The sequence below is a fragment of the Borostomias antarcticus genome, assembly GCF_949987555.1.
Source record: "Borostomias antarcticus genome assembly, chromosome: 12".
Lineage (NCBI taxonomy): Eukaryota > Metazoa > Chordata > Actinopteri > Stomiiformes > Stomiidae > Borostomias > Borostomias antarcticus.
Window position 1 is genome coordinate 20,018,472 of NC_140245.1, and position 72,089 is coordinate 20,090,560.

The 72,089-nt window shown below is 47.1% G+C and overlaps 3 protein-coding genes across 3 annotated transcripts; all 3 read right to left on the reverse strand.

Moving 5' to 3' along the window:
* Positions 1-16,762: 16,762 nt before the first annotated feature.
* Positions 16,763-23,296, reverse strand: LOC311315776 (augurin-A-like; the record flags this gene model as incomplete). Its single annotated transcript, XM_084446476.1, has 5 exons — positions 16,763-16,912; positions 18,415-18,575; positions 19,692-19,739; positions 22,972-23,100; positions 23,287-23,296. 5 exons carry the CDS (start codon positions 23,294-23,296, stop codon positions 16,763-16,765), a joined length of 498 nt encoding a protein of 165 aa, XP_084302602.1.
* A 3,319-nt stretch (positions 23,297-26,615) lies between these two features.
* On the reverse strand, positions 26,616-27,953 carry otos2 (otospiralin 2; the record flags this gene model as incomplete). The annotated part of the gene is made up of 3 exons (XM_084446477.1): positions 26,616-26,797; positions 27,579-27,608; positions 27,926-27,953. 3 exons carry the CDS (start codon positions 27,951-27,953, stop codon positions 26,616-26,618), a joined length of 240 nt encoding a protein of 79 aa, XP_084302603.1.
* Positions 27,954-32,520: 4,567 nt separating this feature from the next.
* On the reverse strand, positions 32,521-47,477 carry LOC311316014 (cytoplasmic protein NCK2-like; the record flags this gene model as incomplete). Its single annotated transcript, XM_084446753.1, has 3 exons — positions 32,521-32,715; positions 33,541-34,337; positions 47,252-47,477. The coding sequence occupies 3 exons, from the start codon at positions 47,475-47,477 to the stop codon at positions 32,521-32,523; spliced, it is 1,218 nt and encodes a 405-aa protein (XP_084302879.1).
* Between the last annotated feature and the right edge of the window lie 24,612 nt (positions 47,478-72,089).

The window sequence follows — 72,089 nt, forward strand, 5'->3', positions numbered from 1 at the left end:
GGAACAAACACCCAGAAAACTGCAGGTCTGCTGCAACTCTCAGTTCTTTTAAATCAAGACTGAAGACTTTTCTGTTTGCCGCTGCTTTTTATTAAATCAAATAATTATTTATTCATACACTGGACTGTAACTTTTAGTCCTGTATTTTATTTTTCCTGCATTTAGCCTAGTTTTAAATGTTCTGCAAAGTACAAGAGAATGTTAGTAGAACGACTTGAGGGAGGAAGAGAAAGAAGGAAATGTATGTTGGAAATAGAGAAGTTGGATTTTCGGTGCAAGGTGTGCCTAGTGACACAACAGTAGGCCACTGACAGCTGATGTGGTCCGTTGCTCAGAAAGGATGTTTGGGGCACTGGTGAAAAGCCAGTGAGCAACTATACAGAACGACATTGTACGTAAGTGAGTGGAGATGGAGAAGGTTTCAGTATGTGATAAAGAAAAGTGTCATTTTTTGCATTTAGGTTTGTATGACCTTTTATGTGTTGCACTTTGTCTTGATGCTTTTAAAGTCTCATGTAAAGCACTTTGGAATTGCCTTGTTGCTGAAATGTGCTATACAAATAAACTTGCCTTGCCTTATATGCCAATTCATCCCCATGGTAACTTTATGGACCCCCCTGAACAATGCTGAGATTGCATCCCAAATGTCACATTGAAACTAATGAATAATAGATGGTGTTGAATTAGTCTACATTTCAGTCAGTCAATGTTTATGGGAACATTCAGATATTTTATTTACAGAAATTTTATGTTCATCTGTTACAGACACAAATCATTTTGCATAGAATGGTCAGTTTTGTTGTCATCATCTATCTAGCTCTCATCAATTCAACATATTACTAAAAACCAATCTGTATTCTATGTTCAGTATTGCCCACTGTAGCATCTCAGATTAGTCAAATGAATAAATCATATTAGAGTCATCCATACCTTTGACGTACAGTACAGTACAGTACAGTGTCACATATCACAATGGAAAGATTAAGTTTATTTGCCTCGGAGGCTTCTGTCTGTTGTTTTGTGTTTTGTTTCTTTTCTGGACCTTGGTGTGTTGTCATTCTTAGTTTAATTCATTCATTGGATATCAATCAGGAATGTACTGCTGTCAGTCTAAAAATAAAACAATACATGAATGAGGGCAAGAGTGAGAGAGTGAGTGAGAGAGAGACAGAGAGAGTGAGTGAGAGTGAGTGAGTGATAGAGTGAGGATTAGAGAATGAGTGAGGGTGAGAGAGTGGGAGAGAGTGAGAGAGTGAATGAGAGTGAGTGAAGAGTAAGAGTGAGAGTTGGAGAGTGAGTGAAGAGTAAGAGTGAGAGAGTGAGAATTGGAGAATGAGTGAGTGAGTGAGAGTGGGAGAGTGAGTGAGGAGTGAGAGAATGAGTGAAGAGTTAGAGAGTGAGTGAGAGAGAAGAAATGTGTTTTTGTAAGCATCCTTCTGATACACTAGGTTTGGAGTGAAAATAATTACTCCTCACTTCAAACTCTCAGAGATCTCTGGTATTATAGTTTCAGGGCCCACCCTTCACTTCTGAAGTTATAGCTGATATTCTGAAGATTCACAGCTAAATTTAAGCAGTCCAAAACCACTAGCTAATACATTTGTTAAAATTACCTTCTCAATCTTAGAATTAGGGAACATTATATTGTATTAAAGAATATATGACAAGTTTTAAAAGAAGCACTATTTCATACAGTTTATTGTACAAAAATGTAAATATGTTGTAGTCGCTTCATCTGTAAACAAGTGAACAGTGAACCTGTAGTCCTCCACCCATGATGCATATAGAGCTGTTGAATGTGTAAGTGGAGTGGGCTTTTCTAGTTTAGATTTATCTATAGAAAGTTTAGTATGTTTTCTGGTTGTAGACTTTGGATATTGTGTTTCATTTGCCCATGCCATTGTTCAAAGTATAGTCTCAGCCAATGAACATGGAACTTGTAGAGGCTTTGCTGAGCTGGTCTGTGTGTGTCGAGCCATCCAGAGAGCCTTTCACCGCATGCCTTACAGTACGTCAGTCACGGAACTAGCGCTGTCCTGCACTGTCTGACTAAACCCAACACACTCCTCACCTAACGACATGCAGTTGGACACATATATGACTTTTACTATATCTCTGATCTACCCAACCTGATCGATCTGCCTAAATAAGACTTATCTGATCTACCGGATGTTGTGAAATATAACAAGAATAATGAATAATACTGTAATTGTACCCACAATGCACCTCATCTTGATACTACAATGAGACACCAAACACAGTTTTTTATGTACAAAGCAAAATGTAATTGTGAATGTGAAGAGCCACCAGGTGGTGGAATGACAGAGGTATGGTGGTATGGTTCTGGTAGGACAGAGGCATGGTGGTATGGTTCTGGTAGGACAGAGGCATGGTGGTATGGTTCTGGTATGACAGAGGCATGGTGGTATGGTTCTGGTAGGACAGAGGCATGGTGGTATGGTTCTGGTATGACAGACGGACACACCCACCAAAGCACGCATGCATAAACGTAGTAGTGATGGGAATCACGGCTCTTTGAAGGGAGCCAGATCTACCTCTGTTCCGTTCCGAGAGACAATCAAAAGAATGGCTGATTTCATTTATTCATTGTATTTATTTATTTCATTTTTTAGGGGCAGGGGTTCTATCTGCAAAATAATGGATAATAATAGGGTAAAATTTCAAACTTCCAAGTTCCCACCAATAATAATAATAATAACAATAATAATAACAATAATAATAATAGTAGTTCTAACAATAATAATAACAATCTCTAGCCCACTCAGGGGCTGAGTTGTGGGGCCCGTGGCGTGGATAGTGGCGTGGTGGTGAGACTCCTCCCCCTCAGGTCAGAGCTGGTCGAGGACAGTGTACCCCTCTCTGGGCCACCTACCTGCCCGCACAATAATAATAATAATAGTAGTTCTAAGAATAATAATAACAATAGTAATAATAAGACCATGTGTCTCTAGCCCACTCAAGGGCTGAGTTGTGGGGCCGTGGCGTGGATAGTGGCGTGGGGGTGAGACTCCACCCCCTCAGGTCAGAGCCAGTCAGGGACAGTGTACCCCTCTCCGGGCCACCTACCTGACTCAACCGGTGAAGACTGTGTGTCTCTAGCCCACTCAGGGGCTGAGTTGTGGGGCCCGTGGCGTGGATAGTGGCATGGTGGTGAGACTCCACCCCCTCAGGTCAGAGCCAGTCGGGGACAGTGTACCCCTCTCCGGGCCACCTACCTGACTCCACCATGAAGACCTCCGGGCAGTCTCCTTGCACCCACTGGTGAAGACTGTGTGTCTCTAGCTCAATCAGGGGCTGAGTTGTGGGGTCTGTGGCATGGTGGCGAGACTCCGCCCGCTTGGTTCAGAGCCAGGCATGAACAGTGTAGGCCGCACCAGGCTATCCACCTGCCTTCACCAGTGAAGACCGTGTGTCTCCAGCCCACTCAAGGGCTGAGTTGTGGTGTCCGTAGCATGTTCAGTGGCGTGGTGGCAAGACTCAGCCCCCTTGGGTCAGAGCCGGTCGTGGACAGTGTAGGCCATGCCGGGCTACCCACCTGCCTTCACCAGTGAAGACCGTGTGTCTCTAGTCACCTCAGAGGCTGTGTTGTACCGGTACCAACGGTCTACCGCGGTGCCAAAACGTCACGGTGCCAACTATACTATAAGCTCTATACAACTGTACTACAGTGGAATACGGTACTACAGTTGAACACGGCAGGGGGACAATGTTACCTCTGTTCCCAAATTCACAGATTTATGCTAATGAGAAGACTGGCTCGCAACATCGTTGTGCAGCTCCCAATTTGTTGACTCGCGCACACATCTCCGCAGTCACGGGCTCGCGACCCCGTTGTGGCAGCTCCCAATGTGTTGGCTCGCGCACACATGCAACTCCGCAGTCACAATATTGACGTTATCTGTATGTCTGGGCGCGAGCCAGTCTTGTTCTCAGTAGGCTATCCTAATGTCAGTAGCGTGCCCTAGCTCCGAGTCCGCACCATTAAATGTAACATTATTGAAGAAACATTACTCTAAAAGTTTAATATGGAACTATTTGGGTTTTAAACCAGATAAACAAGGAAATGCTATAGATGATGGCCGTCCGTTGTGTAGGCGATGCAGCAATGCCGTACAGGCAAAAGGAGGCAACACATCAAACTTAATAAAGCATTTAGCCTACAATCTCGTCATCCAGACCTTGCACTGGAATACAGACGAGCTAATGAGGTTAGTATGACTTTAGCAGTGTTCTTGCCATTAGCTAATATTACAAAAATGAATGAATAAACCTCTTAGCTAAAGCATGTGCTGCTGTTGCTAGCTAGCCAGCCAAAGCTAGCCAGTTGGCTAGCTAATGAAGTAACGTTAGCCTAGCCTACCTGCTGTCATGTCGTCATGCACAGCTGTTGAATCGTCCTCTCATTCCAACTCCAAACTCCTTAAAATAATGTGAGCTAGATTATGTACTGTAGGCTAAGACGAATCCAATGATATCCACCTCTTGAATTTGGTCATTTGATCTGGTTTTGACTTTCACAAAAGTGAAAGCTAGATAAAGCATGTTGATGTCACTACCATCAACCAAAACCCAGTGGCCCTGCGCTGACCTTTACTGGTGGTTGGTGATACTACACTTGTGTGTATACATGGCTGATTCAGTAGTTGTTTTAGATACGTTCATTTTAAATATTAGTTAAAACTGTAGGCATAGCGACAAGTTAGAAAAAGAGTAAAAATGCAAAATTAGCAGCTCAAAAGCTAGAGTGCAGCGCCATACGTTTCAATGGGGAGCGCAGTTGCCGAACAAATCATCATTCAGCGAAAAGTATAAGTCACACAGCTTAGATACTTACATTGTACGAATCAGCACAGTTGTGTGAAAGTTTTAATGTATAATAAGTGTGTGAGCTTTCAAAACTGTAGGAGTGCCAGCAGTTTACAAAATGTGAAAATATTTTCAAAGCAGCAGCTGCCACCACTCTAAAGACATAATGATACTGAACATTCCACCAGCAGTTTCAATGGCACAAAAATTACTATTAAAAGTTAAATTACAAAAAAAATATCAAAAATCTGAATACATCCGTTAAAGAGCTAAACATCGTGAACATTTTAAAGTTTGAATGAAGTTTCTAGCACAAAGTATGAAGAAGTTATAAAGGAGACAAAAAACGGGGAGAATAATAATAAGAAAGAAAGAAAGAGATCAAATATTGGTATCGTGACAACACTAGTGGATAGTGGCGTGATGACGAGACTCCGCCCCCTCCAGTCAGAGCAGGTCGGGGGCAGTGCACTGACATCCGGGCAATCTCCATGCACCCAACAGTGAAGACCTTGTGTCCGTAGCTCACTCACGGGCTGAGATGTGGGGACAGTGGTGTGGGTATTGGCGTGGTGACGAGACTCTACCCTTCGGGTCAGAGCCGGTCGAGGACAGTGTACTGCTCCCCAGACCACCCACATGCACCTTACCGTGAAAACTGCGTCTTTAGCCAACTCAGGGTCTGAGATGTGGGGACGGTGGCGTGGATAGTGGCGTGACTCCACCCCCTCAGGTCAGAGGTTGTGGGGGGAAGGTCAGTGATTGCCAGGCCATCTCCATGCACCCCTCATTGGAGACCATGTGTCTATAGCCCACCCTGGGCCGAGCAGTAGCTGTGGAGGTGTTGTATGGAAGTTGAGGTTAGAAGCAGTAGCAGTGAAAAGCAGTAGGTGTTTGTTATAAGTACTGCTAGTCCTACACTCAAAAATAGATTAGACCACTCATCATAACTCATAGTTTTATTGAGTTCAATAGCTGAAAGAGGAGAAAAGATATTAATATGAGTTTGCAGCCTGAAAGAGAGTGTCATTCTGAATATTTCTTTGAATATAAGGAAGGAAGAAAGAAAGAAAGAAAGAAAGAAGGATGGATGGATGGATGGAAGGAAGGATGGAAGAAAGGAAGGAAGGAAGGAAGGAAGGAATTAATGAATATTAATGCTACCACAGTAGTCATAAAAGGGTGCCTGTACAGAGAGCCTGCACGTGTCCCCAAATTCAAATCCCAACTGACACTGTGAGCATCCTCTCATTCACTTCAATGGAAAGGCATGTTGGCTTCAGACAGCTCTCTCTCAAAAAGTATAAAGGTCACAGCCTAGATATTGACACCGTAGGAATCCTGAGAAAATGCTGAACATTTTAGGCTATGATATGTCCGTGTAGCTTAAAAACTGTAGGCATGGCGACGAGTTAGAAAAAGGGTAAAAATGCAAAATTAGCAGCTCAAAAGGTAGTGTGGGCCCATACGTTTGGAGAGCGCAGTTGCCGAACAAATCGTCATACAGCGAAAACTATAAGTCACACGGCTTAGATACTTACATTGTACGAATCAGCACAGTTATGGGAACGTTTCAATATATAATATGTGTATGAGCTGTTAAAACTGTAGGCATAGCGACAAGTTAGAAAAAGAGTAAAAATGCAAAATTAGCAGCTCAAAAGCTAGAGTGCAGCGCCATACGTTTCAATGGGGAGCGCAGTTGCCGAACAAATCATCATTCAGCGAAAAGTATAAGTCACACAGCTTAGAGTTGTAAAGGAGACAAAAAACGGGGAGAATAATAATAAGAAAGAAAGAAAGAAATAGTGGGAATATCACAAGTTGGGCTAGCTTTTGCAAGCTAGCCCACCTAATAATAATAGCATACCTGTAATATGTGGACTACATTTAGCAGCACCAAATTAGAAATGTTGCTCGGCAAGCACAGACCTCCACCCATGAATGCATGTTGTGGGTTTGTGCAGGACATGTTTTGTATTGCTGCGTTCGTTAGCTTTATGCCAGTCCAAACCACGTATCTCTGTGACCTTCCCCCGTCGAGATATGGCCATTCAATTCCCGCATTGACAATCAATGGGGGAATTTTTTTGCCGCTGAGCTTAAGTCCAAAAAATGGATGGAAGTTAAAGCCTCTGGAAACTTGGCTTGAAATAGTAAAAATGCATATATGATATAAAATGTTAGTCTCTTTAAGCATCCACAAAAATCTGAGTTAAAATAAACGTTCAGAACCCTTCGAAAAAAGTGTTCAAAAACGGCTCATTTTGCTCTCTAGACCATTTCTCAGGAATGTGTGGGCGCGTCAGATCAGGATTTGATTGACATTTTGATCCGCCAATGACAAACAATCTCATCAAAACTAGCAATGCACTATGCACAGCAACTAAAAGTCCAGCCGTATATGTTTGAGCCGTCAGATACTCAATTCTCAGAGGATGCAGAAATACAGTAGAAGCCCTGCCATCTCTAATAATCCATTTTAATCGATCACTGAATGGTGAGTTCCAAAATGCTTTTCTATCCATTAGTAGAATTAGTTAGCCACAGCTAGTTCTAACCATACTAGCTAGCGCTAACTTTAGGCTGCTAAGCAGCTACAAAGCACTGAGTTGGCAAGCTAACAATGTTAGATTTCTTTAGAAAAAGGTGAGGTTAACAATAAACGTGGAACATTTACTTAAACTTTATCATTAGCAAGTAACTTACATGATCGATCTCTAGGCTCTGGGCATCGGGGAGAGGCTGAAGTGGAGGGTGAGAAGGTACTGCTCCAGCTACAAGACATAGCCGTTGTGCAAAACCCATGTCTTTCTGGCAGAATTTAATGAATGAGCGCAGCATATGAAGGTATGTTTCCGGACTGCTCCACCACGGCTCACCAAAAACGCGGTCCACTGTTTCTCTAAATCCAACACAGTTGAATAACTAAACTAAAGAATGACTTGTTGTCATCTCACCGATGAGCACCCAGGGACAGCACAAACAATCATGATGGTGCACAGGGTGGGGAGATAGAGGATAGATAAAAATAGATACCGGTAGATGGATAGATAAAAATAGACAAAGATACTAGGCTGGATCAAATATGTTAGCTAACTGCAAATTTGCTGTCGACGAGGCAGATTTAGCGGGGAGGTAGGACTTACTAACGTGCATTTTTGAATGATTGGATCTCGGATATAATGACGTCACATTAAACGAATTAAACAACGCCCATTTCAAATCCACTGTCAGGAATGTTACAAAAACTTAAATGAGAATATTTCGAATTTTGATAGAAAGTAATTGCTAATACTTTTACATGCTGTTTATTATGTACATAATACACTAAATTACATAGTTAGAAGACTTTTGTGGATTTGAGTTTCCAGAGGCTTTAATGGCCAGCCGTGTCTGGGTGGCTTGAGGACCCGCCCCATGATTCGGATTTGCTCCAAAATTTAATTCTATGTTGCTCCCATGTACCCCTCCACTGGGTTTCATCTTAAATTTCATCTGAGTTAATCTGTCTAGTAGTTTTTGTGTAATCCTGCTAACAAATAAATCAATCACCAACCAATAAACACACGCCACAAGCTGTGTTTAGAGCTGTGCCAGCCAGACATCAATGATCTGCATTGTAAACATTTATTACACATCCCTCCGCTTCAGGGAATTTATAACTCCCATGCTCATTCTGTTTGTCACACAAACCATCTGTGGCGTCAGGCTATAAGCACAGCAGGCAGTGAAATATGGGCACAAGGATAAAGTAAACAGCTCTGAAATACGACTCGCTTCTCTTTGTACCAATGAGCAGAAGAATCGGATTGTTTGCGAACTTGACATCACTAGGCTCGATAACGTTGACCTACACGTGTTGATATGAAGTCCCTTCCACCAGATTTCATCTGACATAACAACAAACTGTTTTGCATAGGCCACCACTGGACTACAGGGTGTTCTGTTCTGTCCAGCTCTAAACACAGCTTTAAAATTAGATGTCCTGTCCTCCAGCCCACGACTGGCTCTTCAACCAGCCTTGTGAGACCCTCCTGATCTTGTGAGCTCACATTCTGTTTCTCAAACAATCTGGAGCGTCATGATTAGCCTGGAAGCCAGACTTCCTCGCAAAAAAAACAACCTTTTGCAATACAGGGGCCTCATTTATCAAAGAGCGTGTAAATTCTGGTGTAAAAGAGGGCGTACGACGAAAACGCGGAAAATGCGAAATGTAGCGTACGACGAGAATATTTACACGCTTTTCGGATCTATCAAAAATGTCGTACGCTCCGAAATCCGAGACTGGCGGAGAAGAGAGTGTACGCGCACGCGCCCCGTGTTCCGCCCTCTCCACGCCCAAATTCAACCATATATGGTCAAAACTATGACAGGGCACAACGTGGATACCCCGGAAGGAACCGACATAATATAGCGTGGAGCATTAGGACAGACAAAGACGTTTATGGAAAAACGCGGAAAGAAGAGAAACTTTTCGGAGACAGAGGTGCATGTGCTTGTTGGTGAGGTCCACGCGAGGAAAGAAAATCATCTTCGGAAGGTAAGCTATTTGTACGAGCCTACATTTGTCTGATCGCTCCTACAGTTTAGGTAGCCTACTGTACGTTTCGTGCATCCTGTATGTGGCGTAGGCTACACGGACATGCTGTATTATGTGGCTGTGAGGAAAGTAAACATTCCACACATTCTGTGGTAGGCTATGATTGATTCAGGACCAAAAACAGGGAACGATAACACAGATGACCACTTCATAATGTTAGACCACATTATTAAGACTCTCATCTAAATCACCCGGTAAATCACACTTAAGCATTTATTTGGCTGCCAACAGAAAAACATATCAATTGAATATGGCTACACAATAAAATGTTTAATGCATAATCAAGTTAACAGACAAACTCAAAGAAAATGACTGAAATTGTTTCTCCAGACTCTGACGTGGGGTGGGACTCAGAGGAGGGGGAGTCTGCAGTGGTCCTTGACCTGACGGTCGTGCCCCCGCCGGTTGCAGCCTCTACATCCAGTGCCACGACCTCCAGTGCCTCCACCTCCAGCGCACCGGCCTCCACCTCCATTGCCATCTCCAGCGCCTCCGTCTCCACCGCCCACGCCTCCACCTCCGGCTGCCAGCGTCCTGCCTCAATGGTCCCTGAGGGCTGGGCTTTCTATCAGACGCTGTGCTGGAGGCTCATGACCCTAGAGGCCCAGAGGGAAATGGCAGAAGGGATTGGGGCAGTTGTGGGGCAGTTGTTCAGCAGTTGGTGGAGGTCACCACACTACACCACCAGAGCCAACAGGACATCCTCACTGCACTTCATTCCCTCACACATGCTGTCATGGACCTCACACTGTCACTCACTACCACACTCACGGACCTCACACAGTCACTCACTACCACACTCAAGGACCTCACACAGTCACTCACTACCACACTCACGGACCTCACACATTCACTCACAAACGCACTCACACACCTCACACAGTCACCCACCAACAGACAATAAAATGGTAGAAATGTGAACCTTACTTGTTTGTGTCTTCATAGCTGGCGCATGACCTCAGTGTGGGCCCTTTGGCCCCGCTGGTAAACCTCATGACGGGGAGGGGGCTGAGGGCTTGGGTCCTCATTTTGTGGTGGGGTCTTGACTGGTTCTCATTCTTATCAGCTTTGAATATACATCTTGGCAAACATAACAGAATGATGTACAAGGAGGGGACAGATACCTAGTGAAAGTACTATTGGTTGCTAGTAAAAAGACAATAATGAGGGCTTGGTATAAGGTGGAACCCCCAACCAAGGAGCAGTGGTGGGTGTTGTGGAGGAGATTTATGAGATTTATTTATGCATTGAGGATGCAGGAAGGAAAGTTTGAAGGGAGATGGGAAAAATGGATGGATTATAGAAGGAAGTGTGATGATACCACTAATATTAAAATTGTCATATTTGAGTAAGAAAAAAAAGCTGCATGGATGGAAGTACCCATAAGCTGTTATTGTAAGTTTTTATGTTTTATTGTATTGTCGTTGTATGGATGGAAAATGCTAATAAAGATTAAAGTAAATAAGACAAAGAATATGTATCTTGGCTATGCACACACCAACAAGCCAGCCGTCACGCGCAGCGCCTGCCTCCAGTCTAGCCCCTACCCTGCTGTGCGCCAGGATGAATGAGTCATGCGTGGAGCCAGGCCACCGTGCCACTACACTTGTGATGAGCATGTCACATATGATTTGGGTATTTATAGTGTGCACATTTTAGCGATTCACATAGACGTATTCATTCACTGATGGTGCCCTTATGTGGGTGCAGTCGCCATCGCCGTCACCTCTTTGGAGTTCTATCTCGGCCAGTAGGCCGAGTAGCGCCGGATTCATTTAGGCTCGCAGTACGCACAGGAGGACTGTCATTTGTATGCTTACCAAACAGCAAACAGGTCCACATGATCACATATTACTGACAATCTAATTGGTCAATTATTGCCGTTTGATGGCATTAGGTGTGTGACATATAGCGCGGAAAGGTTTGGGACAGCGCATAGGTTCAGTTTGGGGAACAAATCCATATCGGACCATGAATGAGCCGGTTAGAGGACACGTCTAATCTTGCATTGCGATATATGTTAGTGCTGAATTGGGCTATTAGCCTACATGTTTGTGCGTTCATGAACTGTCGCTCTTATTCTCTCCGTCAAACATAGTAATTCACCGACGCACCACCTGCGTCGCCAGTTCCCCCTGTGTTCAAAAAGGGCGTAGAACACCGTGTAAATCGGTACGACAACTTGAGAGGTGTCGTACAAAAGCGCGGAGAAAGGCGACTAAATTTCCGCCCTTTCGGCTTGATAAATCGCAATGTGGGGGGGGGAAATGGCGTACGCCTGAAATCGCGAAAAAGACCGTGTAAAAGAAGGCGTACCTCAATGATAAATGAGGCCCCAGGCTGGACTTCTACAGTAGCTGCCCCGAATGATGTCTATGGGCAGGACTACTTGCCTTAGCAAACTCAAAGCCAGCGTAAACATGGTTGTTTATTCTGCTAATGTTACCGCTCATTGCTTCGGGAGACTGTTTTGCCAGTGGCTTGCTTTTATTTTTCAAATATCAACTACAGGAACCAATCAGGAGCTGCGTCCCCACTGGGGGGCAGAACAGTAGTCAGAACACAGTCCCTGATTGGCCCATTATTTAGCAATTTCTGGAAATCGATGTGGATGGGGAGGAGTCCAGACTGATCCGTGGAGAGCAGAATGTCTCAACCATTCTGATCTGAGCTCACATCTGGCAGGTCAGATTAATCTCCAGCACCCTTCCAACTCAAAATGAAAGTGCATTAATCATAAACCATTAACTGATACTTCACAACGCTAATTACATTTTTATTGGGTGTAAAACCTTTAGTCTTTTTAACCCTTATCTAATTCCAGTAATAGCAAAGAATATAAACTTAAGGGTGCACCAAATAATTGAAAATTTTAAGCTACTTACAGTATAAGCTTTTAAAACTATATTATGTAACTATGTCAACTGAGCTGGGAGCACAGGTCTGGTTGGCTCAAGTGTAACCAAAGGCTGATGCTGCTGATATGTTGAAATGTCCAAAGAGTCTGACGGCACCTGTTCTGCTCCAGAATATTCATGCTGTATCTGACCAAGCAGGCTGGCCAGTCAAACCTCAACCATGTGTTCTGGGCTTTAGAGATCTCTTGAAAGCGTTCTCGCTTACGACCCACAGTGAATGATGAACATGTAGATATCCAATTAATTTCAAATTTCAGTTAACATTTTTATTTTTCTTGTCCAATAATGAATAAGTAGCGTGATGACTTTGGTGTTGATTTTTTCCCGTGCTTTAGCACTACTGCGATTATGAACTGAATGATATACAGTACCCCCCCTCCCACACACACACACACACGCTCACACACACACGCACACACACACACATACATACACACACCCCTGGGAGTGGATCTATTTATTTCTGCGTCACAGCACTTTCACTCTTGGTAACCAGAGCCAGTAGGCCCCTAAACATACCGTGTTTCTTACTACAATCCCTTAAATCCCCCCGAAGCACTGCATTGTGGGGGACTGACTGTGCTTCTCATGTTGCCCTCTAAGACGCTGACATCACCTTGTAGAACTGCAACTGTAACTGAACATATTCATTTTAATGTGCACTGCATACAGTATTCAATTATACTCTCATATGGCATTGAGTAGCCTCCCAACCTCATGCAAGGAAATCATTAACATCCAGTTCAGAATTTGAGTGATCTATTGACAACAAAGGGGTGAAAACTAAATACTGAACAGACGGAGCCGGTGCAGGATAACAACTATAATATGATGCATGACAAGATATTTTATCTCATGGCAGTGGTTAGAGCATACCAGTAATGTGTAAATGTGTGTGTGTGTGTGTGTCTGTGCAGAATGAGTGGTGGACAAAAAAGGAACACGAAACCCAGTCTTTTGCCGATAAAAATGACATGCATTTATAATGCTGTCAAGAAGATCTACGGCCCAATAAACCACTGCATCACCCCCCTGAAAACAGCAGATGGTCTGACAGTCCTGAAGGACCAGCATAGCATCCTGCTGAGATGGGCTGAACATTTTGGCACCCTGCTTAATTAGGACTCTGATGCAGACCACACCGTTCTCGACGACCTGCCCACCGTTCCTCCTATACACAATCTAGACCAGCCCCCAACCTTCCTGGAGGTCCTATCAGCTATCCCTTCCCTCAAAAACAGCAAGGCCCCTGGTAATGACAACATCCCTGCTGAGCTGCTGAAACAAGGAGGCTACCTCTGTACAAGAGCATGGCATAAGTGCATCACCAAGGTCTGGGCCGATGACAATGTCCTGGTAAGGTCCTGGCAAAGGTGATACTTCAGAGACTGATTAACAATATCACTGAGTGGATATTGCCTGAATCGCAATGCGGGTTTAGGAAGAGCAGAAGCATGGTGGACATGATTCTCACAGCTCGCCAGCTGCAGGAAAAGTGCAGAGAACAACATCAGGACCTGTTCATGGCCTTTGTTGATCTCTCCAAAGCCTTCGACACTGTCCAGAGAGAAGTTTTATGGGAATTCCTTCTCAGGTTTGGCTGCCCCAACACATTTATCAACATCATCTGCCAATTTCATGATGTAATGAATGCTCGGGTGACTATAGGAGGGCAAGAGTCTCCCCCCTTCCCTGTACATACAGGGTTAGGCAGGGGTGTGTGCTAGCAGCAGTACCTTTTAACATCTTCCTGCTATGTGTCACCCAGCTTCTCCACAAGGAGACTGAGGACAGCAGCGGTGTGGCAGTGGACTTTCATCTAGAAGGCATCCTCTTTAATATAAAGACGCTCCAGGCAACCACCAAATTGCAAAGGGAGAGAGTCCTTGAGCTACAGTATGCTGATGACTGTGCTTTTGTATCTCACAGCCCACAAGACCTCCAGTCTGTTTTTACTGCTGCGGTAAGAGCGTATAGCAGGATGGGACTGACCGTCAACACCATCAAAACGGAAGTGGTTTGTCAGTGGAGTGCCAACATCCCATCTACACCACCTACCTTCACTGTTGCTGGAGAACAACTGTCTGTTGTTCCATCCTTCAGATACTTGGGGAGCATTCTCTCTGAAGACAACACCATTGACAGTGAGGAACAGAACAGGATCAAGCAGGCATCAGCGGCTTTTTGGAGACTCTGGCATCGAGTCTTTCAAAACAAGAACCTTCATCTCCGCACGAAGGTCTGTGTCTACCAAGCCATCTGCATCACTACCCTCCTCTAGAGCTGCGAAGCCTGGGTAACATACAGCCGCCACATCAGGACTCTAGAGCAGTTCCAGATATGCTGCCTTCAGCGCATCCTGGGAATTACCTGGCGTGATCGTGTGCCTCATTCTCAAATACTCTCAATGACCAACTGCAGGAGTATTGAGGCTATGGTCACCCAGCACCAGCTACGATGGCTGGGCCATGTAGTAAGGATGCCCTCAAACCGGCTGCCTCGCAGAGTGCTATATGGCCAGTTACACCATGGTCGACGCTCTGCTGGAGGGCAGAAGAAGCGTTACAAAGACCAGCTGCAGACTGCGTCAAGGAAATGCAGAATCAGACCTGAAGCCCTGGAGGATATTGCTGCTGACCGTAACACCTGGCGTCAGCTGTGCCTAGATTGGACCCGTATGCCGGAGGAGGAAAGGACATCCAGGAGACAGGAGAGGAGACTCAGGAGGAACACACCTACGGTTGACGCTGCCACTACCACCACATATACAATACATGTCCTACCTGCAATAGGATTTGGATAGAATTGGATGTCATCATCGGATTCGATGGACAACCATAAGCAAGCAAGCAAGCGTGTGCGCATGGGTGCGTGTGTTTTCTCTACTGCCCCCATCTGGAATTTTTATATATTAGGCACAGTTTGAAACCAGTCAACCCACCACCACCTAAGGTTATAGGTTATAGGTTACATCCTCATTCAAAAAGGTGGTATATGCTGACAGGAAATCTTCGTTTAGGGCCTTATTTGCATGAAGCAGAGACATAATGCAGCGGAATACTGTCAGCCGGTGACAGCAGAAACAAACAGACCGTGTTGACTGAGATCCACAGTAAACCAGACTTACAGTAAGCCAGAGTTACGAAAGTCATTTACCCCCCACAGCCCTGCCTGGCAGAATATGCCTTAGTCCTTGTGTGTTTTGTGTGTGTGTGTGTGTGTGTGTGTGTGTGTGTGTGTGTGTGTGTGTGTGTGTGTTGTAACAAGCTGAAAAAAATAATTAAAAAAAATACAGACATACAGGGGGAGGAACTTCCAAAAAGCAGGTCATACACTTTTTAAAAAGATGTTGGTCTCTTTATTCCAACAGAACACAACCCAAACAGCACATATAATGTAGTACTGTATGTATAACATCACATCACATACAGTAATATGCACATAAGCACCCAGTCTGTTAGATTTTGGGGGGGGGGGGGGTAAAATAACTTGCCCAGCCTGGTTTCAGAGCAGCCAGATCAGATCAGTCCATATACTGTAGCTTAAACACAGGGGTCCAGAGGCAGAGGGATGTGTATTAAGCTGGGTTCACATAGACTCTGATTAGACTTGGTTTTAGTGTGTTTTGGATGATCAGATCACAAATGGACAGTGCTAAATACAAGTGTCAACAACAAATGTGAAACGTTTACTCAAACCACTTGACAAGGTGGTTTGGAATGCATTTGACCACATCAGTCTAAATACTAATGCGTTGCGATGCGTCCCCGACATGGACATAACAGGAAAACACGTCATCAATGCAGAATATTTACCTTTTTTGCCTCATTTGCAAGTCGCAAATGACTTTGTCCTATCGATTGAAACAGTTGGAATAGTCGTATTATGGACATTAGTTCTTCAAACATCTTTGATGCATGCTTTCATGAATACTTTATAAAATCTGATCAACGTCAAACCGACTGATTATTGATTTGTATACATGGAACAGCTGTGTGACACACATGCAGGCAGGAGTGAGTTACTATAAGTGGTCAGCTGGACACATTTGGAGACGCATGATAGACACAGCTGTAAACTATGATGTGTCTCGCTGTCCACTTGTGATCTGATTGTCAAAAAAAACACATTTTAAAACCATGTCTAAACAGGGTCATACATAAGCCAAGACAGTTTTAAGCAGTTTTCGAATAATGTTTGTTTTGAAACTGCCTTCTCATTCATACATGATGGATCCTCAAGACTCCAGTTTTTTTTTAACACAGAGACATTTTAGAACTACATACATTCTAAAACTGCTTAAAGCAGTCCAGGTTATTGTACTGTATGTACATATGTGAACCAGCTTTAGATATGAAGGTTTTACTTCAGCCTGAGGCTCTGTGAGTCATACCCACAGCCTTCAGTCAAGGTCTTAGTAGTAATCGTAATTGACATTGGCGCCGTGTCGGTATGAACTGGCGTCCTGGGGGCCAAGAGGAGCGTTTTCATCGTAGTGATGCTGGCGTCCCTGGTCACTTGAGCGCGTCTGGTCCATCCAGTAGGACAGGTCAGTCTCCAGCCGCTGCAGGGTGGGACAACAAAACAATATTGTATAAAACCTTGTGTAATGATGAAAATAATAGTGCTGTATACCTGCTCAATGATAACTAGAAACTGTCAAAATTAGTCTTTAAACGACATTGAAGAGAGGAATTGCTAGCCTTGATATCTTTGGATATACTCTTTCAAGGTTATTCTTCAAAGATTTTGTATCATTCCAAAGCATAATATTGAGATGATTTCATTCTATGACATGATTGCATTCCCGTTGTGAGGTGCTGATCACTGATTAAAATGGCTTATTTCAAAATGTCATGGAATCACTGATATTTCAAACTTTTATTTTTATTTTACTTTTTTTTTTTGTTTCAGCAAATTGGTGCCACTTTACGTTAAATGTATTTCTGATTTTATCCCCTTTTCACCCAGTTTGGTAGCCAATCACACCCAGCCTCGTATTCTTGACTGCCCCCTTTCACCGTGGAGTATCTGAGCACAGCCCCGCAGTGGGAGGTCTGGAGGGGAGAGCCAGCTTCCTGACTCTCAAGCCCATGACCCCTTGCGCCGAGATGAAACCAACCTCAGGGAGCGGTGGCCCTGATGAGAACCCTGCTGGGTCGAGACGTTGCTCACTGTTGATTAAAGTACTGGGAAATGTAATAAAGTACTGGGAGATGTAATAAAGTACTGGGAGATGTAATAAAGTACAAGGAGATGTAGACACCAGCTAGATTTTCTAGATGCCTGTTACCCAGCTCCTGTGTTTTTTTTCTCTCTCCTGAAATTAAATAATCATCGTCAGGCGTGTGTGGTGTAAAAACAAGAACATTGGCAGCATGATAATAACCTGAGTTTTGACTAATGCATGAATGAATGAGATGAGACATTTCGGCCAAACAGCTGCAGTCGGACAGCGGGCGCAGATGTGAGAGGAAATGTTAACATTGTTCATCGCTGGCAGCAACACGCACCACCCAGAGGTGTGGGGGGGGGGGGGGCAGCTGCTCACCGGTACACATGTCACCGATATCAACATTAACACAATCACAGCTGTCGCCTCCAACTGATCACACTCACACACACACAATCTCTCTTTCTCTCTCACACACACACACACACAGCTCTCATCATAGACTTATTTGGACAGCTCCACCAGGAGCTGTGATGTTGACAGTAGGTGCTGAATGCTCGCTGTATTAGGTACAGTAGTTACACAAAGACTGTATGACTTTTAATGGCCATATGACTGATATAAAATACAGAGAACAATGTTTGGTATTGCATTGATTGTATACAGTAGTTGTGTGTGTGTGTGTGTATCTGTCTATTGGGAGGGGCTCTGATTGTAAACCAGTACACTTCCAACTCCCAGATAATGTCTATTATTGTGACCACTGAGCAATGGGCTGCCCAACACTCATTTCTCATTGGGTAAGGCAGTGAGTTCCAGTGGTACTCTCACAGTATCAATGTACAGTATCAATGTCCAGTTCCAATGTACAGTATGCACAGTACAATTCCTACCGCTTCATCATATCCCATGTGCATAAACTGCATGATCCACTGCTGCACGTCTGGCCTGCTGCGGTCCCAGATGTTCCTCCTGGGCCTCCGTAGGGGCGCCAGAAACTCCTTGGCCTTGGCCGGGTCCACCGCCACCCCATGGGGCCGGGTCTCTCCCCCCGCTGGATGAGAGGACGGGAAGGACAGAGACAGAGAGGCTGAGGGAGCGCAGGCAGGCTAGTTATCGCGCAGAGCCTCGGCGTCACAACTGAGTGTTCATCTGAATCTGAATCGACTTCACAACTGAGTGTTCATCTGAATCTTGATCTGAATCGACTTCACAACTGAGTGTTCATCTGAATCTTAATCTGAATCGACTTTACAACTGAATCTTAATCTGAATCGACTTCACAACTGAGTGTTCATCTGAATCTGAATCTGAATCGACTTCACAACTGAGTGTTCATCTGAATCTGAATCGACTTCACAACTGAGTGTTCATCTGAATCGGAATCGACTTCACAACTGAGTGTTTATCTGAGTCCGAATCTGAATCTTCATCCACACAGGGAGGAGACACAGTCAGGGGAGATGTCACCACCCCAAACAGGGGTGCCGCTAGAAATTTTGGGCCCTGTGAAAGAATATAATATCGGGCCCCCCAAACCTAGACCTTATGATAATAATAATAACAATAATAATAATGACAGCAATAGTAATACTCATAATGATAGTAATAATAATAATAATAATAAAAGTAACAGTAATAATAATACTAATAGTAGTAATAGTAATAATAATAGTAACAGTAATAATAATACTAATAGTAGTAATAGTAATAATAACAATAATAATCACACTCAATAATAACAATAATAATAATAATAAGAGGAAGAAGAAGAAAAGTGGTTTATGGAGGGCAGTGCATGGCCCTTGGAATCGTCCTAGCTTCTCCCCCCTGATGGCCTCTCTGACCCCAAACGGATGGAGAGCTGAAGTGATTCTGACATTTACTGCAGAGCCTGAGGCTGCATGAGAAACACTCTATAAGTGTACCAATCCCACTCTGGATCATTAACCATAATGACGCCAGCTGAAGCTGTCACTGATCACTCGTAGCCTCCACAGACACAGGGCTACTGAGGTTTGAATCTGACAGGAACGTGTGAAGGTCTTTCCCCTGAAGGAGGACAGCCATGATGCAGGCATGTGTAAGGTCACAGCTGTTACGTTGTATCGTCACAAATACCCTTCATTCTGAGGTGTTTACATCCTACCTGTCATAATCCATACTTTACCTTGGCGTTTCTGCAGCAGTCTGTGGAGTTTGCTCCCCCGTGTGCCATCTGTGTGAAGCAAAGAGATAAAAAGGGATTGTGTTAGGGGGCAATAATTCTGATGCATTCTAGGTACTAACATTGACCGAAGTGTTGTATCTAGTGCTACATTAAAATGCATCCATCTATTAAAACCATTTGATGAAAACCGATTTTTATCCCGTCTATTAGCTGCAATCCTATACTTTGTTATTGAGGTATGCAGATGCAAGTGACTCAAACATACTGAAACATCTAAAAGACTGAATGAATGCCACAGACGTTCGGGTGGTGGGGGTGGGTGGGCTCTTTCTGTCTACTGCACCTCTCTTTTCCCCTCTCTTTAAGGGATAATATGTTCCTTTAGGCAGACTCTTTCTCCCTTGCTTTCTTTTAAATATCCCATCCCCACTGATTAAGGGATGGGAATTATATTGCTTAGTTGCTGATAAGATTAATTATTCTAAGTTGTGCCTCCTAAGTGTTTCTCTAGCTATCATATCAACCTATCCATTCTTCATCACAACTCCTAACTAGATTGAATTGATGTGAATATTGAGTTAGTGCTTTAAATGATGGTTCAGATGAGGGGACCGTCGTCTTCAGCAAACCTAAACCTACCTGTGAATCCTCTGTATACATTTGTGTATATCCTGCTATGCACTGTATGTATATCAAGTAGTGTACAGAAGCTGGTTATCCTGAAACAGTCTTGTTCTGTACTGACATCTGTGTTGCTTCAATGGCTCAGCGTGCTACTAACCATTTTCTGCCTCCCCTAGTGCCTCTCTCTCTCCCTCCTACCTTCTAACCAGATCCAGTGGATGCCCCACTGTCGCCCACAGACCACCCTGAGTTCGATTGATACCCCGGTGTCAGCTGTGGATGTTGTAGTATTTAGTTAACACACACACACATACACACAGACACACATCAGTCCACATCCGGCTTGGCCTGGACCTGATGCTCTTAGCCTTTCTCACTCTGAAAATGTAATTTAATGTAACTTATTGCTCTATAAATGTTTTTAGCCGTTAGACAAATATATTCCAAGAGCCTGCTCCAGGTTGCCTGTTTTAATATCTGTGTTGTTTTTATGGCTCTGTGTGCTACTAACCCTGTTCTGCCCTCCCTCTCCCTAGTGCCTCTCTCTCTCCCTCCTATCTTCTAACCAGGTCCAGTGGATGCCCCACTGTCACCAGCAGACCTCCCTGAGTCCGATAGATACCCCTGTGTCTGCTGTGGATGTTATAGCATTTAGTTAACACACACACACACACATACACACAGACATACACCAGCCCACTTCCGGCTTTAGGCCTGGGCCATAGCAAACACACACCAGTATTTGCCATGTCTCCCCAATGATGTTTTTTAGCCTCTCCTACTCTGAAAATGTAATTTAATGTAATGTATTGCTTTATAAATGTTCTTAGCTGTAAAATACTCCAGGAGTATCGCCTTGTTGAGAGGGGTCAGGGAAGAATTTTTACAGCTCACTTATCTGGCCCCTGGGTGATTAATGTTTTTTTGCTTCCCTCTGGAATATGTAGGGGTGGGTCATATACCCACCTCCCTTGTTCTCTGTAAAGCACATTGTGTTGCCTCTGGATATGAAATGTGCTATACAAATAAAGCTTTGATTGATTGATTGATTCAGCAAAATCAAATCGAATCAAACTTTCTTTGTGTTGCACATTTCATACACAGATGCAATACAATGCGCTTTACAGAGAGCAAAGGGGGGATGGACATAGACCCTACCCCTACATATTCCAGAGGGATGCAAAAAAAATAGTTCACCCAGGGGCCAGGAAAGTGAGCTGTAAAAATTCTTCCCTGACCTCTCTCAACGGGCGATCGAGCATGCTCCTGGAATCTATAGAAACATTTAGAGCAGAGCACAAACATGGGCTAAATACTTCATAAGAGAGACATGACTGTCGGTAGAGTAGATACATAGTTGCAGAGATGTTTCCTACATGGTAAGCCATAATGTGGACATAATAGCTAGCTATTCCTGTAGTCCACAATAGGATATTTTATTGCATCACATAATAAGCACTTAGCAGGCAGGCTCCTATAAAATAGAGAGTAAACTACTGTAGGTATAAGAATATAGAGTAAACTAGGTATAAGAATATAGAGTAAACTAGCTATAAGAATATAGAGTAAACTACTGTAGGTATAATAATATGGAGTAAACTAGGTATAAGAATATAGAGTAAACTAGGTATAAGAATATAGAGTAAACTAGGTATAAGCATATAGAGTAAACTAGGTATAAGAATATAGAGTAAACTAGGTATAAGCATATAGAGTAAACTAGGTATAAGCATATAGAGTAAACTAGGTAAAGCCGCTGAGCAGAAGTGGGGAAACCAAATGCAGAGAGCCAAGAAAGGGGGGGGGGGCTTGATAGAGACAGCTGGTGACACATAGTGGGATGGAGCTGGACACGAGGAACATGTCAGCACATCTCATGGCTGTCGCAAGGCTGTATGTACTAAGTCAATGGTCTATTCCACTGCATTACTGAACTATAATCAGTTAAATGGCCGACATGGACAGATTAAGGCCACATGCATGGCTCCATGTAAAAAACTGTGTATTCATGTTAGGCAGATATAGGATTGCTTGTCCTGTTTTTTGAAGGGCTGATTTGAAATATGAGTGATGTGAGTCCTGTCTCTCTCACAACGTTCTCTTTGACATCTCTGGGATGGTTGTTGTCCTGGTTAGGAGATCACTGAACAGTGCAGATGTTGTACAGTGGGGTAACATCTTCAACCATGTCCTGGTTTTCAACATCAAAGGGTGTTGCCTCAAATGACAGCCTTGAGGTTGTTTCTTTCTCCCTCACAAAACAATTTGCCGTCATTCAGATGGTGCCCCTCGCAGCTAATTCAATAATTACAACATCAGACCAACATCAGATCACACTATCCTAAAGAAATAAAGACAATTAGCCTTATTGGACAGCGACAGTGAGAGAACTGGAACAAAGTTGTACTTTTGTCATGCTATGCTCACCATTGGCTCAGCTCAGGAGTGTACCCTCCACCTTGTAGAAGTGTTAATAGAGGAGCATGTGAGGTGTTAATGTAGAGGGTTAATGGAGGAGCATGTGAGGTGTTAATGTACAGTAGAAGTGTTGATGGGGGAGCATGTGAGGTGTTAATGTACAGTAGAAGTGTTGATGGGGGAGCATGTGAGGTGTTAATGTAGAAGTGTTAATGGAGGAGCATGTGAGGTGTTTTACCTGAACAGGCGCAGCAGACGAGGACAGCAGTGAGCAGGACGAGCTGCAGGGAGAGGCTGTGGAACACCATGATCTCTCCTCCACGGTCTCCAACCGGCACTGTGGTCTCAGACAGGCACTGTGGTCTCACTGTGGTCACAGACAGGCACTGTGGTCTCACTGGGGCTCAGGAAGCTGCAGATGGAGGTGTGGAGCCAGCCCCAGGCCCAAAAAACAAACATTCCTGTCCTGGAGGAAACCTGCTCATGCTGGTTGAGGAATGTGGTGAAAGTTAAAGGGACAGTTCACTTAAAATGTCTGAAAATGTCTTCACACCTTGTCTCATGTCTGATTCATATTCTCTTGGTTATGTGGATCCAACCATGGACTTTGACACCAAACTGATGGAAAATAAAATCTTTGTATAGGATAGTTTGGACATTCAACCAACTACACTGTATATGTGTATTGTTATTGATAGTTATTGTTACAGTGGCCTTTCGTCTCAAAATTAGGGTTGCTAGATTCTGGGAATTTGGAGGAATTTGAGGGGCTTACCACTAATTACTTCTAATGATATCAAATCAATCCTACTCCTACATACAGTAATACGTAACAACAAGCTTTGAGAACTTTAAAATGCCCCTTAGATGCACAAAGTCCCTCCTAGCTCCCGCAGGCAGAGATAGGCTGACCTGATTACCAGACCGTCTCTCTCCGCTCCACATGCATTTGGTAGTCATGTGCTCTGCCAGACTTCCCTTCACTTTCAGTAAAATTATTTTGTGCCTTTATAAGATAAAAAACATATACCTTTTCTTGCCCTTTGCAACCCAACAAGTAATTGACGCTTCTCTTCTTCTTCGTCTTATTATTATTATTATTATTATTATTATGGTTGTTATTATTATTATTATTATTATTATTATTATAACAACAACAACACTACTGATACTACTACAAATATATGTATTGTGGTGTGCAGCTTGATATACATAATGTGACAACAGACTCATCCCATGTACATGTTCCACTTTTGAGGTACAGGTATGAGAATGGTTGACTTGCGTCCACTTGTGATATTCATACATATTAACATGTGCTGGAGATGTCTGATTGCTTCCTTTTAATAGATTATTACAAATTGGGCGAGTTATCCATTTAATTATAATAAAACTATTACAATGAAATTGATAATACCCCAAGTAATGTATAATAATCGATCAAAAAGCTATAATTGGAATAAGATCAAATAAAATACAAATAAAAAATCTATTACAAATAAAATCTCTCGAGCAAAATTGCTTGGCTGCCATTCGATTCAATGACAACCATAGAAAGCTTATCTCATGATCTATGCTGCATTTGGTCTAAATACATAATTGACGTATACATCTTGACATATGACATTTGAAAATCTTTTCCCACGGAAGCAGTAGCGCATGCAGATATGATTTCCTTCTCCCCATGGGGCCTGTGATAACCACAGCTGACTGAGTACAATTGAATCAGAGGCATCATGCTATTGATAGAAACAAATCTGGATCCATTTTTGTTGAGCACTCCAGGAGCACTCCTTTTTTCCTTCCATGAGGCATTTTTCCATGCGGAAGTTAAACATCTCAGAGGAATGACAGATGTTCCTCCAGAAACCACATCCCTTCAAACAAGTTAATGTTTAACTGAAGTTCCTGTTTTGACTTGTGAATCTGATAGTCCTAACCCTAACCCCAACCCCAAGTCTGATGTTCTTGAGATGCGTCCTCTCTTCAGGTACACTTTCTCATTTCTTTCCACAACAGCAAAATGTTTTGTTGCAAAACAACATATCCACCACTTGGAAGTGCCTGATTTATACTTGCTAAAATCATTACTGGCTGCATATGGGGCATTTTTAATTATGTGCCAGATTATGGATCATAAAAATATTCCCCAGAAAGCCAGTCTTTTTCATGCAGATGTAATCATATCTAAATGGATACATATTTTTGTTTTGTTTTGAGTTTATTTAATTCACAATCACAGTTTACACTGAAAAAGATTGCAGAATTTACAAAAGTAGTTCATCTAAAATGATACACATATTAAAAGACAAAATAAATAAATAAATAAAATCCAATAAAAACTGACATTACACATTATCACACAAAAAAAAGACCATCCAGACATAAAATGCCAAAACATGTCACAGTATACACACAGAGATCTATACACACAGACTCACACATCACAGACAGGACAAGACCAGGGGACGATAATATAGACTTATTATAAAGTCTGACAGCTGTGGGCAGGGTTGATGTCCTCAGACGTTTCATCCGGCAAGTACAGTCTGTGATGTTATTCCCTTTTCTGAGCAGTCTGTGTGTTTTAAGCTCGTTTGAGGGAAATACATAGCATTGGGGAATCAAATAAAACCCAGCGGAAACAATTAGTGTGCACATGTCCCCGAGGAAAGAGTTCAACTCATGTTATGTTTGTGATTCACACTAATTGGCAGCTGGTCTGTATGTGAAATTGATACATGTATGTATTTTCTAGAGATCATGATACTGATCTTGACCTTATTAGTCAACTGGATAACCCAACCCAACCAGAGGCATTTTCTGATTAGATTAGGCTATAACTTGGGGGGCGAGATGTGCTGCTTTGATCGGGGGTGAATCCTTGAATGGGCAATGTTCATTTAATGGCTACTTAGGCTTTCAGGACAGGAAGATACAGCATCAGTCAGCGTGCAAATCCTTTGAGAGCTCATGAATGCACAGCTCATGAATGCACACGTGCAAACAACCATACATGCACGCGGACACACACTCTCTCTCACTCACTTACTCTCACACACACACACACACACACACACACACACACACACACACACACACACACACACACACACACACACACACACACTCTCTCTCACACTCTCTCTCACTCACTTACTCTCACACACACACACACTTCTCACTTGGTAATTGTACATGCATTCTGGTGCCATCTTCATGAGATTTCCTCAGACACAGTATCTCATGCTAATGTCCACAACATATCCAAGGTGTGGGAGTGATCAACATTTAATAGGATCAGGTTACAGGATGCACACATGATACAGCTTTACTGTCTGTATATGTACAGTAGTCAGCATGTACAGTAGTTAGTGATTCCAACACATTGCTGTTCATAAGAGGATGCTGAAGGCAACCAAACATGTCTACATATGTACTGTATATGTACAGCATAGTCTCAGTCATTATTCATAGTTTTAAACCCCACATTAACCCTTCAGAGTGTGTGCGTGTGTGTGATTTTCAGGTTCCTGACAGCACATATTGTGTTACTGTCTGTACTCAGTGTAACAGTGTCCTTACATTGCTGCAAAATCTCGGAGTACCACACCACATCTCATTTCCACACGATGACATGGCATAATCAACGACAAAAGCACGTTTTTCTAGGTTTTAATCGGTGAGCCCATGTGTTGTATGTGTTACAGTGTATATATATATATATTATGCTGTTATAGCAGGATATCGTCACCCCATGTGAGTGTGAGAATGTGAACCCATATAGACATTTATCAATCAAATGAGCCAGCGATACCCACAGCCCCTATCAGGCAGAGATACAGCAGTCAGTGTGGAGGGTTGCTAGTGCGGTTCCCCCCATCAGTCCTCCGGCTCCTCGGCGTCGTAGCCCAGCCGACTGGCAGAGGGGAAGTGAGCCCAGAATGTCCTGGCCAGCTCCTCCATCTGCTCGTAGCCGGCGTGCGAGCGGAGCTCCTCCACCCAGGCGAAGAAGTCGGAGGCGGTCAGCGCCCAGTTGGGGACGCTGCGCTTGTCACGCGAGTCTGAGAAGCCACCAGAACAGACAAAGGGGAGTGAACAGTATAAATACAATCAGCAAAGTCAAAGAATGTATAAGATGTGCTCAAGCAGTGTGCATACCTGTCAGTCTAGTCTACTGCTTTTCTGATCCAGCCGATGCTAAAGATGAAGCTAAAATTCCCCCCAGATCGTATCTGCCTGCTGCGACCAAGAAGGTCACAGCACATTTTTAACCAAAGTCAATAAACTGACTTGTAGAAAAGGGCTCATCTTGGGATGACAGATGAGCCGTCCGGACCCCTGGCTGAGCACCGGAGGCCCCTGTCTGATCACAGGGCGTCTGGTCAGGCAGGGGTTCCAGGCAGCACCACTGGGTCCCAACCCCGGTGAAATGTGGAGCTGGAGCTACACTGGAGAGCTAGCAAGGACATGCAAATCCCCCCGGGGATCCACTACTACTACTGCAACTATTACTAACAACAAATATTTATAAGTGTGTGAACGCAAGACTGGAAAAGCGGCACCAAATCAATAATTTTGATACAGACACTGGTGTTGCACTGTAATGTAGACTGATGCACACATGAATGTTCTCTGGAGTATAATTAATAAATACAGATGGTTTGTGGGTACATTCCATGAATGTTTGAGTTTGTACTGTACATGTGTGTTCATGTCCACGTTCACACTGTATGTGCTGCCCTGTAGGTAGTAGCTGGGGAAACTAGGGCCCGGAAACAACACGGGCTGGCAGGTCTGATTGGACCCAGTCGTCGGTAATCCAACACCTGGTTGAGTACTCACCTCTGGACTCCCCCGCGCTCTCCTCTGCTCCTGGGGTTGGAAGAAAAAAAGACCACGTAAAAAAAAAAAACACTTTAAGGAGATGAAGCAGCCTTGTGGGTTCACAGTGTGGCTTTTTGTTGAAAACTATTTACTCCTGTGCTGGTGAGTGTTTTATTCATGAACTCCACTACGTGTTCAATGAATGAATGAATGAACTGACTGCTGTTTTAAAGAGTTGTTTATTTAGTTGCTCTCTCTCTGCGCAGCTGGGCTGCTCACACTGAACACCCTGAACCCCACACTGAACACCACACACGCTGGGGGAGCCATGCAGCCAGAAGAGAGGAGCTACTGGTTGAACGTACTCTCGGGTTCCCTGACACAACCTTTCATCCTTTCATTAAAGCTTCAAAGACGGTGAAGGGGTGGGTGGGGTCATGGCAGACAAACAGCAAGGAGGAAGTAAGTATATATATATATATAGAGAGAGAGAGGGGGGGGAGAGGGAGAGCGAGAGAGAGGGAGGAAGAGGGGGAGAGAGAAGGGAGAGAGGGAGGGAGAGAGAGAGGGGGAGGGAGAGAGGTGAGGAGGGAGAGAGAGAGAAAGAGGGGGGAGCGAGGGAGGGAGGGAGAGAGAGAGGGGGGGGAGGGAGAGAGGGAGAGAGAGAGAGAGAAAGAGAGGGGGGGGGACAGGGAGGAAGAGCTCAGCAGTATGACCCTTGTAACCCTAACCAATCTTCCATCACAACAACATAATCTCTACTCCCTCAAATATCACAGATGACCCCCAATGTGCCCTCTGCTAATGCGAGGGATTACATGAGGCCTGGAAAGTAAAAACATTTGGATTCTTAAGTTGTTTTTTTCTTTTTCCTTGTCCACTTGGATAGATGTATAGATAAATATCAACTTTTTTTTTTTTATCCCAGAGGAGAAATTCCTGGATATTGGAACAGAAGTAATATGGCCAACCATGCATGCATCCTAAGCCTGGTGCTACAGTAACCCTGCAGTAGCCACTGACTGCACACATGATGACTCATGATGGCGTGAATGTGCTGCGCAGCGTTGTTGAGACTCTACTCACAGCTGGACCTGAGGGACTCATGGCCAAGTCTTTGTACAATACACAATTCTACAGTAAACTACTATTCTAGTACACTCTACTAATGCAAACCATGAACATTAAAGCAATACATGGAGTTTTCTTGGAACTGCGCCCCCACAGGCTCTGCGAGTAAGTGCACTGTCGTACTGTCGTAAAGTTATCAGATTGTCTTTTTGTTTTTCTGGCTTCCTCCGTGATGTTTCGCTTCGGTTTTCTCACCTCCACCATGATATAATTGAGCTAAAAAACGCATGATATCCATAGACGCCGGAAAAGTTAGCTACTACTGTGTTGTTTAAGCACAATGTTGCGCATGCGCACTTCGACTGAATGCTGCGTTCCGGGGGCGTGAGTTTTAAAAGGTAATAAATGTCAATGTATTATCTTTCTGAGTAGACTGGACGATTCAGCTTACTTTTAGTAAATCTAATTGGAGAATTAGCACCAGGCATGTTTGTAAAGGTCCAAATATCGCAATGTATTGCTTTAACTGTACTGAAAAGTCCAACATTAGGATGAGCTTTACATAAAACGCACCACCAGACAACAGAGCAAATACTGTTTAAAACAAGGCCAGGGATCTTCCGTTAATCTAAGCTCATCCCAGAACAGTGTGTTCTTGATCATGTCCATAATATAGACAACAGTCACTGGAGATATCTTAAAACTCACACAGATCCTGGATCAGGCTGTACAACTACTTCTCTGGTTGAGGTGCCGGCGAGCGGACGTACCTGTGAGGCTGAGGAGGCCCAGCAGCAGCAGCAGCGCGCAGCCCAGCAGGCAGAGAGGCAGGCGAGGCATGTCTGGAGCACACAGCACAGCTGAACCACACACACACTGACAAGAACTTCATTAGAACCGGCCAACAGCTACAGTAGCACAGACCCAGGTCTCTCCCAGCAAGAACAACAGAAGCCGGATACACTTTAGTGTTCGTCTGCCTTTTAAACTCGTTATCAATCTCGTTTCTCATTTTAGCTTTACAATCATTGATCTACTTTGTTTGCAAAATGCAAGAGCTTTATAAAACAGTAAAACAACTGCAACTACATACAGTAAGCAGCAGAACACAAACACAAAGTATGCAAAGCAAGCAACATTCTACAACGCAATCCAGTTATGAAGACTTCAAATAATTTACACAAGTAAAATGATGTGTTCTTGTTTGCGTAGAGATACCTGGTGCTGGATCCTGGCTCTCAGTCCTAGGTGATGATGAGTGTGTGCCTCGGGGTGTGTGTGCCCAGCTATACTCGGGCCAAAAACGCTGTGGCAGAGATGTCTTGGATGTATTTGTCTTTCACGGGTCGACATCACATTCTGTACCTTACCTACAAACATTCCACTTCTCCCACAACACACTGAAAGGCTGTCATTGTGGTTGGCCATAGGGGGTGGAGGGTCTAGACTCGGCCAGACAGGGTCTGCTTTCTTTCTTCACGAAAATACCCTCCCCAATAAATACATCCACCCCAAGGCATCAGCAAGGCAACCAGTTAATGGCATGAACCCAGTGCTGCTCCTGTTATAATTATTGAGATACATCATCTGAGGCGGTGGCGCCAAGACTCTGGAACGCTCTTCCCCAGGCCCTGAGAGAGCCATCCACTGAACTCATGTTCAAAAAAACTTCTTAAGAAACACATGTTCAGGCAGGCCTTCGGCCATCTATAACGCCTTGCTGCTCGCAATGTTGTTTTATCTGTTCTGTGTCGTTTTAATCTTGTCTCGTGTTGTATTGCCATTTTAATTTATTACTGTAAAGCACTCTGTGCATCCGTGCTGTGAAGAGTGCTATATAAATAAAGCTTACTTACTTACTTACTTACATCAGAATATGACGACGTTTAATTTGATAATTTGCCTCTTGATCAGTCAAGCTTGAGCTGCAGACATCCTGCCACCAGCTGCTGTTGAAGATCCTCGAGACCACGAGAGCCCCATTAAAAGCAGTCACCCGTTCCAGGCCTCAAAGCCTGCATTAAAGTCAAGTTCGCCAAAGGCTCTTTTCCTAAACAGGAAACGGCTGGTCCCTGACATTGATAACAGTGGAACGTCTTGGATCCACAACCAGCAGCCCCCAACGAGGTGGCTCCACAGCCCAGAACAGAAGCACCCCGGCGGGCACATCTGTACCGGATCTCAGGGTGTGTTTGGCATCATGAGAGAATACGTTACCACAGAGGGTGAGGTAATGAGCTCTTAATCTGGGAGGCGGCAGCATTCTCCTTCTCCCGATGGGCAGAACTCTACCACGCAGTATCAGGATTCAGGGACATTCCTTGTGTTATGATATGAGTGAGGAAGCAGCCAGTAACTGCAGGTTACACTGCCCTCTACTGGTTGAGAGAGGGACCAGGTGGGAAGCGGGATGTGAGGGTTGAGTGCTGCTGCTTCACCGTATGGTATGATATGATAATCAGCACTGTTACATGTTGGTGAAGATCTGTTGGTACAGTAGGTCTCTGTAAGAATGCATGCCAAACATCGAGTCACCATAAGCTTCGCTGCATTCAAATGAAAACAGAAAGCATAGCCTTGTTTTGTGAGTCTGCCAGGATGGATTAATAAAAGGAGGTTGACAATGAGACCTGAAGGTCTGGACGTTTTGCTTATTTAGGAAATGTTTTAATTGAACAAAAGTGTTTCAGTTCGCACCACACTGTTTGGAGTACAGTATCTTTGAGCTGTATATATAAATTAATATAGTGACCTTATGATTCTTTTTAAATAGACATATACAGCTAACACAATAATTAAATAACAGTGCTCCATAACATTAAGACAAACCTTTGAAAAAAACAGGAAAAAAAAGTGGGAAACTGAAATGTTGAACCGACTCTCATTGGTCCAGTAAATAGACAGCCAACAAACATTTAGATTTCCTATTGTCTTTGAGTCAAAGTCCTCGATTGGCTACCTCTCACTCTACTGAGGAGAAATGGGTTCTGGGAGAACGGGCGGGAACACAGAACACGGGAAGTACAAGGGCCGTCAGGTTTGGTTGGTTGAACATCTTCTACAGACATTCCACTCACAGCTTACAATGTTGACACAGTCCATTCCACTGCCCGTCACCAGGGGGCGCTAGTCCCTCTCTGGATGAACAGAACATTGTTGATTCACCCAAGGCTCCCGGGCTCTCCCAGGTCAAACAAACACATCCGATCTCCAGTGATGTGAAGTCCAGTCCATACATGCTGTACTGGCTACTGTAATGCGTAATGTGAGCTTGATCAGAAGTCCCCATACCTTGACGTGTGACTGAGTCCTGTATTTCTTTTAGACTGTCAGAAGTGTCAATCGCTGAATGGGTTCATAGTTGACAGAAGCATATTATTATCCGCGGTCCAATTGAGACAGTTCAGCTTCACAGAGAGACTCGCCGAAGAATGACAAACCCGTTTCCCCAGCGCTCTCCAGGCCACACAGCTAGAGACACAGGGAGCAGTTTGGACTGGAGTTGTCAGCTAAGGCAAAAGAGCGAGAGATTACAGGTGGTCACTAAGTAAAGGCATTTTCCATTCTCCAGAGACACAATTGGCGGATCGAATCGAAGAGTGTGAAAGGATTAAATGGAAAAGGAAGGAAGAGGATGGTGCCTGAAACGACCCAGAAGCTCTACGTGAGCTAAAGCGAGGCATAATGTTTGTATGTGTGCTGGTTTGAGCTACAGCGAGTCATGATATTTCTGTGTGTGGCTGCTGTATGTTTCCACTGACTACGTGCCAGCTCGCCTGTAACACTGTGTTGATGATGGGACACGTTCAGACCAGAGGGGGTCTCGACACTCCTACGGTATCCAGTCTGCTGACGGAGCAAGGGCAGTCCGTTGTGTGTGTGTGTGTGGTCATGCCAGTGGTTTGACAAGGTAGAGTTTTTCCCCGTGCTCGCTGGTGAAGATGGGGGCCTTCTTGTAGTGCTCCACCAGCTGGTCCATGGTGCTGAACCGGCGCTGACCGATGCAGTAAGTCCCCTCGGCCAGCTGGACCTTGAAATGCTTGTTCTTCCCCACTGCCTTCAGAGACACAGAGAAGTCACTGGGCTAGAGGAGACAGGGAGGAGGAGTAGAGAGGAAGGAGAGATACGAGGGAGGTGGGAGGAGTGGACAGAGGGAGGAGGAAGAGAGGCAGAGGGAGAACAGGAGGAAAACAGGGGGAGAAGTTGAATATGGATATTGGGGGGCAAAAAAAAAATCAAGGTTACTCAATAGAGAAGTTCACTCCACAGCCACTAGAGGGAGACATAACGCTCTGTGTTGAAATCAAATGAGTGAGGCATCTTAAAATGTTATGCTGTATATCCCTCCACTCTCCTCCACTCTCATTGTCATTAAAAGTAAAATGGCAAACATCACATTACATTACAGTCATTTATCAGAAACTTTTATCCAAAGTGACTTACAATAATTGCATTTAACGTAGGAAGTCAGTGTACTACTACTCACCAGAACTCAAAAGTGCATCTCCTTTCTAAACTAAGTGACTAAGAGCATAATCTAGTGGTAAAGCCAACATCAGAGGAAAAGCACTGAATGTATCATTAATCATTGATTAAAAACAACCCCTTCTGTTCTTCACCAATTTCACCCAATCACAGCCCACAGATATAATAACCCTCAACCAATCACAACCCACAGATACAATAACCCTCAACCAATCAAAGCCCACAGATACAATAACCCTCAACCAATCACAGCCCACAGATACAATAACCCTCAACCAATCACAGCCCACAGATACAATAACCCTCAACCAATCACAGCCCAGAAATACAATAACCATCATCCAATCACAGCCCAGAGATAAAATACACCTCATCCAATCACAGCCCACAGATACAATAACCCTCATCCAATCACAGCTCTTACCGAGGACTCGCTGTCCCGGACCAGGAAGTCTCCCTCCGCCCCTCTCTCGTTCAGCGCGCACTCCGCCTGGTGCCGCGTGACGCCGCCGTAGTACCAGGCCTTCCCGCCGAACTTGCCAGTACGGGCGGGCCCCGTGTGGCCGATCTTCTGAGGAGAGTGGGCGGAGCCCTGGAAGGGGGCGGGGCCGTCGCCAAGGACCATCACGTAGTTCTTGGGCACAAGGCCCACCAGGCCGCGCGCGTTCCGGCAGCGCCACCACTCCGGGTCGTTCTCCGGCTTCTCCACCACATCCATCACCTCGCCCTTCTCAAAGTTCAGCTCCTCCTCCGTCACCGAGCTGAACGGGTACAGGGTCTGCACCGTGTGGAGCGCTTGTCCGCTCGCGCCCGACTGCCCGTTGACCAGCAGCACCTCTGGGCCTCCCCCCGCCACCCGCTGGTAGACGCCGCCGCCGCCACTCTGCGACTGGTCCCCCGAGGCCGCCTCCCCCTCGCCCTCCTCCAGGACGTAGTTGGACGGGAACCAGCCCACCTGGCCGCCCGAGCTCCCCCGCCACCAGCCGTCGCTGCACTTCTCCATCACCACCACCCGGGCGCCCTTCATCAGGGTCAGCTCGTCCTCACGCTCCGCCACGTAGGCGAACTTCACCAGTGCCGGGACGCTGAGGTCGTAGATGCGCTCGGCACCGCCCCCTCCCCCCCCCCCTCCTCCGCTGCCATTGGACGAGTACTCGGCGTCCGTGCTGGGCGTCGGCGAGGCGTCGCGGGCGCTGGTCTTCCTCTTCGTCTTCCCCAACCCTGAGAGAGAGAGGAGGGGAAGAGGAAAGCTCGAGTGAATCAACAAACAAACAACTTTTGTCAGTGGATTATGCACAACACAGTGATTAGGCAGTAGGCACACACACACACACACACACAGTGACAGAAGAGTCCACCGATTACATTTTTCTCTGCTCCTCATCCATCCCATAGTCCTTCCTGCAGGAGCAGCCGGGAGCAGACAGTAGGCAGCGTTCATGGGGGCCAACCAAGTGCTCCTGTCTGTCCTCATCAGGGACGGACAGCAATAGCGAGCTGTTCTTCTGCATGTTTTTCATATTAGGTTTTTTATGGAGGAAACCCTTGCGAACATGGGGAAAACATGCAAAAAGGCCCGGAGACCTTCTTGCTGTGAGTTCACAGTACTACAGTAGGTACTGCACCACGTGGGCGATTTTAGGGTTCAGTGTCTTCCTCAAGGACACTTCGGCACACTCCGGAAGCTGGGATCGAACTGGGGACCTTGCGATCCCCAGCCAGCCGCTCTACCTCCTGAGCTACGTGCCGCCCCCTCTTATTGTAACAGCTCTAGGACACAAAAAGTATATTGGAAACAGAATCTGCAAACTAGATATCCTCCCATGAACAGTTATTCCCACCTCAGGGTGAGGTTTCGTGAGCAAGCCGTTCTCTGACTGTCTCCAGTCTTCTTCAGACTGCCTGAAGGGCTTGCGCCCGAAATGTCACCCTGAGGTGCGAGTAACTATTCATGGCAGCATATCTAATATGTGGAGTATGTGTTTCCAATCCATTTGGTAACGTATAAAGTACAGCTTACACAAAGAAGCTGCCGCACGTAGCCTTATTTCTGCCGGCCTGCCATATAACTATAACATTTCACAAAGTCACACAGTTGGACAACTAAATCTTGTGAAGCCTGGAATATATTCTACTCTGGGAAATATTCTATCAAACTAGGAGACCCAATCCCCTGGAAGTGGTCACTGAGAGGTCAGGGAGCCTGGGATGCCACGGCAGCCATCGAGGGGGGTGCAGGGGTTTGTTGAGCGAATTGGACGTGCTGGTATTTGCAAGGTTTGAATCAGGCAACAGGCAGGGTTGTACGTAGGGGGCCAAGGGTCCTCTCTTGGAAGCTGTGGAGGAAATAAACACTTCAGCGCGAGCGAGGAGCGAGGAGATGAGAGGCTGCCTGCTCAGCCATGCTAGCTCCTCCTAGCCGCCGCCGCGCACCGCCCTCCACACACGGGAACAGAGGACAGGATGACAAGGGGATCTGGCCGCTTCGCTGGAAAACGCTGACCCTCGACCTCTTTTGCTCTCCGCTGTCGACTACTGGAAATTCCCATCTGCACTTCATCTCCCTCTCTCAACCCCTCTCTCTCCCACTCTCTCTCAACCCCTCTCTCTCAACCCTTCTCTCCCACTCTCTCTCAATCCCTTGACCCTGCTCTCTCTCTCTCGCTGTCTCTTTCCCATCGAACTTAATTCTATGCTAACTTAATAACCGCTCTCCTCCCATCCTTCCCTCTCACAAACTCCTTATAATTCTGTCTTCTGAACACATCAAAGAGAGTGTCTGAGTCGACAACACCTGACACAAACAGCTGAGCTAGGGCAGGCGATGACCTGAAGAGGATGACTGTGACCAGAGACATGAGCCCAGGCTAGGTGGAGGAGCGCTCGCAGAAGGTCATGAATAAAACTGCTTCATCTCTCCCTCCTCTCTCTCCCTCCCTCCCTCCCTCTCTCTCTCAGGGACGTAAACAAGTCAGTGTCCATGCCCGTCCATGTGACCTTAAAGCTTGACTGCCTCTCCTCTATAACTGCATGGAGCCTCGTGTGCATGTTTCCCTGAGGGACCCTGGTGCTCATATAAGCAGTCTTTCCTCTATATGCACAGGAACAAGATATATAAGCAGTCTTTCCTCTATATGCACAGGAACAAGATATATAAGCAGTCTTTCCTCTATATGTACAGGAACCAGATACAGTATATAAGCAGTCTTTCCTTTATATGCACAGGAGCCAGATATAGCAGTCTTTCCTCTATATGCAGGTGCCAGACGTAGCCGACCCCCCCCCCCCCCCCACCGCGCGGTTTAGACAAGGACCCATTCACACAAGGAGCATCTGCCACACTAGAACAGTCTAAAACTACATTTCTCAAATATCCAAAATGTGACTTTAATATTCAAAATTGGACTTTAATAAGCACAGGACAGACACAAAAGCAAAACCTTGTCTCAAAAAAACGGTTTCCACTGTGTGTGTGTGGGGGGGGAGATGTGTCAGAGTGTGTGCGTGTTTGTGTGTGTGGGTGTTTGTGTGTGAGAGTGTGTGTGTGTGTGAGAGAGAGTGTGTGCAAGTGTGTGTGCGCATGTGCACATGCCTGTGCATGCATTCACGTTCACGATTTAGCCATGGGCAGCGTGGCTGGGTGTTTGGGCTGAGGGGGGCAGCGTGGCGGGGTGTTTGGGCTGAGGGGGGCAGCGTGGCGGGGTGTTTGGGCTGAGGGGGGCAGCGTGGCGGGGTGTTTGGGTTGAGGGGGGCAGCGTGGCGGGGTGTTTGGGCTGAGGGGGGCAGCGTGGCGGGGTGTTTGGGTTGAGGGGGGCAGCGTGGCGGGGTGTTTGGGCTGAGGGGGGCAGCGTGGCGGGGTGTTTGGGCTGAGGGGGGCAGCGTGGCGGGGTGTTTGGGTTGAGGGGGGCAGCGTGGCGGGGTGTTTGGGCTGAGGGGGGCAGCGTGGCGGGGTGTTTGGGCTGAGGGGGGCAGCGTGGCGGGGTGTTTGGCCTGAGGGGGGCAGCGTGGCGGGGTGTTTGGGTTGAGGGGGGCAGCGTGGCGGGGCGTTTGGCCTGAGGGGGGCAGCGTGGCGGGGTGTTTGGGCTGAGGGGGGCAGCGTGGCGGGGCGTTTGGCCTGAGGGGGGCAGCGTGGCGGGGTGTTTGGGCTGAGGGGGGCAGCGTGGCGGGGCGTTTGGGCTGAGGGGGGCAGCGTGGTGGGATGGATCTGCAGGGTGGTGACCTGACGTGGGTGAGGGAGGGAGGGAGGGAGGGACTGCAGACTGGAGTGAAGCTGGTGAAACAAAAGTGCTGGTGCACTTAACCCCCGTCAGCCTGCCAACAACCCCCCCCCCCGCGCACACTGACACACACTTTTATGAACAGCGGCCAGGGATGTGTCAGAAACAAGTACATTGCACTTGCAAACTCACAAATACACAGGCACAGTGTAATAGGTAAATTCAAATAAGTTGATTCTCTATCAAAACATCGTCATAGGAGACCTTGATTTTGATCCACGCTGCCCTGTGAGGGAGACAGTAGAGCAGCTGTCCTGATGCCCCCTCCTCCAGGCCTTAGACGTTTATGGCAGGAGACCCCTCCCCCCTCCGGGGTCCCCTCCTCCCAGCTTCATCCTTAATGTACAGTTCAGCTGTTGACCCTCAGAACTAGCCTCCTCTCATATTATTGGTTAGTGGAGTTTTGCATATGCATGTATGGGTTGTACCCACAGTGTTTATAATGGTGTGTTTGATGATAATCATTGCTCTTGGTGGAACTTGTCTCCCTCAGAGAGCCTGGCTTTGCAAACTCGTGAACTAATTGGAATACAAGTAACCAGCATGGACTTACAAGGATGAAACTTGGCATTCTCGACTACTCCTTTCTTAATTATTCAAATAAATCAACGACAACTTGCTTAGCGCGCGCTGACAGCTGATTCCATGCTCATTTGTCTGGAGGCAACAGCTAATCTCCATCTGAGTTGGGCTTGGCAGCGCAGCTACTCGCCCCTTCAACAAGGCTGTGACAATGACCAAGCGTTAATGAGTGGACAGTCAAGCTTATAGGGCTGGGTATTGGCAAGGAGCCCACGATACGCATCAGGATACATGGGTCACGATATGACTATCACGATATACTGCGATAGGATACATATTGTGATACATTGCAATATTCTACATAATTTACAGAAATTTTGAAAATAGAGCTGAGCTGACTCCTTCATCCTCCCTGGAGGTGATCCTGAGGGCGGAGAAAATGTACGATCAATGTAGAGGGAAAAGTTGCGCACATGCCACGATTAAGGTCAGGTGCTGGGTTAAAAACACAAAATGAAGAAAGGAAAGAATCCTCACACTGTAGCTCCCATATAGCAGATTTAATTCATGTTCATTGTTCATTTTCGCGCTCACATCTGAAGAGCATTGGGTCGAAAAACCTCACACAAATCAAATCTGCTAGACGGGAGCTACAGTGTGAGGATTCTTTCCTTTCTTCGCGGAGAAAATCTAAGGACATTTTAAATCCGTTTAAAGCATGAATGAATTGACCAGGCAGAGCTGGTAGATGCTGCTAGGGAAAGGGATGTCTGGGGCCCCCTGCTGGAGCTGCTGCCTCCGCGACCCGACCCTGGATAAGCGGATGAAGATGATGATGATGATGCATGAATGAATTGATGCTTGAATTTTGTATGTCTGTTTGTCTGGATATCTGTTGTATTTCTCTGTCTGGATACCTGTTGTGTTTCTATATTCACACCTGGTCTTGTTCTTTGTATTTTCCTCGAGCTAATTGGCTACCCGCTAATTTAACTTATTATAATGATTTTTAATGTATTGATAGGAGGGGCTGATAAATCAGTACAGTATTAGAGCGATACTGAGCTGTGCAGGGTTGTGATACTGAGCTGATGAGGGGTTGTGATACTGAGCTGATGAGGGTTGTGATACTGAGCTGATGAGGGGTTGTGATACTGAGCTGATGAGGGGTTGTGGTTGTGATACTGAGCTGATGAGGGGTTGTGATACTGAGCTGATGTGGGGTTGTGGTTGTGATACTGAGCTGATGAGGGTTGTGATACTGAGCTGATGTGGGGTTGTGGTTGTGATACTGAGCTGATGAGGGTTGTGATACTGAGCTGATGAGGGGTTGTGATACTGAGCTGATGAGGGGTTGTGATACTGAGCTGATGAGGGGTTGTGGTTGTGATACTGAGCTGATGAGGGTTGTGATACTGAGCTGATGTGGGGTTGTGGTTGTGATACTGAGCTGATGAGGGTTGTGATACTGAGCTGATGAGGGGTTGTGATACTGAGCTGATGAGGGGTTGTGATACTGAGCTGATGAGGGGTTGTGATACTGAGCTGATGAGGGTTGTGATACTGAGCTGATGAGGGGTTGTGATACTGAGCTGATGAGGGTTGTGATACTGAGCTGATGAGGGGTTGTGATACTGAGCTGATGAGGGGTTGTGATACTGAGCTGATGAGGGGTTGTGATACTGAGCTGATGAGGGGTTGTGATACTGAGCTGATGAGGGTTGTGATACTGAGCTGATGAGGGTTGTGATACTGAGCTGATGAGGGGTTGTGATACTGAGCTGATGAGGGTTGTGATACTGAGCTGATGAGGGTTGTGATACTGAGCTGATGAGGGGTTGTGATACTGAGCTGTTCAGGGTTGTGATACTGAGCTGTTCAGGGTTGTGATACTGAGCTGATGAGGGGTTGTGATACTGAGCTGTTCAGGGTTGTGATACTGAGCTGATGTGGGGTTGTGATACTGAGCTGATGTGGGGTTGTGATACTGAGCTGATGTGGGGTTGTGGTTGTGATATTGAGCTAATGTGGGGTTGTGGTTGTCATATTGAGCTAATGTGGGGTTGTGGTTGTGATATTGAGCTAATGTGGGGTTGTGGTTGTGATACTGAGCTGATGTGGGGTTGTGGTTGTGATACTGAGCTGATGTGGGGTTGTGGTTGTGATATTGAGCTAATGTGGGGTTGTGGTTGTGATATTGAGCTAATGTGGGGTTGTGGTTGTGATATTGAGCTAATGTGGGGTTGTGGTTGTGATATTGAGCTAATGTGGGATTGTGGTTGTGATACTGAGCTAATGTGGGGTTGTGGTTGTGATACTGAGCTAATGTGGGTTGCGTGGCGACAGCTCCCAGCATCACATAGGCGCTAGACGAGGCTGTGGACGAGGAGAGCTTAGGGGGGGATGGGCGTGCTCTCCAGGACGTGATCTCAGACCAAGTTCACAAACTAGAACAGCCGCCATTTCTGAATCATTCAGTTTCATTTCACAGGTTTCCACTCTGCAGTCATGGAAGTCATCATTAACCCAAGCTCCCCCAAGCAATCGATCATAAGTAAGACATCAGCTGGACTGACTGGGTGTGGACCGGGCCTCACTGAACCGGCTGGCTCAGCAGTGCTGCTAATGCTGTCCTTTCACACTGAACAAGGAGAACAGAGCCCGACACCGTGAGGAGGATTAGGACCTGGAAGAAAGGAACCCCCAGAGAAACCCAGGTGACGTTGGCGATCCTCTACTCAGCACTACCCGTGTAGTGCTATTATTAATAATAATATATTATTATCGCCACAACATCAGGGATATCCCCCCCCCCCCCCCCCCCCGAATCTCACTCTCTCCTTTAAGGTGGCTCAGACCAATTAAATACAGGCCGACAGCAGTTTAATTCCATCCTATTTTCATAGTGCGTATTGCTTTCTGCAACGGCCACCACCTGGGATCGGAGGATGTACAGTAAGCCCCACCTGGAGTCCAATCACCAATGAAAGTCAGACGAAAAGACGATTAACTGAATCTTCATTTTCTATGAATTAGGTATCTACTGGAGGCCGGGGGATTCTGTCGCTCTCCTAAGTGCCCAGACGAGGATAGAGAGGAGGAGAGAGATATTGGGGAGATATGGGGGGGGAGGGGGAGAGGAGAGGGTAGAGCCGACTGATGGAGCAGTGAAAGGATAAGTGTTCTCAGATGATGCACCTCGAACACGGCTGTCATCGCTCTCCTGTGTCGCTCGTCAGAACGAGGCCAAACCGTAGCCGTCTGAGAAGCAGAGTCCCTGTCTGTCCCGTCTGAGAACCAGCGTCCCTGTCTGTCCCGTCTGAGAACCAGTGTCCCTGTCTGTCTTGTCTGAGAACCAGCGTCCCTGTCTGTCCCATCTGAGAACCAGCGTCCCTGTCTGTCCCATCTGAGAACCAGAGTCCCTGTCTGTCCCGTCTGAGAACCAGCGTCCCTGTCTGTCCCGTCTGAGAACCAGAGTCCCTGTCTGTCCCGTCTGAGAACCAGCGTCCCTGTCTGTCTTGTCTGAGAACCAGCGTCCCTGTCTGTCTTGTCTGAGAACCAGCGTCCCTGTCTGTCTTGTCTGAGAACCAGCGTCCCTGTCTGTCCCGTCTGAGAACCAGCGTCCCTGTCTGTCCCGTCTGAGAACCAGAGTCCCTGTCTGTCCCGTCTGAGAACCAGAGTCCCTGTCTGTCCCGTCTGAGAACCAGCGTCCCTGTCTGTCCCATCTGAGAACCAGCGTCCCTGTCTGTCCCGTCTGAGAACCAGAGTCCCTGTCTGTCCCGTCTGAGAACCAGCGTCCCTGTCTGTCCCATCTGAGAACCAGCGTCCCTGTCTGTCCCATCTGAGAACCAGCGTCCCTGTCTGTCCCGTCTGAGAACCAGCGTCCCTGTCTGTCCCGTCTGAGAACCAGCGTCCCTGTCTGTCCCATCTGAGAACCAGCGTCCCTGTCTGTCCCGTCTGAGAACCAGCGTCCCTGTCTGTCCCATCTGAGAACCAGCGTCCCTGTCTGTCCCGTCTGAGAACCAGCGTCCCTGTCTGTCCCATCTGAGAACCAGCGTCCCTGTCTGTCCCATCTGAGAACCAGAGTCCCTGTCTGTCCCGTCTGAGAACCAGCGTCCCTGTCTGTCCCGTCTGAGAACCAGCGTCCCTGTCTGTCCCATCTGAGAACCAGAGTCCCTGTCTGTCCCGTCTGAGAACCAGCGTCCCTGTCTGTCCCGTCTGAGAACCAGCGTCCCTGTCTGTCCCATCTGAGAACCAGCGTCCCTGTCTGTCCCATCTGAGAACCAGCGTCCCTGTCTGTCCCATCTGAGAACCAGCGTCCCTGTCTGTCCCGTCTGAGAACCAGCGTCCCTGTCTGTCCCGTCTGAGAACCAGCGTCCCTGTCTGTCCCATCTGAGAACCAGCGTCCCTGTCTGTCCCGTCTGAGAACCAGCGTCCCTGTCTGTCCCATCTGAGAACCAGCGTCCCGGTCTGTCCCATCCTCCACAGATCACCTGCCACAGACTCACTGTCAGGGTGAATGTCTTCCACTGGGTACAGAATGTCAGAAGCACCGGCACTTTTGACTCGAGTCAAACCTACTCTTTTGTAAAATCTGATTATGTCTTTAAAGGGGTCCACGTTTGCAAAACTAACTTTTTCATTGTTTTTGCATATATTTGAGTCTCCTAACTATATATCCTAATTTGGGCCTACTAACACACAAAGTATGAAGTGAACAACCCAGTCATTTTGTTGTGGTCAGCCAAAATGAAAACATTAGAAAAAAAGTCAGTCCCAGCAAGCCATTCAAATCTCCTGTGTCAAATTACGTACCATACCACACACCACACCACACCGCACCATACCACACCACACCATATCACACCACACCATACCATACCACACCATATCACATCACACTATACCATCCCATACCACACCGCACCATACCACACCACACTTTACCACACCGCACTTTACCACACCACACCACACAATACCACACCACACCACACCACAACGCAGCATAGCACACCATACCATACCACGCCACACAATACCACGCCACACCATACCACGCCACACCACACCACTAGGGATGTTAATAGTTAATCGACTATCGATTAATTGCCGATAAGAATTTACTTGAGTAAGATTTGGTTACTTGATTAATTTGGTAAATGGTAAATGGACTGCACTTATATAGCGCTTTTCCACCTTAGCGGCACTCAAAGCGCTTTACAAAATTGCTTACATAATTGCTTGTTAATGGAACAGAACTTTTTTTTTTAACAAACAGTATCAAGGGGAGTTGCATGAAATGTAATCATGATTTAAGGTCTGACTGCACATGAGGGCGCCACGGCAGGTAGTGAAGGCTAATTGGGATGCCGGGAAATCTCAACGACACAGCGGAAGAAGACAAAAAAAATGAAGCGAGCAAAGCGCAGTCCAGCGTGGGACGTTCTTATCAATTAATCGACTATCGTTTGTTAAGGTTAACAGTTATTGATTAATGAAATTCCTTGAAATTTGCAACCCTACACACCACACCACACCATAACACACCATACTACACCACATCATACCACACTGTAACTGACTACACCATAACACATCGTACTGCATCGTACCACCGCACGTTGAGCCAACATTGCTGGCTGTCATGGCAACAATTCTCATCTCCGAATAGGGAAAAAATCAGACAGAAGTCATTATGTTGGCAAGCTAGGCTACACGCCACGGGATAAAAATATAAGCGCAGTCCTCTGAAGTCCAAATGCTGGTCTTAGCAACGAGCTCGGCCAATAATGGAAAAGCCCCCATCTCAGGCCTTGCTGACAGTGACACAGGCAGGAAGTGAACTAGGAATAACTTCCTCACTACAGCAAGTCTGTTTGCCTTACTAGTGGATCAATACACAAACTCGCTGCGTTAGAGTAAAAACCTAGCAGTTATCAGGCTGATATGCATAAAGCCTTGCACACTAAACAGTCCTGCTGCACACAAACGCACAATAGGAGCTTTGGTCTTTGTTCTGAGACTGTGTGTGAGCGTGTGTGTGTGTGTGTGTGTGTGTGTGGTTTGTAAGCACTAGGAAAGATAGCGTCAGCCTGATGGCATTTTGAGTGCCAGGAATGCACGATGTGGAGTCCTAGATACTAGCGATCACCTTCCCACATTTCATCTCCCTGCACGTCAAAGAGCTCCGCTGTTCCCTTAAAGAGCTTTATCACTCAATAACTACTGCTGCTCCATCTCACTGACCATGAGTCAGTCTGCCATAAAGCACTTTGTCTGCTGACAGTGCTGACAAGACTGTCTCACTCCTCTGGGTACTTGGAACAAAGAGCCCCCACCCACTGCCCTTCAGGCTGTCAGGACTATATTTGGATTTGAAAAATGGTTTGCCACTCCCAGTACTTTATAACCTGAACCTGAATGAGATCTAATTGATCGAAATGTTGTTTGTCAAATAAAGTACCCAGTATTACACTTGAGTGGTGAGCCCTTTGTCAAGAACTGAACACTTGTTTCTACAGTCTGGCTCAGTACCAAATCAGGGATGTGCGTCAGACCTACTACAAACTTTTAATAGGATCATATTTGGCCTCTGGCAATTCCTGTTCACTAGCTGCACCGATAGGGAACTGTCAGTGTTGGTAGAGAGCATAACCCCGGGTTCCTACTCTACTCCTCTGATCCAGACCGGCCAGAACACAGAACAGTGTCCAGCGCGGAGGATGGAGGGACGCCGCTCTATCAGAGAAACATTCATTCCTTTTGTTTGTTTATTTCACGGGAGCACATCTCTCTTCTCTCTCTCTAGTTATGAAGAATGGCGTGACGTCACCGCGGTGTAGAGAGCGCACCACTACCTACAGACAGCCAGAGCCTCGTGCTCAGTCCTTCCCAGAGAGATGTGTGACGTGTCGAGGCAAGCTGGAGGCTGCAGCTGAGCTCTGCCTGCGCTCGCCAGGACAGTGAATGAGGCCTGGAGTTATGTGACTGGGGAGACACAATGAGGGATAGCAGAGAAAAGAGAGAGAGTTTTTACTATAGCCTACGCTGCCAATTAAAATTCCCTAGGGGAGAATGGTGAAATCCTATCGACAAGGCCTCAGGCCTGAATACTGTATGTGCCTGTTGAATCAGAGACAGAACCTCATCCTTTCACCTCACCCCGGCATTGTGAGCTCATAGCTTTACAGCATCACCAGAATGGTCTCCACACCGTAAAGAACCTATATCGGACCGAAAATATCTGTCAGGGGTCGAGTAATCTGAGTACCCAGAAGCTCTCGCTGCGACAAGAACTTCTGGGAACAAGATTTCCACTTTTCAAGTATTTCTAACGAGTCGTGCACTCTCTCGTAGCATATCTGGCACACAAGGTGCAATTTACTTGGACTGTCTTCCACGTTAACTCTCACTCCACCAAGATTTTTTACGACAAAGTGTATCACCCAAATTAGTTTTTCATTTAGTCCAGACTATACTATCAATGAAATAATGTTCAAACGCAGCTGGATTTGAAAGGTAGGCTAATGTGCTGTTTTGAGGCGCTTGACTGCAGACTGCAGGTGTAGGTCAAAATACGTTAGATCAATTCAATGATCTCTGACTGTCGAAGGGCGTTGACATCATGTGATATTATTGGCTTCTCCTATCTATCTATCTATCTATCTATCTATCTATCTATCTATCTATCTATCTATCTATCTATCTAATGTATCTGTCTATCCAAATGTCACCCCACTATTCCAAACTGAAAAGGAAGTGCTGGAATACAGCAGGTCCATGTTTCCTATCCTAATCAATACAGACCCAGATCACAGCCCAATGTGAAGATGAGATGGACGGATCAGTATCATGCGGGGCCTCCCGTACTTGTGAGGTTTCACAGTGATGTTTCTCAAAACCTTGTTTACTGTTTATTCCCTGCAGGGGCTTCTGAAATCACTGGAACACGCCAACGAGCTGTGTCCACTTATCAAGGTTCATTAACCAGCTGGAGTGATGGCGTCCACCTCCAGTACGAGAGGAGCGGTATGATCTCAACAGGTCTCGGGGCCTAGGCTGCCAGCTCACTCTGCAGGCTTCATCACTCCCTCCTCTGGATCCAAACGCTGCTTCCACACTCCGCATCTCACCCCATCGATCACACACACTCTACCTCGCCTGTAATTCACATCCTGAGAGACTCAGGGTACATTCAGACCTAGCTTGTTGTTCTGATACCAGGAGCATCTACCCTGTAGATCGGGTCGTTTGGGCATATGTGAACACAGTAATTGCCTCGGTTCCGGAACAAATCAACCGGACTGAGACCACCTAGAGAGGGTGGTCTCAGCCCGCTTGCAATCGCCCCGTGGGACGATTCGTTTGTAGTGAGAACGCACGTTACTCACAAACCGATACAACTCATTGTTGGACCCTGCACTGTCTACAAAGTCTACAAACTGTTTAGCGAGCGCATAGAGGAATTGGCTTTCAATGTTCTGTTGAGCAGTGCGTCTTCTCCTGAACATATGCAATACAATAGCACATTGTTCTCTAGCCGCAGTCATGATGCCTACTCAAACTGGATATGTTGTCCATATACTGTACCGAACATATGAACCAGAGAAGACTAATCAACGCAATACACGCACGCTGCTGATGCTCCATTTTCGATTACGGGTCGATTGCTGGTGTCAGCGAAGAAAGGATTTCCAGAAATCCAAACTTCCTGCAAAATTTGGACCAATCACAAAACTGTTTGCAAGCGCGTGGTGTTGAGGGCGTATCCAGAACTAGTGCAGACCCGGAGATCGTTTGCTCTGTCCATATTGCCGTCTGAACAGGAATCGAGCTAAGGTCCAAGAGCAACATTGTAACATATTATTCTCTGAATCGGAACAAATTCAGGTATGAAAGTGGCCTAATAGCCATCCCTTAAACCCCCACCCTCCCACCCCAGCCAACACATTAGCTGAATGTTTCTACATAAATATCTTGCTGAGGACAGCCTGTGCGTGAGCTGCAGTCGGGCGCTAACGCAGCGTTTCATCCGCATGAATACCCTAATGAGGTGAGCCTCCTCCAGGCACGCCTAGAGAAGGGCAGAGATCAAACACGAACGCCTCACGTAGGTTAAAGATGCCGTCAGTGACCATCTCCGCCTGCAGACCTACCTAGCTGACTAGCTGCAGGTACCAAACACTGCGGGTCAGATGCCTGTCACCTTAGGAAAATAAAATACAACTAAAATAAAGCTCAACGTCCATCACTTTCTGATAAAAAAACTAAGTGTCAGGCTTGAGGGAAACATTTGGACTGCATCTTCAACTACGAGCTCTCACAGGAACTTACCGAGCGTGTCTTTGAGGTTCTTCACCAGCGAGCCCTTCTTCAGGCTGTTCTTGCGCTCCACGTAGTTGGAGGGGACGTAGCCGGTCTGGTTGGAGGCGTTGCGGACCCTCCACCACGTCTTGGAGTCGTCCAGCAGCCAGAGCCGCTCGTTCTTCCGGATGTCGAGTTCCTGGTCCTGCTGGGCCGTGTAGTCCCACTTCGCTATAACGATCACCTCCTCTGTCATCTTTCATGGAGTCCCCCCCTCTCTGGAACACACAGGGCAGACGGGGTCAGGGCAGGGTCAACGGCAAGATTAGCACGCCATCGCTAGCACCGGAGCATGATTAGGAGTACGATGTGGCTAGTGTTTCTGGGGCATAAGTGTGTGTGTGTGTGTGCATGACTGGCACTAGCATGCCAGGCAGCTGTTAGAAAACGTCTTGAAACAGCTCCCTGCCTTGTTATCCCTGGGATGCAGATGGTCTCAGTGGCTGTGACCTACACGTGTCTGTGTGTGTGTGTGCCAGTCACTCTCTCACAACCCCAGATAAGCACATGTAGAAGTACCAAGCCACAAACACGGAAGCTGCCCCTCCCTCCCTGCAGGCTGAGCTCTCCCTCTGAGCCCTCCCCCGTCCCCGGCGGCCGCAGCAGGACGGCTGGTCTCTCTCTCTGCGTCTCTCCCTGGCCAGAGCCCCGCCCTCTCCGGAGCCTTTCTTATTCATCTTTTACACCTGATGAATTATTCAGTGACATGGCGAGTGGAGCACTGCGCCATGTTAAATGACTATAAACACACGACTGACTATAAACACACGACTGACTATAAACACACGACTTGTGGAGCGACCGAGGAGAATGGAAGGAACGGGACAGAGAGGGAGAGAGGGAGGATGAGAAGGAGGAAGGGAGAGAGAGAGAGAGAGAGAGAGAGAGAGAGAGAGAGAGAGAGATGAAGACGAGGCAGGCTCCACCATGTGGCCCTCAGGCCTAATAAGGACGTCATCAAACCAACCCTGGGAGATCAGATCACCACTCCCACACTCTGGAGATGAACAACAGGCCGTCTGTATGTCGAATTCATGGAGGGAGAGGGTGGGGAGACAGGAGGACAGACAGGCAGGGTGGGGAGACAGGAGGACAGACAGACAGGGTAAGGAGACAAGAGGACAGACAGGCAGGGTGAGAAGGCTGGAGAACAAACAGACAGACAGACAGACAGACATGCAGACAGACAGAAACAGACACGCAGACAGACATGTAGGGTGGGGAGACAGGAGGACAGACAGACAGAGACAGACAGACATGCAGGGTGGGGAGACAGGAGGACAGACAGACAGACATGGGGGTGGGGAGACAGGAGGACAGACAGACAGACATGGGGTGGGAGGTGGAGACAGGTAAGGGATGAAGAGTGAGACGGAGAGGAGGACAGACTGAGCAGGAGACGGAGGGAAGTGTTAAATCAGAGAATCGGTACAAAGAGATAAACCAGCTCCCGTATGGAGGAGAGGGACAGATAGAAGAGATAAACCAGCTCCCGTATGGAGGAGAGGGACAGATAGAAGAGATAAACCAGCTCCCGTATGGAGGAGAGGGACAGATAGAAGAGATAAACCAGCTCCCGTATGGAGGAGAGGGACAGATAGAAGAGATAAACCAGCTCCCGTATGGAGGAGAGGGACAGATAGAAGACAGATACAAGACAGACGGAGAGCAGCCGGTTCCCAGCCAGGGAAGGAGACAGCCGGGTCTCTTCAGAAGGGGGGTCTGCAGGGGTCTGTGGCGAGGCCGTGTCAGACACAGATACTGCCCACGACAGGCTGTTCTCCTCCTCCATAGTCACTCACAGTCCGGCTGGCCGATCGTCCTGACACCCCCGCCTCCCCCTCCCGCACAGACACGGCCGGGCCAGCCCCCCCCCGCAGCAGGGACATCCACCAGCAGAGAGAGAGAGAGAGAGAGACGGACATGGGGGGTTCCAGGCACCTGGGAACGAGATAGCGAAGTGTCACAGGAAATATTGTCCACTTGTCTGTTGAGCAAGTCTACCAGCAGCGCTGGAGGAATCACACCCACCTGGCAATTCTGTGCTGTTCATAAGGAGGGTGGACTCACTGCCCACTGACCTTGAATAAAAGAAACGACTTCTAGGTCAAGCCGCCATGTAAAACAATACACGAGTCCAAAGCAGGGCTGAAAATTAACACCTGCCACCGGCCAAATGCAGGTAAAATTTCCAATTGGCGACTAGATTTCGGAAGGCTATCTGAAAAAAAGATATAGATGGCCGGTAGATTTTTTCATCTACAGTCCCCTTGGCAGATCACTCATCGTGAGCCAAAAAGTTAATTTTCACCCCTGGTCCAAAGCATTGTATAGTACAGGACAGGGGCCTCATTTATAAAGTGCAGCTCAGAATCAGAAAACTAAAATTGTGTGTGAGCACAAAACCCCCAAATGGCGTGCACAAAAGATAGATAGAACCGTGTACAAGCACACCTGCACCCATTCTCACCTTCCCTCGTATCCTGCGCTCTACACGCCCAACTGCCTATAAATGGTCAGTGAACCGCCTCATTCATCCATTCATAAATAACGACAATGACGGTGATTTCTATGGTGAAATAGAAGTCCTAGTGGAGGTTGAAGGAAGACTGGCGGGGTGGCCAAGTGGCAAGGCCTTGGTATCGTCAAGTGAAAATCATAGGTTCAATCCCCATCCGCTCCACTGTGTTGTGAGAATAGTATAATAGGAAACTGTGCCGGATGTGAGACTGAGGTGTTGAAGACGTCATCAGTTTAAATGTGTCCTCCTGTTTACCTTATTTATAATAAAGTCATAGCTGGCTGAAAGTATCGGGTAGAATGTAGGCTATTGATCATTTGGTTACGTGTGTTGGTGGCTTTCAACACGGTTTTGTATTCCTAATTAAACCAAGCGGTTTGTTCATCCTGGTGATCAACAAACTAATTTCTATATTGTACAGATCCAATTAAATTCCTGATTACATATTTGAGGGGTTCTTTTGCAAAAACTATGTTCGGATTATCCTAATCATGGTTGCCCATTATCTTGAGCGGGTTTAAAATAGTAGGCCTACAACTAAGCTATATTGATTTATTGATGGTGACATTAGCAAAATAAAAACAGTGACAACATAGTGACAGTTGGTGTATTCGTAAAAACATTCACACACCCTAATATTTATTCACAAGCAGTCAAACCTCTCAACAGAATAAGCCGACTGTCTGCGTGCTTCAGCATCAGGATTGCTGACATACAGTAAACCAATTTTACACGTCATCATATCATGGGAGCTCTATAATGCGGGAGAGGTAAGGTTGATTATTTTACACAAGGTTGGTATGAATTTCAAAGCTCTTCTCGAGTTTCATCCTTCTGCCAGGCAGTCGCAGTTTGTCATTTCTCCGGAAACGTGCGCACGCATGGGTCAGAGCTGCCGTGGGGGTGCGCACGTTCTCCCGTCAGGCTTGTTTTTATAGATCACAGCCTTGGTGCGAAATGCGGCGTAGGCGTGTCTCAGGGCCCGTTTTGTACACGCAGCCTTTCTAAACGAGGCCCCAGGGCACAACGCCGGATGACATCACGCTGACGCGTGTCTGCGTGTTCCCGGTGCATATGGGTCTGCAGGACGCACGCTCATTTAGCTGCATAACCGGGCCCATCACTGAGTGACAGGCTGCTGCAGTAAGAGGGCATTTTAAAACTAAAATTGGATTAGTGCGCAATCCTCAATGTTTCCAAACATATAATTGGTCTATAGATTTGCCTGAGTGTAGCTCAATGCAATTCTATTTCCATAATGCACATGAACAACCTGCCACAGAATCAATGGCCTATGCATTTCCACTACCGCTTTACAGTAATGCTTATGCCCAGAGAGAGCTTTGAAAGGTCAAAGGTCAAGGATGTTCCCCGGGAGGTGGGGGCGGGGGCGGGGGGCGGGGGCGGGACGGGGATAGAGTAGGCCTAAATGTTATTCAGCTCTGGACCTAAGATTCCTAACAGGTTTAAACCAGACAAAACACCCAATCTCATTCCACACTGTAATCCAATCAGTGGAACCTTCTATTAGTCTGAGAATAGAGAGAGGGAGGGGAGAAAGAAAGGGAGATGTGGATTAGAGAGATGAGAGAAAGAGAGAGATGAGGGGTGGAGAGAAGGAGGAGAGAGATGAGGAGAGGAGAGAGGGAGGAGAGAGAGATGAGGGGAGGAGAGAAGGAGGAGAGAAAGATGAGGAGAGGAGAGAGAGATGAGAAGAGAGAGGGAGGCGAGAGAGATGATGGCGTGAACATGTCACCAAGAAGAAGAGCTGCATTTTCAAGTACGAGAAAAAGTGAGACTCGAATTATAGCTACAGCTCATGGGTTCCATGCCTGTGAACAATTCTGTGGAGGATAATAAAGCTGTGTTCGAGAAAATGCCACCTTTGCCCCCGGTATTTCCCTCAACGGAGTTATCAGTCACGTTAGCTAGTTACCAGCAATGAGCCAGGTCAGTACTTCTAGCTACGGCTTGGAGCTAGCAAGCTGAAAGGTAACACATAATTTGTTTACCTTCAATATAAAAGGCAAATGTCATTGGTGTTTTGTAGCCTTATATTGCCTACCTGAGCGCTGTGGGACTAGCAGTGTAGCGTTACTGCTACTGCTAGCTGATCTATCTGGGGCATGCTGTCTGGGAGAGGGAGACCTCAACACATCACACACGGTGCATTCTTTGATATTCACGCCGTGTTGTGTGAGTAAATGCTTCGCCAGGTTGGATGTGCTTCCTCCCTGGCAAGAGATAAGTTTACTGCAGGTGTTGCATTTTGCTGTATCCGTATCTATTTTTGTATAGCTCAGCCACACTTTGGAGCGTTTACTGTGGTCAGCCATGGTGGTGTCTCCTCTTATGTGCTCGACTACTGTACGTAACAAATGACGTAACATTAGTTTCACTTTCCTGTAAAATGACTCGAGTCGGGAGAAAAATTAAGAAAAAAAGTTCACTCGCGAGCGCAGGAACCAAAATGCATATGTTTTAGCGAATCCACGTTTCTTGGAAATTTAGAACCGGCTCCAAATTGAAACCGGTTCTCGATACCCAACCCTAGAGATGAGTGGAGGAGAGAGAGATGAGTGGTGAGGGTTGGTGGGAAAGCCAGAGTGACAGATGAAGAGCTTTCTCAACCTGTCCTTCCAAAACACAACTGTGTCTGTCCAAGCCTAATTTCAAAGAAAACAGGACTCGCCTTATTTATACTTCTTCACTCATACTTCACTCGACAGTACGTTTGAATCTGTTACTCGACAGATATGACATCTTTAGCCAAGAAATCTTTATTCGCCATACAGCACACTAACACACGTGCAATGGGCGACACAGGGAAACACACACATGCATTTAGGGTCGCTGAAGAGGCCCCTGCTCTTAACCAATCCTGTCGTCCTTCCCCCAAGGGCAGCTGGGAGCAGACGATAGGCTGCGTGCATGGGACGCGCCCGCGGGGCAACCAAGTGCTCACGTGCTCCTGCCTTCGTCAGGGACGGACAGCATCAGCATGCAAACTCCACGGACAGGCCCGGAGAAGGTCTTGCTGTGAGGTGACTCGCTGTGTCGCTGTGCCGCCCGCAAGTGAGCTTCAGTGTCTTGTTCAAGGACACTTCGGCGCACGGCGGAAGCTTGGATCGAACCGGGGACCTTGTGATCCCCAGCTGGCTGCTCTACCTCCAGAGCCTTTTAAGTGTCGCTGAGAGATGTCGCGCACCTACCGAATTTTCTATTGTCGCACACTCCATCACATCTGCTTTCTGTTCCCCCTCTCTCTCTTTTAGCAAACGAACACCTCTTTCTCCTCTGAAGTCGCTGAAGGTTGCCATAGAGATGACGAGAAGCTTCACTATACCACGAAGCATGGTTTGATTTGGCAGGTCTGTGGTGAAGAAAATGTGGGATGAGCTTCAGATTTGTCAGGGGATGAAGTCTCGGGTTCTGGGCTCCCAGGTTTTGGGAGTGGGCACCTCACGGTAGACGGCACCAGGTGTGGGAACGGAGGGAGGCTGGGCTCTGCCTCTCCTGGCAGCCAGCTGTTCCAGCTATTGCCACTCCCGCTGACCGGACAACGTCTCGGTCCGGCACACCATACTATGCCACGCCATACTACGGCACGCCATACTTCATCACGCCATACTACACGATGCCATAGTACACCACGCCATACTTAATCACACCATATTACACCACGCCATACTGCCATACTAAGCCACGCCATACTACACCACGCCAATCTACACCCCGCTATACATCATCACGCCATACCACACCATGCCATACTGCACCACACCATACTACACCACACCATAGTATGCCAGGCCATACTGCCTTTAGTGTATTTTCTGTTGTTTTACTTGTCTTGTTTTAGCTATTCCCCCTTGGGGATTAATAAAGTACTATCCATCTCTATCGGATCAATAAAGTACTATCCATCTCTATCGGATCAATAAAGTACTATCTATCTCTGTACTACGCTAACGCCATGCAATGCCATGCCAAAGGGATAACATGTGAGCAATGAGAAACTAATTACTGTCTCAGGCGTGTGTGTGTGTGTGTGTGTGTCTGGTACTCACCAGGGTACACTCTTGTCCTGCCTCATTAGGGTAACAGCTACTGTCAGTCTCTGAGCTCTAACACATTTTCCCGGAGTGACAGAAGGCTACACAGCTCAGGAGCCGCCATCGCGGTCCATGGGGGGCAAAAAGCCTGGTCTCCTACTCGCATTCAATTTGGATCTAATTTGGACTCTGGGTGGATGGAGGGAATGAAACCCAAGAGGGGGCCGAGCTCGCTGTTGCCCCCTGGTTTTTCATCTCCAGGCCTTGTCTTGTTGGAGTAATAAAAAGTGTCCAGAGCTGCTATGTTGGAGCCCCGCGGCAATCCAACAGCTTCCTCTCTCACACAGAGCTGCTTAAGAGCCCCGCGAAACAGCAGCTACAAACTGCTCTGGGGCAAAGAGTGATGATCTCACATCTGTTAAGGAGGGAGAGAGAGAGGCTAGGGAGGGAGAGAGAGAGGCTAGGGAGGGAGAGAGAGAGAGGCTAGGGAGGGAGAGAGAGGCTAGGGAGGGAGAGAGAGGCTAGGGAGGGAGAGAGAGGCTAGGGAGGGAGAGAGAAAGGCTAGGGAGGGAGAGAGAGGCTAGGGATGGAGTGAGAGGCTAGAGAGGGAGAGAGAGAAAGGCTAGAGAGGGAGAGAGAGGCGCTAGAGAGAGAGAGGCTAGGGAGAGAGAGAGAGGCTAGAGAGGGAGATAGAGGCTAGAGAGATAGAGAGAAGGCTAGGGAGAGAGAGACTAGAGAGAGATGCTACAGCAGGGAGAGAGAGAAGCTAGAGAGAGAGAAAGAGGCTGGAGAGAGAGAGAGGCTAGGGAGAGAGAGGCTAGGGAGAGAGAGAGGCTAGAGAGGGGGAGAGGCTAGGGAGAGAGAGGCTAGGGAGGGGGAGGATAGAGAGGGGGGCAGAGGGTGATGGATAAGAACAGACAGATGGGGACAGAGAGAGGAAGACAACGGGAGATCAAAATTAAAACGCCCCATCCTTCATTAATATCCACCACATATGAGGAATCTGGTTTCAGTCAGGCCACCAAGGCTCAGGAGTAATCCTCCACTCCAAAAATCCCTGTCTATCTCAGCATTATAATCTTTGTTTTTAGATCAGTCAGCCAGCAATCGGATGAATTCATCTCTGCTGTTCAGTCAAGCTTACTGAGTGATACAGCATGAGGGCCACTGATTGCACAGTACTGCTGTTAGCAGACATTTAGGAACTGTGGACTCCCGATTGAGACTTGCAAAGTTTCCCTGAAATGATTTATTTTCGGGCACACTTTAGCCTGAAGCCCTTTATGTTTTAATGCCAGGAGAAGGGTAGTGGCTCTTTGGCAGCAGCTACATGTATACTAGTAAGACTCAGACACGCTCCACTTAGCAGAAGAGCGAAGGCAGGTGCATTCAGAGGTAGTGCAGCACACTCCATACTTTAATGTGTGTGTGTGTGCGCACCAGGGAAGTGACAGGAGGAGAGGCAGAGGAGGAGAGGAGAGGGAGAGGAGGAGAGGACAGGGAGAGGAGAGGAGGAGAGGAGGAGAGGAAGAGGAGAGGGAGAGGAGCAGATCAGAGGGAGAGGAGGAGAGGGGCAGAGGAGAGGGAGAGGAGCAGAGGAGAGGAGGAGAGGAGAGGGAGAGGAGGAGAGGAGAGGGAGAGGAGTAGAGGAGAGGGAGAGGAGGAGAGGGGCAGAGGAGATGGAGAGGAGCAGAGGAGAGAGAGAGGAGGAGAGGGAGAGGAGGAGAGGGAGAGGAGAGGAGGAGAGGAGCAGAGGAGAGGGAGAGGACGAGGGGAGAGAAGCAGATGAGAGGGAGAGGAGGAGAGATGGATGTGGGGAGTCCACCGTGGTGTTACTCGGCTCCCTGGCCAGGCCCCGCCTCCACACACCGGCGGTGTCAGTCCTATTTTGTGGAGCTCCACCCCACAGGGCTGCTGTGAAACCCAGCTACAGTAGCTACAACTGACTGAAAAAAACAGTCCAACCAGGTCCGATGCACCATTGTATAAGTGGGCTTCGCCCGCGCAACTCAGAAGAGCCGGCGGCATCCCCCGGGGCATCCCCCGGGGACTCCCGGCCGGTGCTGATTAGTTCTCCAGATAGATTCTGCAGTCATGGCGCTTGTTACAGCGACGTGGGATATCCCCTCTGCTTCCGCTGTATGGGGCCGCAGCACGCCAAGGCGTCTCCCAACTGCCAGGTCTGCGCTCTCCTAGATCCTCTGGAGAGGATCCTCCGAGCGCACTTCTTCGAGACTCTGCCTCCGCCGCTACAGGAGACCAAAGATCCCGCTCTCACACAGGGCGGCTCTGGCATGGGTGATGTCGACATGCCCCTGCAACAGCCGGCTCCGATGTTGCCCCTCCTGCCGACTGAGGAAGACGACGAGGGCCCTGAGGACGGTGAGTATTCTTCTTCAGTGACCATGGAGGCCGGCGTCTCTTCTTCCGGGGGGCTCTGGCATGGGTCCTTCGACCGTGACCTGCCCAAGCTGCTGGAGAGAGCTGCGTATCACCTCGACCATCCCGGAAGCGCCCGCTACTACAGGGCTGCTTCTCTGGAGCTCCGTCTGCTACGGGCTTCCTTCCACACCTGCCCCTCGTCTCCTGCCGGTGATTCCCAACCTGGAGACGTTTGTGGAGGAGGGATGGGCTCAGCCGGCTGCACTGAGAGCTCTGCTACCATCCTTCTCTAAAGCTACCAAGGTGGCTAGCCGGGATGACGTCATGACAGGTGGCTCTCCTACGCTGGAACCCGACATCGCTGCGGTGCTCGTGCCTGGCTCCTCCGCTGCTTGGGGTTCTGTCAGGAAGCCGTTGATGCCTGATCCCAAGGACAAGACGACCCAGTCCTTGGCGGACAAGAGTGCTGGTGGTGCAAGCCGTCGCTGCTTCATCTTCCATCGCTATGCTAGCCATCTACATTGGCCAGCTAGCCAAGGAGCAGCTCCCCTCCACTGTGGAAGCGGATTGGAGAGCGGAGATGTCTGAGCCATCGCTCAGTTGGTGAAGATTTCCTGCATGGGAGGAGTGATGGCCGTCATCTGTGGCTGTCCTTGACCAGTCTGCGCAAGGAGAACAAGGGCGTCCTCCTCAACTCACCAGTGTGCAAGCAGTGGTTGTTTGGTTCGGCTGTGTCGAAGATCCTGGAGCAATATCACACCCAGGAGCAAGACCGGCTCCTCCTCACTCGTCACCTCGCTGCTCCGGGGAGGCACAGTGTGTCAGCACTTCCGTGTGTCCTGGCCGCTGCTGTTTCGACCAAGACCAGGTGTTATCAGCAGCGCAAGCACTCCAAACAACCTGCTATGGGCTCCCACCCCGCTGCGGTCCGTCACCCGGCTCCAGCGTCGGTCACCGGGACTGTTAGCACAGTGTTTCCACCTCTGCCCCACCCTGCCCGTCCAGCCCAGAGTGCTTGGACCGGCTCGGCTCCTGCGAGCGCACCATCCGCTCCTCCTCCGGCTTGAGGTAAGAAGAGACGCACCTACTGACGGTGCGAGGGGATGCGTGATTGTGTTCTGCCTTTCCCACCATGTTCTTATGAGAGTGATGGTGTGCATGTTTCTGGGTTGGGTGACAATAAAATTACAGTAAATTGTTATCTTGATCATCCTGTGCCTGTTGGTCGGAACGTACAGTCCACATCTCATGTTGTGCCTCAGTTCGCTAGAATGCGACGGGGTCTGGTTGTAGGTCCTTTACACAGAGGGAGAGGTGGTAAAACCTTGGTGTGATTCACATCTGAATTAGCAGACGTGACGATCGCAGAGCTCGCCGGTAGGGCACAAACTGGGCCGTAAGTGAATGAGACAAGACCGTCCCTATCTGGGCTCCGGTCCAATCAGAAAGATGTGATTAGCTCGGCTAGAGCCGCGGTGTCTTTTCCTGCTAAAGTAACGGTCGTGGCGATTGTGGAGCTTGCCGGTACGGCACTAACTGGGCCATTAGTGAGTAAGACAGGACCGTCCCTATCCGGGCTCCGGTCCAGTCGGAAAATGGTGATGAGTGTGGCTCGAGCCGTGGAGTCTTTTCCTGCTGTAAGAGCAGGCGTGCCTACCACAGGTCTCGCCGGCTCTGAATGAGCCGCAGTGTCTTTTCTTGCTTCTGTAGCAGACGTCCCACCAACTGGTCTTGCTTATGGAGCTGATACAGGGATGTGTGCGATCAGGTCAAGTGGCATGGCTGTACTGCCCTGTTCGGAATTGTCTCACCCTTTGGACCGACTGGCGGGATCTCGTGGTCTGCTAGCCCTCCCGACAGTGGTCACTTATCCGGGTCGAGTGATAGAGCCTCTACCTGTGTTTTCGACAGGTAGAGCGGCTCCACAGTCGCTGGGTTCTGAGAGTACTTCTGGGTTCGTTTGTCATAACGTTGCATTCACGGCAGCCTCATCTACCTACTTTCATGAGCAAGCGAGGCTCCGCTCCTTGAGTGTGTGTAATACTGACGCTCTGCCTTTATCAAACAGTAGGCCTGTTATGTCTGGTGTTCACACTCTATCTCACAACATGCATGAGCCATCTAGCTTGCGCCTAGCTACTCTGTGTGATGTTGGTGAGCACACACTGTCCGCTTCTCATGCATCGCTGAGTCTGGCTGCTATGGCCGCCGCCTCGGCAGATTATGCAAATGAGACGGCGGGATTCCCTGTGTTACGAGACACTGCCACTTTATCTGAATGGTAAGAGCAACGGCGGGTTGTATGAAGGTATATTTGGTGCAAAATAGCTGAGCACCTTTAACAATGAATTTGTACTTGTAGAAAATAGCCACACGTGTAGAAAATAGCCACACTTGTAGTAAATTTGTAGTTGTAGAAAATAGCCACATATGTGTAACAGTAAATTCGTAGTCACAGAGGAAAAGTTGCACACCTGTAGAATATTTTCTCACAAATACAAATACTGCGCAAACACAAGTCATTAACTACAACCGCTTGAATCTGCCACTACGAGTCACAAATCGCAAGTTCCGCACGGCTGTGACTTTTGCTCCTAACCTTGCGATACATATGGTGCAAAACTAACTTGTACACTTGTAAGCTCGTTGTTGAAAGCGCAGAGGTGGTCGGCGAGTGTAGTGAGTGATTGAGTGCAGTGCTTTACCAATCACAAGAGAGGATTTTCAAGAAGCTTTTCGTGGAGAAAAGAGAGAGATCAGCCTATTCCAACAGCCCTGTCCTGAATGTTAACGGACAAGGTAGCTATGCTTTCTGATATATCAGCCACCATTATACCAGTTTATCTCCAGGCTCTTGCTTCATGAAAGGTAGCTAGCTAGCTACCTACCTTTCAGGAAGCAAGAGCCTGGAGATAAACTTCACAAAAAAACTGTGATGAGCCTACCAACCTAGCTGACCAGCATGCACATTTAAACTGTTAATAAAAGTATAATGGTGGCTGATATATCAGAAAGAAAACAGGGGGCGTGAGGCCAATTTGTGACCTCCGCCTGTTCAACAGAACAGTGGCAAATCTGAAGTTCCATATGCTTACGGTGCAGCAAATGCTAGAGGCGTTTCTCCCCAGCGATTTTTGCAACAGCATAGACCTGAAAGAAGCTTACTTCTACGTACTGATAACTCCTCGGCATTGAAAGTTTTTGTGTTTGGCCTTCCTGGGAGTGGCGTACCAGACTCCTGTTTGGTTATGCGCTCGCCCACAGAACCTTCTCTAATGTATGGAGGTAGCGTTGAGACCGCTGCACCGGCAGGGCATCAGGATCCTAGCGTATCTGGACGTCCTGCTGGTTCTGGCTCCGTCGCCTTTGTTGGCTCTGACGCACACTGCCGCAGTGGTGAGACATCTCATCAACCTGGGCTTTGCGGTCAACTGGGAGAAGAGTGCTCTGTGGCCGGCCTGTCTGATTGTTTACTTAGGTATCAATCTGGTCTTGTCAAGTTCGGGCCTTGACTTAGCTAGCTAGCATTAGGTAGCGTGCTAGCTAGCATTAGGTAGCGTGCTAGCTAGCATTAGCTAACGTTAGCTAGCTAGCATTGGGCTTCCAATTCCTGAACATAGTTTAGCGTGCAGGTTATGAGTTACTTCTGTTTACTTAAATTATTACCGGTAAGTAAACAAATAAATAGCTAAACCAACAGTCAAATCAATGTAATTTGATGAGAAAAAACCCCGAGGTAACTGGTATAACTTACCAGAGATGAGTGCGCACCACACTGTGGTGTTGTTGGTCCCCAATCTGTTCTCTTTATGGCTTTAAACCACAGCTTTCGGCGGTTCCTCTGAAAAGGGTGACATCTCGAGGGGATGCTGAAGAATCTGAGGCCATCATCTTGTCCTTTTCTGTTTGTACAGTTCACAGCACAGCAGCTTTGAGGCATAATTAGCTACACGAAACGGAGCTGCTGTGGCTAGCGAGTTCGTTCCTCGTTCCTCGTTCGCTCGTTCCTTTTTCCCAAAGAGGCTGCGTGCGCACCCCGCTGTGACGTAGGCGGCGAACCCATCTATAGGGAGGGAAAGTGATCTCATCGCCCCCTAGTGGAAGTGTTCCATAATGCCGAGAGAATGAATGGGATTTCTCGACACGTCTTTTGAAAAATGATATCTTGGTCGACACCGAAACGTTAGTTTTAATTAATGAAAAAGCATTAAATGTATAACAAACAGGGAAATATACAATCAATAACATTTCTAAGATGAGTTATTCACCTCAACATACAGTACAATATGAAGGATATAAGCGAAAATTTAAAAAAAGAACAAAAGACAGGAGCAGTTTGGCAAAGAATCCTGCCTACTTTAACTTTGAACCAAGCAAGCAGTGACGTCACGGGATAGCAATCCTATTGCTAGCCTAATAGGACTTTAATCCAACGTCACTGCAACGTTATTTAATGACGTTGCAGGGACCCATATTGCCAATGTTTCTGCAACGTTGCAGAAAAGTCTAATTAGACTTAGGAGGGTAAAGTTATTTTCGACCTTAGATGGACGTTGTCACAACATCGCCTGATGGTAACGTTGCAACTTACCTAAGTACAACTTATGTGCAACGTTGCTGCAACCCACTGTGTTAGTAGGGATTGCACGTAATCTAATGCTTCACAGGGTGGCCCATGAATAAAATGCCTAACTTATCAACGTTTAAACGGGTAAATTTACAATGACATCCATAACAATGCAAACATGTAGGCCTATAGTGACTACTTAAGGCAAGTATCCCCAATTTAACTGTACGACAGATCTGAGGGTTCTTTGCAGCATCCAATTTGTGTATTTTCCGGGATATCATGCATTTCACATACTTTCTCAAAACATTCTGTAGGCATATAGAAGCTGCGTGTTCTAATGGATGTTGTGGGATAGCCAAGCACATATTAGAACATATGTGCCAAGTCCCGGCATATCCAAGGCCCCGTGCGTCATGGCCTACTATAATCCAGCTATATCAGTGCCTGTATCTGTATCTGAAGGTGTTTGTTGTGTCGATCATGCGCCTTCTAGGCCTGATGGCGGCGGCCCCTGGGCCTGTTACACATGAGGCACACGGAGGTGGTTCGCATGGCTTCGTCTAGATCCTGTGAGACACAGACAGTGCCTTGTGCAAATACCGGGATCGTTGGGAGCGGACCTCAGCTATTGGAGGGACCGGCGTGTACTAGCGCTCGGCGTTCCAATAGCAGAGTGTCTGCTCACATCACCGTTTTCACGGACGCATCTCTAAACGGCTGGGGTGGTACATATCTGTCACAGGACATAGGTGGTTTGAGGGCCTTTGGGGAACGGCGCCACATCAACCTCCTGGAATTAGAGACGGTGTTGCGCCACTTCGTCCACCTAGTACGGAGGAACAACCAGACCACAGTAGCGTACATCAACCGGGAAGGGGGAGTTCGGTCGCCGGCGCTTCACCGTCTGGCAGTGATGCTGTGGCGATGGGCTCATGTCAACCTCCGGTCTTTGACGGCACGGCACATTGCAGGCCGTCTGAATTTCGGGGTGGACTTGATGTCCCGAGGCAGGCCTCATCCGGATGAGTGGAGCCTACATTCTCAGACTGTGTCTCTACTCTGGACCTGGTTCGGCAGGGCAGAGGCGGATCTCTTTGCTTCGAGAGAAAACGCAAAGTGTCCCCTCTGGTTTTCTCTGAAGCAGCAGGACCAGCCTCCACTGGGGGTGGAGGCATTCGCGCATGCCCCCTGGTCGAAGGCTCTGCTTTATGCCTTCCTGCCGGTGGGGCTGATTTTACCATTGCTAGCCAGAGTGCGGTCAGAGGGTCTATCAGTGATTCTGATTGCGCCAGATCACCACTGGGCGAGATGGTATGCGGAGGTGATGGCCATGACGTCTGTGGAACCGTGGTTCATCCCTCCTTGGCCGAACGCGCTGTCCCAGACGAAGGACTCAATCCTGCTGTGATCAGTATGATTCAGATGCGCATGCAGCTTCCACTGCTTCGGTTTACTCTGGCAAAAGGACTGCTTTTGCATGCTGGTGTGGAGAAAGAGATATCGCTCCCGAGTCCTGCTAGGTCGAGATGATTTTGGAATTTCTCCAACACCTGATGGATCATGGTGACGGTTTAATTGCGTCCACTATCAAAGTGTATGCATGCGCTATTTCTGTGTGTCATGAGGGTAAAACTAAGCTTTTTGGGCATCCACTGGTTAAGTGTTTCCTGACTGGTGTGCGACGTCTTCGCCCAGTACGTAAAGCTACGGCGCCGCCTTGAGATTTGCTCTTGGTTCTGAACGCGCTGTGTGAAGCGCTGTTTGAACCACTGGAGCAAATTTCTCTCAGGTGGCTTTCTATTAAGACCGCTCTGCTCCTTGCTTTGACATCGAGCAAGCGGGTCAGTGATCTGAGAGCTCTGACAGTTCATTTAAAGATAAGAACAGCCTACATAATATAGTCAGTGTGCGCTCCAAAATAACTGGAGTCAAACAGAGAGACCTGTGTTCTCTCTGGGAGGACCAGGTGGTCAAGAAGGCGAAGAGGATCATTAACCAACATCTTCCTGCTCTGTCTCAGCCGTTTTCGCTGTTACCTTCTGGCCACCGTTATCATGTTCCTTCGAGTAAGACCAACCGTCACTCTAAATCTTTTATCCCCTCGGCTATCAGACTTCTTAATTCAGGCGGTAGTCACTTCAAGTAGCCTACACACTGTCCTTGACAGAACTATCAGAGATCTTTTTAACTTTTTGACTTCGACATTGTTGTCTGTTTTACTGGACTGTGTATAGCATGGAATAATATTGTTGTTATATGTTGTTGTTGTTCAATATGTTTTTGTTACTTGAGCAAGCTACAAATTAATTGCCCCATGTGGGATCAAGTTGTCTGAATCTCATCATGGGTGATGTGAGCAAAGCTGTTTAACGCACGGACCCATCTTTCGTTACGAAGGTGGTCCGGGGCTCATTTAGTGCACAGGATTTGGAGCTGAGAGCCTTCTATTCTCTGCCTCATGTGAGCGAGGAGGAGGCCCACTTATATTTATTGTGTCCTGTGCGTGCGTTGACTTGTTATGTTCAGCACACAGCTGCGGTCCGTACTATCCCCCAGCTGTTGGTTTGCCAAGGCCCGGGGAAGGTGGGTTCACAGCTGTCTAAACAGCGTCTCTCCCAGTGGATTTGTGAAGGCATCTCCAAGTCTTATGAGACTGCGGGTTGCCCTCCGCCTGGGGCTGTTCGGGCACACTCTACGAGGGGCGTGGCGACGTCGGTTGCCCTGTTTAATGGTGTGTCTGTTGAGGACATTTGTGTGGCGGCGACTTGGTCATCTCCATCTGTCCATTTTTATCTTCTATCTCTGTCTCCGTGGCGTAGTCTGTGCTAGGCACAGCTGCCAGCGCGAGTCAGCATTAGACATGATGTACCAGGGCGGGACCGTCTTATGAGTGACGGTCCGCTATTGTCTGTGGGTGAGGCTAGGACTGGCTATGTAACGTTGTAACCGCTTACAGTCCGGCTCTCCCCTCACGTACCTTTCCTTGCCCTCTGTTGTGATAGACCGAGTGTAGCGGGTGGGGCCAGTGCTTGGGTGGGCCAACTTCTGGTATGAGCTCACCTTGGAGCGCTGGCTTGTGTGCTGCTTTGTTATTTAGGTACCAGCAAGTGTGTATGGTGCGGTCGTGTAGCTCCACTTATGCCAATAGGAGCTAGCCCTGTGAGGAAGAGCTCCACGAAATGTCTGGTAACGATGGTTACGCATTGTAACCCTAGTTCTATGAGTGGAGCGGAGCCCCACAGGGAACAGACTTGCTTATCAGTTAGGGGTAGTTGTGCAGGCGAATGTGGGGCTCCGCTCCACTCATAGAACTAGGGTTACAATGCGTAACCATCGTTTTCAGTCTGCCCCTCCTTCTCCTCCTCTTGGCCAAGGTACACCATGTGACTTCAGAGTACACCATGTGACTTCAGACTGCTGAGACACAGTTGCTGGGAAAGGCTTGACCCCAAGAGGCAAGGAGCAATCTGAGGAAGAGGGGGGGGGGGGGGGGGAGAGGGGGTGGTGACCCTGGGGAGGAGGAGGGGGCAGGGACCCTGGGGAGGGAGGAAGAGGGGGAGGGGAGGGAGGAAGAGACTGTGGCAGCAGCAGAAGAGGACACAGGAATTCAGAGTGGTAACCTCGGTGACCCCTGGGAGCACCATGAGAGCTGTCACAACACAAACAGCCCGTCGAGCTCAAGGGCCTTACCGGAGGCGAGAGGACTGCAGAACGCCACAACAGCTAGCCAGTGAACCGCCCTCAGGGTACTCAAAATGTCTTCTTCCATAGTGTAGAATTATACCTATATATGTTTATAAAGCTAACTATTTAGAAAGCTAGCTATTTATCTAATAATGTGGCAGAGGAATGAACTGAACAGCAAAGAGGCTTTAACTGGTAGTATATTGGGAATACAACGGCTCTTAACCAATCAGATTGCAAGGCCTGTTGTATAAAATACAATACACCACACTGAAGCAGAAGAATTAAAAGTCAGCTAATCTCTGGACCTCTCTTCGTGAGCACAGCCAGGCTTGTTGAAATTCAAAGCGATTCTGCGCACGTCAGACCAAAACAGATAAAACATCCAATTACAGCTGGCGAGATCCATATCTTTAATAGACTAGAACTTATGAAAGGAAAAGCGGACGAGCACAAAGGCATATAAATGTGTTTTTTTAAAAGCAGAAACCAAATGTCATTCAATTAGATTAAGTGCTACACAGGGGAGGAGAGAGTGAGGAGAGAGACAGAGAGAGAGAGCAGAGCAGTAGTAAAAAAAAAAAGGTTCTGACCTTTTTACAGAGCGATTCAGCACGGTGCTCTACGGCAAAACGGAGCAGAATAGTGTTGGCTCATCATATTGGACACTCCTGGCATTCCTTAAACTGGACTGCCAGGGGAGCAGCGCTGATTGAAGCAGCCCAAAACGTCATGGAACCCAACTGCGCATTTCCGAAGTAGAGGTCAGATTCCAGCAATTTGATTCTTACCCTGGCGTCCTGAACCCTATAACCGCAACTCTCGCTAAGCTGAAACCAGTGAACACTAGACTTCAGGTAATAGTTCCTGTCACCAAACCGTCTCACGTACAGGGCACGGCCGCTCCCAGCTCCGCCTCTGTCCGAGGACAACCTGCACAAAGCTCTTACAACACACCACACAGCCAGCGTAATAAAGCTCTTACAACACACCACACAGCCAGCGTAATAAAGCTCTTACAACACCACAGCCAGCGTAATAAAACTCTTACAACACACCACACAGCCAGCATAATAAAGCTTTTACAACACACCAGACAGCCAGCCTAATAAAGCTATTACAACACAACACACAGCCAGCGTAGTAAAGCTCTTACAACACACCAGACAGCCAGCGTAACAACACACCACAGCCAGCGTAATAAAGGCCAACTGAAATTCAGCGTTCTGTATCTTCCCAGGTCATTGGCCCATGCAGAGACAGTGAACGGGAGACCATTCTTTTCAGAGACGGAAACGGGCCTTTTTGATCAACACGTCACATGACACGACGCATGCAGAACCGGCCCTACCTCGGCCCCCGGTGGCCACGTGAGAACCGGGCAAAAGCCCGGGGAGAAGAAAGTGTTCTACCCTCCTAGGGATAACTCACCAGTGAGTCCCACGCTGGACTCATCGCTGCCTGGGTGAGCAGCAGCACACCCCTCTGTACAATATGGTAATGAAACAATCAGCACCTCCACTGGTGGTGCAGCTCTGTTTGAGAGAGAGTGTGTGTGTGTGTGTGTGTGTGTGTGTGTGTGTGTGTGTGAGTGAGAGAGAGTGAGAGTGACACAAAGAGAGAGAGAGAAATCGAGAAAGCGAAAGACAGTTTTCAGCAGGCTACTGAAGAGCTGATGTGTGACTAGTTTTCAAACTAGCAGGGAAGCTCATTCCCGCTTCGCCAGACCCAATTTAGATTTCCAAGGGGCGTTATCAACAAAAGCAGAAAAAAATGCCACTGGATGCAATTGGATAGACCTACAACCAATCAGAGCAAGGAAACATAGGTCAGTCTTCATATCATCATATCAAGCAGGGCTCTAAGCTAACATTTTTCACTAGGAGCACATGTGCTCCTAAATGACAACATTTAGGAGCACAGAAAGAAATTTAGGAGCGCAATGAAAAATTTGAAATAACACATTTTTATTAGCAACACACACATTAGGCCTACTGCCAACAACAATAAACAATAATAACCTGCTCACCATAGGAGCTCTCATTCTCTCCTACTATACTATTCCCACACACTTCATCATGTGCATTGGTCTTAATGAAGACTATGGCCCAATCCCAACACCCCCCCTTAGCCTTAGCCCTTGGCCCTACCCCTAGATTTTGCGCGTTCACACGTAGGGTAGTGTGTCCCATTCCTTTTATCTTCTAGGGCAGGGGTGTCAAACATACGGCCCGCGGGCCAAAACCGGCCCGCCAGATGGTTCAAACCGGCCCACGAGACGACGTCCAAAATTAATAAAAAGGAACAGATATTCCAAATTTGTCCAGCAGAGGTCGCAATGACATAACGAGAGATCCGGAAATAAACAGCACGTGACAGCAACGCGCCCAGAATCATCTGGCAATCTTGCCTTATCGTTATTAAGCTCTTGTTGTCAAAATTACCCACGGTTGCACCGTCATTACCAAAATGTCTGTCAAAACGGAGAAAAGTTGACACAGAGTGCAGAGTTTTCCAAGAAAAATGGACTGATTCTTATTTATTCACAGAAGTGAAAGGGAAACCTGTGTGCTTGGTGTGTAATCAGCAAGTTTCAGTGCTCAAGGAATATAATATTCGACGCCACTATGAGACTCATCATGGTGAAAAATACAACCCTTTGCGAGGACAACTGAGAATAGAGAAGATAAATGAATTGTTAGTGGGTCTGAAGAAACAGCAGTCTGTTTTTACCCGTAGCCGAGAGGTCAGTGATGCAGCGGTGAAAGCTAGCTACCTTATTGCTAACGAGTTAATGTTAGGATCCAAGCCATTTTCTGAGGGCGAGTTCGTGAAAACATGCATGCTGAAGGCTGCAGAAACCGTGTGCCCTGAAAAGCGACAGGCCTTTGCCAACATTAGCCTAACGAGGAACACTGTCGCAGATAGAATTTCAGATCTCTCGGCAGACTTGGACAGCCAAATGAATCACAAAGTCAAGTCATTTGTTGCATTTTCGGTTGCAATTGATGAGAGCACTCTGAAGAATACAGTTCTGTTAAAAATAACATTTACTGTGGTAATGTAATATTTAAAGACCATGAACATTGTGCAGTATAATATCAGTCAGCAGCTTCAGCACAAAATAGTTTGGTCTGGTGTAACTCTATTGCTCATGCACTGCTATCACTTTTATGGGTTTTTGAAATGTACAAATTTAATACATTTACAAGGCAGGGTGATAACGTTCTTCATAGCTCCCACTTTAGTTTGTGCATAGTGTGGTGAGTCAGTTCAGGTGGTCAGATGTGAAAATGTATCTACTGTACATTAAAATAAACAAGTTGTTTTAATCAAAGTGAAATGCCATTTTTTCAGTTCCATAGGCCTATCTGTGAATAAATGTTTTGTGCCTTTGTAGATCCACTGTGATCTGTGAGTTATAATGCACATATATAGGCTAAATGATAAATTAAGGCATAATATTGAAATATTGAAAAACAAAGGTAAAGATTTGGAGTTGACGTTATTTCTAGGTTATTTTGCTATTATTTTACTGGCCCGGCCCACTTGAGATCAGATTGGGCTCTATGTGGCCCCTGAAGCAAAATGAGTTTGACACCCCTGTTCTAGGGTTAGGGGGCATAGAGGGCTAGTGGACGTTCAAACAGCCCTCCAAAACGAGGGTTTTCAGATGCTGACTTGAAACCAAGGGGAAACATAGCTGCTGGTGCCGTGAAAAAACGTCTTAAAGGAAAATGCTCGTTTTTGACAACCTGGACCTTATTTACGACATATTATAAGAAGTTTGACTCACCGAGATCACTTTTGTGTTGTTCGGAGGCCTGTAGAAGAAATTTAAAATCCAGCGCGAGCCAGTATATCCATGTAATCGCGTCGGACGGGGCAACGGGAATGCAGTTTCTCAAAATCCATTTTCGGCCGCTAAACGGTTGTTTTCATCAATCAGATTGGATGAATCGACAGTTGAGATTCCTCAACGCGAGGCATTGTAGTGGTTTTCAAATACGAGGTCTTTAGCCTCTGTAATATGATCTTTACACGCCTCTCCCCCACTTGCTCCAGCACGCATGCGCACAGGCCAGCGCGCAGACTGGCTATTCTCCGGCTCACATTCTCTGCGCTACGATCGGATTGTTGCTGACGAATGACGACGACAATATTCTCGGCACCAACAACGATCGTAGCGCAGAGAATGTGAGCCGGAGAATAGCCAGTCTGCGCGCTGGCCTGTGCGCATGCGTGCTGGAGCAAGTGGGGAAAGGCGTGTAAAGATCATATTACAGAGGCTAAAGACCTCGTATTTGAAAACCACTACAATGGCTCGCGTTGAGGAATCTCAACTGTCGATTCATCCAATCTGATTGATGAAAACAACCGTTTAGCGGACGAAAATGGATTTTGAGAAACTGCATTCCCGTTGCCCCGTCCGACGCCATTACATGGATATACTGGCTCGCGCTGGATTTTAAATTTCTTCTACAGGCCTCCGAACAACACAAAAGTGATCTCGGTGAGTCAAGCTTCTTATAATATGTCGTAAATAAGGTCCAGGTTGTCAAAAACGAGCATTTTCCTTTAAGACTTGCCTCGTAATGGTAAAAATGGTAAACATCTTCGCAAATAACCATTAAAAAATCGTAAAACCCGTGGAAAAGCTTAGTTTAATGTAGATGCAAAGAACATGTCATTAGATCGTTATGACACGCATTTCAGAAAACAAACACTTTTTACGATTTTTGAGTGACAGTTGATTCGACTCCCCCCAGGCCTCACCGAATTCCTTTCTATCCTAATTGGTTCCACCTTGCCGGGCAAAATACGATTGCATGGGCTTCATTTTCTTCATTTTGTTAACATTACTGGCAGAGGCATTCTGCGTCTGCAAAGTAGTTTTTCTCTCTTCAACTTTCCCGCTGTTCGAATCTGTATCTGAGTGAGGGCAGCTGAGCTGTCATCGCGCGTCATCACAAGAGTTCTGCGCGTTGCAGAATCGTGGGACTTGTAATAATAAAATTAAAAAGTTGTGGGACTTGTAGTTTTGTATACAGGTGCGCAAAATTTTGACTCTAGTTTGATCCAATTTGCATGGATTTATTTTGGGCGCAAAATGCGAGTGAAATGGTTGAAAACAGTACTCGCACAGTGTGCTCCTAAATTATTTTTTCTGATCGCACAAAACTATTTTGAGTCGCAAATGTGAGTAAAATGTCGCACCTTAGAGCCCTGTCAAGTGGGTAGTCGTATCAAACTGCCCCATATTAGACAAATGGTTGTGATTGGCCCGACCTATGTCGGGTCGGCTGGGCCTCGGTGTGAATGGGTGGATGACCAGACTGATCTACGGAGTGAAACTGAATGTGAGCTCATGTGAACAAGCTAGCGAATCCGGGCTAGGAAGCTCATACGCTGGTCAAAAATCCCCATAGCTTGCTTGCTAAGCTAAAGCCTCATAGCATCAATTTAGGAGGCTACAGTTTCAGACCAGGTCGATCGGGGACCACTGTCCTCAAACCACCTCCATTAAAGGAGGAGGCAGACCTAGTTTGAACTCTGCGAGAGAGAGGACTGTCCTTCAGTGTGTCTGCTCTCCTAATGACCGAGATTACATTAAGAGGAGCAATAGCTTTGCTGCCAAGAGGCAAATCAATTGTAAAACTGATTGGTTCTCCCGCCAGCCAGCAGCTGTGGTGTGATCAATCTCATGTACCGCAGGTTTACAGCACAGCTAAGGCCACTTCCATCAACTTCAATACAGATGTCAGGTTAGCTCCAAGCATGCTTAAGTGACAGAATGGCTTCATCTTACAAAGATGGTTGAACAGCTGCTGATGAGACCGGGCTTTTCACAGCTGACCTTGAAGATCTGACATCTTAACGCAGCTCTGGGGTACAGGGATGATTTTCTCCATCTGTGTGTCCTTCTATCACTCTCTCACACCCTCCCCCAGTCCCTCTCGCGCGCGCTCTCACACACACACACACACACACACACACACACACACACACACACACACACACACACACACACACACACACACACACACACACACACACACACACACACACACACACACACCAATCCCACGCTTTCTTTTACATCAGGGAAGAAAAATCTAGGTCTTCTCGTCTGCCCCTTTTACCATTACGAGGCAAGTCTTAACCTCCTCCCTCGCACTTTCCCAGAGTAGCAGCCTATGGCCAACTCTCAGTGTCATCCCAGAGGGCTCCGAGCAAGGCTGGGGCTCGGGGGTCTGGCATGTGAGGCTAGCCCGCCCTGGAGGGAGATGCACCAGCAGCCCAGGCACCGTCCGTTCCCACCACCAGTAACTAACAACAACAACAACAACAACAACAACAACAACAACAGGCCAACTGCAAGCGTTCTTCCGTGAACACAGGCAGACAGCATAGCAGTAGAGGCACTAGGGAGAATCGGTAGTGATCCACGATTCGATTCAATTTTGATTCTTGGGGTCACAATTCGATTTTTAATTAATTATCGCAGATTAGATTCAAATTGATTATGATCAAATTTTCAATGACATTTCCAGCATTTGACTGCAGTAACCCATTAAATAGATTAACCCATTAAATACAATAACCCATTAAATACAGGGGGTCCTGTAATGGTAGGGAAACACTGAAATACAGCACATCCCAAGCACAGCACATCCCAAGCACAAAGTTATTGTGAAAACAGGATAAAATTAAAGATAGATTGTATAAGATTTTTTTTTTTTTTGCCCCCCCCCCCCCCCCCAAAAAAAAATAAAATAAAATAAGTTTTTCGGAATTTGTGAATCTAGCGATAATTGTAGAGTATAGAAACAATATTCTTGTGTGTGTGTGTCTAAGTGTGAGAGACTGTGACAGGATTGAGCTGGGCTTGCATCATCCTCACAGCGGGGGGAGCTTCTAGGAATAGACAAGCGAGGGGAGAAACCTCGACAGCCTGGAGACCACACCTTCACCCCCCACCAAAACAAACTCACCAAACACATAACCTACTTCCTGACTGAGGATCTAACAGGTAGTCAATTTACACTGTATCCACTTAATGGCATATCACTGATTCTTCACATCAATACTAAATTAAGTCACACTTTTAAAGGACTTGAGTTTTTGGACTGACCCCTTTTTCGTCCTCTATTTATGAGTCCTAGTCCTGTTATGATTTATTTGCAACCACATATTAAGCCGCCCCAGAATCACTTAAGTATCCAAACGCAGCCCTCAAATGCAGCCTGTGCTATTACTAATCCCCGAGGATAAAGCTGTCCCAAAAACATACTATAGCACCAGGCCTCTTTTCTCATGGCATTCATCTGAACCTTTTTTGAGAGGAGCTAGGCTTAATTGGTTTGGGTTGTTTCACTTTCAGAAATAGATCTCACACTTAAGATGTGTGAGATCAAATATTGATTGGGACAATCTAGATCAAGTGATTGGCTCTTGAATGGGAATTAAGATGTGATGATAAAAATGATCAACAACGAACTGCCCACACCAATGATATAAATTCTTTCTTTTTTGAAGTACTTTTTTCCGTGAGGAACTTGTGCAGTGGACACATAAGACTAATACAAAAGTAAC